The sequence below is a fragment of the Molothrus aeneus genome, chromosome 6, assembly GCF_037042795.1.
Source record: "Molothrus aeneus isolate 106 chromosome 6, BPBGC_Maene_1.0, whole genome shotgun sequence".
NCBI classification, from domain to species: Eukaryota; Metazoa; Chordata; class Aves; order Passeriformes; family Icteridae; genus Molothrus; species Molothrus aeneus.
In genome coordinates, this window is record NC_089651.1 from 52,810,785 (window position 1) to 52,882,450 (window position 71,666).

Below are 71,666 nucleotides of genomic sequence, written 5' to 3' on the forward strand. Positions count from 1 at the left end.
GCCCAGCCCCAGCTCTTAAATATGGATGAGCACATTCCTCTCACACCACAGGAACTTCTGGGTGTCAGGAAGCCACACAGGGTGGTTTTGGCAGCTCCTGGGCTCAGCTGACAGAGCAGCTCTGTCAGGACACCCAGCCCCGTGCTGTGCAGCCCAGCTGTGCTATCACATCTGGAGCACTGAGCCACACTGCGGACAGCACAAGTGTCCCCAACTTAGAGACCCCTATTTAATGCAGGGGCACTGTAAGAAAAGCAACTTGCATCTTGGAAGCACACACAGAAATTTTTCTGGCTTCACAGAGAGCTGCCCCTTGTGTCTTCATGCTTAAACTCAAAGGCATTAAGAAGCTGTAAACAGAGAAGCAGTGTTTATAGAACGAAACAAGAGTAAGCTGGTATGAAGAAGGGCTACGGGACACTGGAGTACCTTTAAAATGGGATGCTGAACATAATGCTGCTTTTCAGTCAGAGATCCTTGAACCATCTCCAAAGCAGCCATGTTTTTCAGAACATCTGTGCTACAGACAGTTGTGAATCCCCCACAATAGCCTCACCCAAGAGCTCTTCCAGATCTGCTCCGAACCCCAAGCCTGGTGCTGTGACCCCACAATTTGCCCTTTATTTCCCAACAGGAGCAGGATAGAAGGAAGGAGTTCCCACTCCACTGGGGTGAATTGTGCTTAGAACACTGAACTTCCACACCAGAAGAACACTTCTGGTTTCTTTCAGGTGAAAAGGAAAAAGCTACACCCTTCCCTCAGCACCTGTTGTTCCTCCCCACATCATCACGTGCCAGATGTTCAGGATGCCCATCAGACTGCAAGCAGCACCAAACACAGGGACAATATCACTCCCTCTGGCCCGTGGGGGAGGGTGACTTTTGCCAGGCTATGAAGATGCCTGGCTGAAGGTCCAGGGATAGCAAACTGGGAACAGCTGGCTGCCAGGGCTGCCAGGTCAAGGGGATTTCCCTTCCAGCACGTGATGTCTCCTGCCCATTGTGAGCATGTCAGGGACAGCTGCCCCCAGCCAGCAATGTCTGACATGAATCCCTCCTCCCTCTCCATGTCAGAGCAACCACAGAAATGCACACCTCCCTTGCTCAAATGCCAGGGGAAGGTGCCAGGGCAGCCCCAGGGACAGATGCCTCCTCCACCAGAATATCACAGCAAGGTGTCAGCAGCCTCAGCTATGACCACTCTTCAAGCAGAAATACCAGGATGGGGATGCAGACCATGCTTGAATACAAGCCCTTTCTTTGATGAAGGTTTAGGACATTCCTGTCAGATTTGAACTCCTGGTTCATTACTCTGGCATGTAGTATCTCTAACGCCAGAAGAAACCAAAATCAGGAAAGTTTTCTGGGGTTATCTTGGTCCAGATATGACCAGAGGAGACAAAAGTATCATCATGTGAGGCTGGTACCCCTGGTAGAAAAGTTCCCCAGAGGAGTTCACACAGCTGAAGTTATCAAATCACAGTTTTGCTGCAGGTCAGACCACCAACACCAACCTCCTTCAAACAGACCTAGGGAAAAAACAGGTTTTCATCACTTAGAGAGGAAGAAAACAGAGGCAGAACTATGACAAGAGGATGAAGATAAACTGCTGCCAAGGATGTTTCTGCTGAACATGGTTCTGCTTGGCTTTCACACCTGAATTAAAAAATATCTTGAGTGGATCAATCTTCTGAGCACAAGGTCGGGATTCTTCCTGTGGCAATAGGGTCCATGTTGGAAAGGACAAAGTATTTTGCAGGAGGAAGGAAACTTTTTGGATCTGAGAACATTAGGTTAGGTAAGTGCTTTAGTACTTAAATATTTCATATTGGTTGACTTCAAAATCTTGGGCTTACATGTTGCTTTCAAGTAGTAAGATAATACTAGAATTGGCCAACTTGGTGGTTCCCTTTAACCTCAGAGTGAGCTTCCATAGGTGCGAGTGAAAAGTCCGCTCCCCACCTACCACAAAACATAGCCTGCACATGGAATTCTTTGGAGAAGGCCAAAAAGCAGGCTTCAAAGACAGCAGACATCCATCTCTTGGTGTGCTTCTGTGATAATTTTGAAAGCCAAAGGATGTTGTACTTAAAAGCATATACCTTAGGACGTGCATAATTATCAAGGGTTGCAAAGCACAAATGAAAACAAAGTTGGGGCCAGGAAGTAGTTCACTAAATAAGAGGAAAAATGAGAGGTTGTATCCTGTGGTCTCACAGGTGTCTCAGACTGGCTAGAAACAAGAGTCCCCTCAGACTGAAACGTTTCAGACTTGGACCCCAGGAGGTGCTCTCCACTCACTTGCCTTTGTCTAGGGCATTTAGATGAAGTCCAGTTAGCTGCAGGCTAGGAGGTTCTCACTTCACTGACACATACTGAAACTGGAAGAGAGAGTGAAACTTCATCCTAGTGATTTCTTCTGTTGTCTGGGAAGTCCTGGGTATCCAGTCTTTGCCCACCACTCCTTGGTTATGTCTCTTACACAAAGCATGGCCTGTCACGGGAACTTTCCCCTCAGTGGTAAACACTGTGTGATGCAATCTGCTGGTGAACTCAGAGCCCCATTGCCCAGACTCTGCTCCTGTCCCTATGCTGTAAGGCCAGCATTTGGTATATACACATAGCTCTTCTCAGCCTGGTTGCTGATGGAGAAAAAGAAATCCTTTTTATTACTTGTAGTCATCACAAACAGGGGAGAGGAAGACACCTCAATCAGCTGGAAATAATATTGTTGCAAGCTGACCCAAGTGATCAGAGTTAAAATGCACAAAAGTCTTGAAAGCTGGACCCACCTCTTCCAGACCTCCAACCACTTGCTGGCTGCTCTGCCCCAGCTGCTGAGCAGTGACAGTGCCTTTGGAACCAGCAAGTTCCTCTGCAGCTTACTGACCGGTCATGTCCCTGTACTCATGGAGAAGACCTACGCCCCTTCATAACCTAGCTGACATGGCTCTGGTCTGCAGAGCTGAACCAGCCTTCAGAACTCAAACTTTCATTCTTTTGCTGACCTATAACTTAATAAAGTTTTGAAAAGAGACAGAGAAATGTGGCAGGTGTGATTTCTTGGTCTTTTACCTCACATTCTAATGAGGACCCCAAATCCTCTTCTGCTACCTCTTTCTGCACGTGACCCCACTTCTATAAAATTATCCCACAGTGCACAGAAATAAAAGAGCTATTTCCCAGCACAGGAGGATGAAAAGCAATGAGCTACAAGCAGCTCGTGTCATAGCACATGCAACCCTCACCCCATGCTGCCTCACATGCCTCCCCCAGCACTGCAGGAAGGTCAGCCACCCTAGGAACATCCTTCCCTATTTCCCTCCCCAAGCTGCTGCACACCCCATCCCACATAGAAAAGCTGCTGGATATTACCTGACCCTGATTTTTCAGTCCAACCCCACACAGAGTATTTACTGACTCTTCCAAGCACCAACTCAGGCCCCTCTACTTGGGCTTTGTGTGCCCCACCAGCTCCAGGAAATAGCCACATATTCCCAGCAGAAGGTGGCAAGGAGTGCCTGCTTACTCAGAAAGCTGCTGCCAGCCAGACCTGCTGCTTTTCTACTCTGAAACATGCACAGCTGGAATTGCTCAGTGCAAATGAGTTGAACTCATAGAAAATCCCACAGGAATGTTACTATCTTCCCTGTCTGACAATAAAGGTAATAAAAACAAGTTTGAACAAAAATCTCAAATACCATTTAATGAATAACCATATTGAATTATTGGACTCCAGGAAGAGCATCTTTACCCTCATGACAATCTGCTTCTTGACACACCTTTAGCTAACAATGAGGATAACAGCTTTTCAGGACCCTAAAAGAGGAAATTATAACTGCACTTCAAAAATCATCTCCTTATAAATGCTTCTTGTTGATAGTATCTTCATTTGCACAGGTAGATCTTTCATTGTCTAATGCAAAGGATTCACAACTTTTTCTAGTAGAGACACACCCCATTTGCAGGCTCTTGCTCAGCTAAATTTGGATATTAGGACTGGTAAAATTGACTTTGATGTTCAACCAAGAAGGGGGAAACAATCCTATGCAAGTCACTGTTCAAATGTAAGGAAGCAGCTGCAAAATAAAGTTAAAAATCTCTGAAGCACATCTTGCTTTTAAGTGTAAGTTTCAGGTGAGAAATATATCCTGTGTATTAGAGAAGTGAGGCATAAACCCCTGGATTCCAGGGATTCCAGACTTCAGTTAACTAACTTCTAAGAACTATAAACACAGATATCAGTGTAGCCCTGTGCAATACACTGAGTAGTTACAGAGCACAGAAAAGTTCCTGCGCAGCACTGGAAGATGCGCAGCCTGGTTTAACTTGGTTACCCACTACCCAATATTATTTAAGTAGGTACAAGATACCTGTGTCAGGAATCAGGTTACACAGACAAGCAATGTCATGCTGCTGAACAGCAGGAGGTCCAAGTGCTGTGATACATTTGGTTTGGGCAAACAAGGGCAGCCAGGGGATGACACACAAACTCTACATTTTCAATTTAAAACCTAATTACAAGATGTTTCTTGTTCCCCTGACCCCACTGAAATTAACTTAAAACAGATGGAGATGAGGCCCAGCAACAGATCCCATTACGTGAATCTAATTTGGATCCCACATAAATCATTCTATACCAACATTTATTCAAGAAAACAACCCAGGATGCTCACAAATCTGCAGCTACATTTGGTGCAGATACATACCAGCTGAGTATCAGACTCCCTTGACTTCCCCCATTCCTAACTGCAAGAGTCTCCTACAGTCAGGGCCCCCAGTGGGTAATCTGGGGATGAGACATTTGTCTGAGCCAAGTGCAAAGACCCTCTGAATATTTAAAAAGAGGTTTCATTGGGTCTGAGATGTGTCACTGAGCCACTTCCCAATGCAGATTCCCAGCGCATCTGTGATAGACATCCCTGCATCCTTCAGGGATCACATAATTGAGGATGTGAGGAACCTGCCCCAGGCTCCCTCCTGCATCCAGAACAGCACGATCTGCTTTCAGACAGTCACAAACACTGCCTTCCCAGCCATGTCCAGAGCTCTGTGTGTGTGTGTAACCCTTGGACCACACCAGACACCCTGGTTCCTCCCACAAGCCATATTCCTTCACCTCCTTCATGAAAAGGTCATTGGAGGCAGCATCAAGCTCACCTCTAGCTGTCCCCAAACCAGCTCTAATGGCAGATTTCAAACCTTGCTTCCTCTCCCTTTCTCACTGGCAGTGGAGGAGGTGATGAAATACAGAGGAAGTTTCAGCACTCCAGGGCCAAATCTTGCACTGTTTCCAATGATTTTCAGGCTCATGTGGCACCCAGCATTTCCATCCTGTGACCATGGTTATTCCTGGTCACTGGTTGTCAAGGAGTAAGGGGACCCAACCCTGGGGTAATCCCAGAGGGGAACCCTCTACCCAGCACAGCCAAAAGCTGTCATGACATGAATCAGTGTTTTCAAGATCATGGGTTTGCCCATCAGGGCGGCCCCTCTGCTTCTGCTTCCTGTCTTGGCAGACATTGCTGAGGGTGAGGTTTTTCCCTGCTACCATGGACTTCTTGGAAAGAGTGCCAGAGAGGAAAGTGGCTGTGCCAGCAGATAGGATGCCTGCCAAAAAGCACAGGCCAGGAGAGGCATCTGCTCTCCAGCACGTTGCCAGCTCAACTGGGCACCTCCTTCCAGCACAAACCATGGTCCCAGAGCATGTCTGCTGCTGGGGACGTCCCCACACAGGACCTGAGTAGCCCCTTCAAAAGTTTTGTGGCCACACAGGTGCTGAGTGTGGGCATCAGAAGCACCAGGTAAGCTTATCATTCACACTCACCTTCAAATCCCTGGACCATTTTTTACATTTTGCATCAGACCAAAGCTATCAGATGTAAAACAGAAATTCTCCCAAGCACAGTAACCAGGCACTTGGACTTTCTACCTGCCCCACTCCCTGCCCCACAGCAGCTTCCCAGGAAAGGGGGAAGAGGTAGGCTCTGCAGGACCACAATATTTTGATTTTCTGCCTGTAGAGCAACTGCTTCAACCCAGATCTCATCCAGATGTGTGCAGAAGATGCTTCCCATTGAAGCTATCTAGGGACAGCACAGACCTCAGAGCCTTCAAACCCTCTGCAAAGGCCCCCCACAGCCATTGCTGTCACGCAGGCCCTCCAGCCAGCCCCTGCTGTGGCAGCATGTTTCTCCAGGTAACAGGGGAACCACACTCCATGGCCAGGGATGCTGGTGGCTAGAAATCAGGAACAGAAATAAGGAAAACAAATCACAGAATCATGGAACAGTTTGGGTTACAAAAGATCTTTAAAGGTCGTCTAGTCCAACCTCCCTGCAATGAGCAGGGACATCTTCAGCTACATCAGGTTGCTCAGATTCCTGTCCAACTTGACCTTGAATGTATCCAGGGAGAGAGCAACTCTCACCTCTCTGGGCAACCCGTTCCAGTGTTTTATCACCCTCATCATAAAATGTGTCTTCCTTTTCTGTCATCTAAATCGACCTTTCTTCAGCTCCAAACCATTACCCCGTGTCCTATTGCAACAGGCCCTGCTAAAACCTTTGTCCCCGTCTTTCTTATAGGCCCCCTTCAAGTACTGAAAGGCTCAAGAAGGTCTCCCATCAACAAGTGGAACACAGATTTTCAGAGTCTTTGGGGCAAGGAAGGCAGCCTGTCCTTTTCAGTCTCTAGGCAGGGAGTCAATCCCCACTCTGAAGGTGCAGGAGCTTATTCATCTCTCCATTCATGTTTTCATGGGAAGTGCCATGAGCCCTGCTCTGGGCAAGGCACAATGCAGGACCCAGATACAGACAGCTGTGCTTTCAGTCATGCACCTCATCCCCAACAGCCCGCTGGTGGCAGTGCCCTGCTCAGAAAGCACAGCTTTCAAGGATCATGGAATATCCTGATTGGAGAGGACCTATATGAAGTCCAACACCCATTTCTGCACCAGACAACCTCAAAATTCACACCGTGTGTCTGAGAGCATTGCCCAAATGCTTCTTGAACTCTTGATACCATGACTACTTCCCTGGGGATCCTGTTCCAGTGTCCAACTACCCTCTGAGTGAAGAACCCGTTCCTGATATCCAACCTAAACCTCCCCTGACACAGCTTCAGGCCATTCCCTTGGGTCCTGTCTCTGGTGGCCATCGGGAAGAGATCAGTGCCTGCCTTATCTCTTTCCCTTTGTGAGGAGGCTGTAGGCTGTGATGAGGCCTCCCTAAGTCTTGTCTTCTCCAAGCTGAACAAGTCTAGTGACCTCAATTGCTCCACAGATAGCTTCCCCTACAGACCCTTCACCATCTTTGTTGCCCTCCTTCGGACACTCTCTAATAGTTTTATGACTTTCTTATATTGTGGCACCCAAAACTGCCCCCAGCACTCGAGGTGAGGCAGCCCCAGTGCAGAGCAGAGCAGGGCAATCCCCCCCCTTGCCCGGCTGGCGATGCTGTGCCTGATCCCCCCCAGGACACGGCTGGCCCTCCTGGCTTCCAGGGCACTGCTGGCTCATGTTCAACTTGCCGTCCCAGGTCCCTTTCCTCATTCCCCGGGCTGTTTGCACACCCAGAGATGACCACCTCAGGTGCAGAACACGGCATTTTTGGAGGCACCTGCTCTATCCCTGACGGCGCATTTCCAAGCCCGCAATGGGACACATCACTCAGCCAAGCCCTCGGGCAGTGAGCGCACGGCTCGGCATCCAGCGCTCTGTCGGGACAGGGCTCAGCCCCTCCGCACGGACCGACCCTCGGCACCAGGCGCTCCGCTGCCGGCCGCTTCCCCGCGGAGGGGATTTCTCGGTTCCCTTCTCCCGGGGGGAGGTGCAACTGGAGTTTCCCAGCAGCTGGTCCCGCCCCCGCTTTCCTCCCCTTATAGCCGGGCTGCCCCCGCCCCGGGCACACAGGCTGTGACAGTGCCGGTGACCGTGACAGCGCTGCTGGCCCGCCTCCAGCCCCGCCGCCCGGGAGCCGCCGCAGAGTAAGTCCGTCAGTCTCGGGTCTTTCCCTTCCCCTCGGGCCGGCGTCTCCCGCTTCTCCCGAGCCGCTGCCCCGCTCCGGGCTCACTTGCTGGGGAGCTCGGGCGCTCTCTGCTGGGTCCGAGAGTGGGGAACGAGGGGCACCCACGGAGGGTGGGTTGCCGGGCACAGGGACTGGTTTCAGCCCCACCTTGTAATTATCAGAATGGGGAATAAATCGGATCGCTGGCAGGACAGCAGCTCCAGGCATATCCCAGGGCTGGGCACCGCAAGGATATGTGCCTGGTAATTCCATTGTGACAGCTGGGTCTGATTTGTGCGGCTTTTCCCCTAAATTTCAGGGCACAGGCTAAAGCAGTGACTACTTTAAACCATTCACTTCCTTCCTACCCTTCTGCCATCCAACACCTTTCCCAAAATCCATATGAAGGTATTGAGCACCAAAGTGTCCTAAACCCAGATCTGGTGCTGGATTTCCGATCCAGTGTGGCACTTCTGCCCTCCATTCTTTGTCTCTATTTAAAGGAAGTGGTTTTCCCCCAAACCACAGGAAAGTAATTGGATTGTGATTCATTCAGTTTAGCTGTGCTGAAAAAATACCATTTCAGAGCCTGGACCCTCGATGACCCTGGGCAGCCCCTGGGACTTGGACCCTGCCAGGGTCACTGTGCCAAGCTGGCACATTTCTGCATTGCCATGCTTGCTTGCCCTTTTGTGATTGCTTTTTCTTTGTCAGGGATGTCCCACAGCTCCTAGGACCTGCCTTTTCCTAGAGCACTGAAAAGCCTATAGAAATACCCTTCTGTCTTTGTGCAGAGCCCCATATCCATTGCATCAGCTCTTCAGCACAAATTGAAAAATTCAACCCCAGGGTTAGGATCCTTGGTGTGTTCAAAGCAGAATTTCTTTTTGAAATTCTTCACTTTGCTGCTGCAAAGTGAAGAAGAGACTTTCTGTGACTGGAGCATATGGCTGATCTGGAAGCCATGGTGCCTCACTTTGACACCCAAGTTCAGGACAGAAAACCTGAAGAAACACTGTCCAAAGTGTCAGCTGCCTGTCCCCCACCAAGGGACTTTGAGGCTTTTCAGCTCTGATAAAGCAAATCACAAGGGAGCAGAGAGCTCAGGTTTGGGTTTGCTTCATTCACCCTCTCTATAAAAGATGCCTGGAAAGCCAAAGAATTTGAAAGTGCCGAAAGAAGCTCCCAGGGAATTTGTTTATCTTCTCAGTCGCTGTTAGCTCTAGCAGTAAACTTTGCAAACTCCAGGTCTTAAGAAAGGATTTGGCTTTGGAACTAAAAACTTTTTTATTATGAAAACAAAACTCTAGACAGCAGCAGCTGGTTTCTCTTTCAGTAGCAACAGTTCAAAATTATGCTGCTCATAATAGACTTGAAGCAAGAAGAAAAAACGAGGGTATTACAGTGCATTCTCTCTGGTTTTTCCCAATAACAGTGTCTATATAGAATTTTCTCTTTCTCTGTTTGAAATATTCTCACTAACAGCAGGAAATGATGGTTTACTGGATGGTTTTCAGGTGTGTGTCAGTAATTTAGGGAAATCAGAGTCTCATTTGGAAATGATCGTTGCACTGCACAACTGTATCTACACATGGTTTTATGCTGGCTTAAAGCATCTCTCTCATGCCAGGTGAGATGCCCTGGGGTCCTTTCCCTGCTCTATTACTGCCATTCCCCTGAATCCCTTGGGTTCCCCATCATCCCCAGCCCTGTAGGGCTGCCTGGTGATGCTGAGGCACATGGATTGAGTCCTCTGGGGAGTTTCTGCTCCTGCCTTGACTTCTTTACTGGAGACAAGTTTTGTTTTCCCTCAGCTCCCCATTAGGAGCAGAACTTGGCCACCATCAGGACGCTGCTGGAGCACATATTGAGTGGTGGGTATCTCACAGGGGTCTGCAGATAGGACTCTGGATGTGAGCAGCACAGTAGAGGGTCAAGGTGGGGTACTGGGTGGCCCAAGTCTTCTATAGACTGTGATTTCCCAGGCAGAGCCAAGTGGGAGCCCCCAGATTTGTGGTGTCTCCATTCAGTATTTAACCCAGATAACAAAAATAGTAGGAAAAACCCCTCACCTCCTAGGAGGGCTCCCAGCTTGGAGAGAATGAGTCTGGCATCTTTTTGGACTCTTTGCTTTGATGAATTAGCAGTTTGTTTAGGTGTCAGCACATGGTCTGAGGTATACCAAACTCAAACTGCCTGCACTGTTCTATTGCTTCAAAGATGGCTTGGACCAGTGCGATTCTTTTGTGTGGGCAGATAGATGACTTTGCTAGATAACTCTGGATTTCTGAGAGGCTGTGGGAGAATGGGAGATATTCACTGAAATGAGATATAAATCCTCATGACCTAGTATGCCAGCAGGCTGGAGAGGACCAAAAATCCAAACAAATGCTTGTTTGGATTTCTTTTTGACTTCTTTTTCCTGGCAGTTGCTCAGGAAAAAGAAGTCAAGAAAAAGTTCAGCAAAAAAAAAAGTTCAGCAAAAAAGTTCAGCAAAAAAATCCAGAATAGGGATAATTAATAAATCTCTTCCCCTGAGTGCTCTCTGGCACAGCATGAGCTACCCCTGACCAATGAGATCATTCTGCATGAAAGCTGTTTCCTTTGAGGAGGAAAAGGAGAAAATGGGAAGCCACTGTGCCCAGAGTCCAGGCTGGGTCGTTCTGTGTCTTGACTCTGCTCCAAGTGTTTCCCTTGCCCTTGCTGCCCACCCCAGAAAAGCTCCAGCTCAGAGGTAGGTGCTGTGATCAGCAGAGAGCTTGCTGTATCCCACCACAGCTACACCAGCAGTCACAGCACCACAGTCCCAGTGCTGCAGGGCATCTGAACAGGGTGGCAGAGGGTGCTCTCTGAGCTGTGCTGCTCATCTGGTTTGAAACCAGAAGCTGAATATGCTGTGTCAGAAATAATTGGAGCTAAAGGCTCCCCTGGCACAAACCATGTTGCCACATAACAATAATGAGGATGACAATGATAACAGTAAATTAGTAATAATACTGAGTTGGGAACAATGTCAACTCTTGACCTCAAATCATTACATTTCCTAAGACCTGAATTTCAGTTCTGGGAAATGATTTAGCATTTCTCCTGCTAAACAAATTAGAAGCCTGCTGGAGTTTTAGCAGGCTTTGATTTGTGAGAAGAGCACAGGCATAGAGGAGCAGCCTGCAGCCATCCAAGCCAAAGCCAAGCTACGTTGGGCAGGAGCATGTCCTGACAGAGGCAGGAGGTGCACTGCTAGCACAGCATCTCCTGCCTGTGCACCCCAAATGTAACCAGGAACACCTCCTTTTAGCTGAGTATTTCTTGTAGAAAGTGTTGGCATTTTTTTTTCTGTAAGTTTCTTAAAAGCATTTCTTACAGTAAAGTCTTGGTTTTCTAACAATAATGACATGGACAGGGAGTGTTTGGTACCCATTGACATTAAGACTGGGGCTGCATTTCAAGGCAGAAGTGGGAGCTGAGGTTTAATGGTTTTTCCTGCTGCAGATATAAACACAGGTCAACCAGCAGTGGCACATGATAATCCCTGGGCAAGAGTTCAAGCTGGCCAAATGTGAGAGACTGTCAGCTTTTGCATTGACAGCCTTGCATGGGTGCTTGAGGCTGGCTTTTTTTGAGCACTACCATGACAAAGTTCTGACAGATGTTAAAAACTCAGCTTCTAACCAGCTTAATCATTCCCTTACGGAGTCTTGCGTGTGTAGTGTCACTTGAATGCTTTTCAAAGGTCTATTGCATTTATCTTGGCATTGAAGAAGAACCAAAACTTCAAAGTCCACCTCTGTGATCATCATTCATCAAAATGAAAGACCTTAGCCTTTTAGAAGGGATGAGATACTTTCTTTGGTTAGAAAACAAACAAACAGAAAAACCCCAATAATGCTTTGTTTGAAATAATAGGAGAGAGAAAGGACTCGGATGAGTCTGTGCTTGAACAAACAGGAAGGAAGGGATTTGGCAGAATTAATCTAAGCACAGTGTTGTGTTGGGAAATGCAGGTTACGAAAAGAGCCCTGCAAAAATTAGGCAAGTCCAAGTCACTTGCAGAACATGCCTGTTGCCATGATTTTTTGGGGGTTGGTTGGTTGTTTTTCTGGATATTTTTGTAGTGGAAATGTAACAAAAAGGAACACTTTTCCACTGCTTTCAGGATTCTAGAGGGGCATCCTGACTAGCATAGCTGGAGTGAGCTGCAGGGGGTTTCCTTCCCCCTCCCCTCCTCAGTACATGTGCTAGGGAGATGTATGTGCACAGATTCAGCACAGCTGCTGCTAACCTGGGATTAGCTCAGTTACTTAAGAGTATGGTGCTAATAATGCCTTTGGTTGTGGGTTCAATCCCTGTATGGGCCATTCACTTCAGAGTTGGAATTGGTGATCCTTGTGGGTCCTTTCCAGCTCAGACTATTCTGTAACTCCTATCAGCTGAGCTCTGGTGCTCAGGCACCCTTTGCTTGCTCATGCAAACAGAACTCCTTCCCAAATGAGTTTTCATATTTGTTGTGTTTAGAGGGTAATAGCATTGCTAATCCTGAACATGGCCTGGCATCCAAAGCAGGGAGAAGGAAAGCTGTCAGCAAAGCCAGGCTCTCACTGCTCTCTGTATAACTTAGAATGAAAAGCCACAGTCTTCCAACCAGTTTTCGCAGAAATAAGTATCAAACTTTCTACCAGCATGACACATATCAACATTATAAACTTCACAAAGATATTTGAGGATCACCACATTGTGGCTGTATAACTGAAGCCAAATTCTTAATTTGTTTGAAGTCTAATTTTTCTGCCATTACTCAGTACAAGCAAACCAAAACTTGTCTGACAGTTCTTCATACAGATGTGCTTCAGTCTCCTAGAATGTCACTTTAAATAAAGCATTATTAGAATAAGGATTGGAAACTATGAGTAATTTTATTTATTTACAATAATTGCATCATTATAATCATTATACAAATAATTTTACTTATGCAAATAAATATTTTGCAATCTATTGAATTACAGAGGAACATAATTCTAAACATGAATTCTGAGAAGAAGTCATAACAATAACAAATTCCTGTTGTTAATTATTTGTAGTGTAAGAGTGTTGGTGGTAATGCAGGACTCTGGCAGGATCATGTTTGTTTAAACAAGGCTAAATTACCATGATCCTCGTGCCTTGTTCCCACTTACCTTGAGCACAGATCAGGAAAAAAAGTCCCTGAGTAAGGTGGGAATTGATTCTGATGCCATGTAAGAGTATGAGAGCTTTGTGGTTGTTTTGAAGTCACAGGACACTTATCCCACCCACATCATTCATGTGCCCACCCATGCTCATGTCCATAGTCACACAGCATCCCAGGGGAGAGCCTGACAAGCTCAAGGTCTCAAATCAGGACATCTGAATCACCCTCAAAATGGCTCTTTGATTTTTCTCTAATTTAGACTGGACATTAGCTGGGATGGTGTTGCTCAGGAATTCTCCTGTGCTCACACCAGATGTGTAACATTCTCCATGTTGCCCAAACATATGCCTTGCCACACTTTCTCCTTGGTATTTTTCTTCCTAACTGTTATAATCTGATTTTTTTTCCCCTGAAATTTACAGGCTAGAAGGAAAATGATGAAAATGTTACCTTTTTTCCAAAGTCCTTTTGGAATACGCAGTGGATCAGAGGGTTGCATTGATGCAAACAGGCCATTTGAAAACACTTCACCATCAGTAGCTGAGCAAGTCCCTGCCTGTCCTGAACCTTCTGCAGATGAGATCTGGTCCAGGGACCAGGAGAAGATGAGAGAAAGGCCAGAGGCAGCCTGCAGAGCTTCACGTGCCTCTTCCATCACGAGCAACGAGAGCTGCATCTCTGCCGGGGACAGCCCTGAGAAGGGGAACAAAGGAATAAAGGGAATACTTAAAAGTGCATTTAAAATAGTTAAAAAGACCAAGCCACCCAGTGGTAAGTGCTTCTCCATCCTCCTTGCACCACTTCATGGGCCATAGTTTCCTCTAGAGGGGCTGTATGAGGCAGGGAATCATCCCCTAGGGAAACAAAGGTACTGATAGATTGAAGTGACTTTTCCAAGAAGTCTGGGGAAAATTGGGCTGAGGGAGACATGACCTCAAGTCCTGGTCTTTTAGTACCAAGGGTACAGTCCTTGAGGAGCTGTCCATTTGCAGGTTTTCTGTCCAAAACAAAACTTATTTCTACTGGGGGCACAGAGAACTGTGGGTGGGTGGGTGAGAAACCAAGGTGTAACTTTCAGCTCTGTTCCTCCACCTCCTCCTACAAAGTCTTGTTGTTTTAGTACAAATTATTTCATTTCCAGACAAGCCTTGACCTGTCTAATTGGCATCTCTCTCTCCATATGTCAAATGCTTTCCCTAACTGGTGGTTTTCCTTCTTGGCCTTGAACTTGCTGCTGAAAACAGGCCTTTTGTACTTTTGTTCTTTCTGCTGCATTGCCCCATCCCCAATACTTTTTTTGGGGTTTTTTTTTGGGTTTTTTTGGTTTTTTTAAGCAACCAGAATTGCAGAAAATATTCCAGATGAGACACCACCAATGTAATATATTCCTATTTTCCCATCTCAGCTGGATATTTCTCACTGAGTACATCCTGGGGTCATAACTGATATGTTCACTACCACCTCCCAGTAAGGATTTACTAATTCTCCAGGCGTCTCTCTTCCTCCTCCATCTCAAGCTGATTCACATCCAGCTTGCAGCAGAAAATCCTGTTTGTTGCTAAGTAACTTTTGTTCTATTGCATTTGTATCTTAGGTTTTGTGCCATTAAATTTCAGCCCATTTACTATTTAAGTTATCCCATTGTTCCTGTAAAATACACCAAGCCCTCAGTTTCGATACTGTCTCTGAACTTTGTGCAATCAGCAGATGCCAAAAGGGCACTCCCAGCTTTTGTGCCACAATCTTTAAGGATAAATTAAGTAAGATGAGTTTCATGAATAATGTAATCTTTCTCCACCCAGGGTCCTCCATGCAAACATTACACACCTAAAAAATCTTATTTTGGGATATAACCTTGCCATTTCAACGAATAATTTCCCAGGTTTCTCTGTCTCAAGTAACTGGCTGTAGTTCAGATAAGATAGTTCAATTGTATTTGTCTTGCTTGCTAAATGTGTCCTCCCAAACAATTTCACAGGTCAGGTTGTGCCAAATCTATTTCTGGAAAACCCATGTGGTATTTCCTTCAGCACATCTTTAGTTACATCTTTCCATCTACATTATTTCTAGTGCCATGCTTCTGACTTTAGGTCATATTAATGGAAGGGGGATGAGCCATAACTAACTAACTCCACAAGACTAAATTTTGGAAACAATTATAGGTGGCTGGTGAATAGCTGTCCATACGCAACACGTTGGTGATGGGTATTCAAGTTTCCATTGTCCCAGTTAAAGGCAATCTAGAAACAATCTGATCTTTAATTAAATAGACTTTCTATATGGTGTAGGAGCCCAAGAGCTAGCATTTTGGAAGTATAAGCATTTTTTAAAAAGATTCCAGAGCCATCATTTTTTATAAAACATAAGTCTAAATCTTCACTCTTGGTTAAAGAAAGGCTGTTCTGTTTTCACCAGTCAAACAAGTCATGGATCTCCTTGGAGAGCAAAAGCTTTGTGATGCCATTCAACATCTGTTTGCCCTGGAGAAGAGCCTGTCTAGCAAAAGTGAGGAGGGACTGAACACCAGTCAAAAAGACATTGAGTCTGTCTATGAAGTTCTGAAGCACAAAGTCTTCAGCACCTTGAAGGATTCTGTGCTGCTTGCAAAAACAAACCCAGATCTGCTACAGCAGGCAGTGGAGGCTCTGAAAGAACAGGAGAAAGAAGATCAGAACTACATGTCAGAGAATCCACCGGACCAAAATATGCAATTTAGACCTAGAAAATGGAAAGAGCTCTGGATGGCTACAGTAAAGGAGTCAGTAGAGGCTCGAATGAAAGACACAAGCCGTACTCCTAGAACTGAGAACCTCTCTGCAGTTGGCCAGAACCTCCTGCACATGGGAAAGACAATGAAAGAAGATTTGACAGTGGTTGCCAAGTATATTAATAAGCTTTATCCTCCTGAGTTTAATGTGTTCAGCATATATGCAGAACTCTACCACAATTATTTTGCCTCCCAGGCAAAGAAAAATGCTGAGTCTCATCTGGAAGACAAGGATATTTACCTTCTTCTCTCGTGGGTGCACAATTTTTATCCAAAGTAAGTGGGCTTTTATACATGTTTACCCCTGGAAATCAAAATAGGCTCACTGGCTGCAAATCCAGGCATTTGCTTGATTTATGAGTTAGTATTACTGCAGTGCAGTCCAGCACCTGGCTAAGTTACTGGTGTTACTGATGATGTGCTGATTTACAGTCCTGGCCAGAACAGCCAGAAGGGACACTCTCAAGGCTACTAGTCTGTAAATGAAGGGCTGTTTCACCATTCTGGCTTCTGGGCAACAGACACACAAATGCTTAGGGCTCCATCTGTGGGGTAAATTGGTCAAGTTCATTGCCTTGATATCAATTCCAGTTGCAGACCTGGGCTCACTCTTGAAAAATTTTGAAATTTCAGCCCTTTGTACCAGAGGGCAGACAATAAAAAGAACAACCTGAGATGCAATTATCCTGGGCATGGAGGATGTTGCTTAGGTGTTACTCACAGTCTATGTTTTCTTCACCTTTAGGAGAGCCAGGGGTGCGCCCCTGTGAGAGGACACAATCCAAGGGTCCCCATAAACTCTGTAGGTTACTGAACTGAAAACATTGCTTGTGGCTAATAGTACTGAGTGGAGAATTGAGGGCTTTCACTTCTTAGGTGGAAACCAGTAAAGACACCAGCAATGTTTCTTCTGTTCCAAAGTCATTCAGCTCCACTTTTTCCTTTTTGTGCTCCACTGATGAGTGTAATGATTCATTGTTGATCCCGGAAGTTTTCCACAGCCAGTGTTGTGCTCTAGATCAGGATATTCAGGCCTGAATTAGCCTGTGTTTAGGAGTGAGCAGCTGTGAGGAGCAGGGCTCAGCCCAGCACTGGGGACAGTCTTGGCCAGGGTAGCAGCTGCTTTGGGATTGTTCCCAGAGGCCACATCCAGGTGTCTGCTGAGGAACCACCTCCCAGCCATCAAACACCAGCTTTTCATCTGCTCACCTCTCTGTATGGATGGAGAGAGGTCATGTCCAGGGGCTAGACTCCCCTGCTTGCTTCAGATCTCCCATCCCCACCAGAGCACAGTGGCTGCTACTCAGGAGTTTGACAGACCATGACACCATTCACAGGGTTGCTTGTGGTCCCACCCTCACAGATCTCACCCCTGGCACATATCCATTCAGCTTCTCCAAGTCCTGCCTGGACTGAAGACAATGTACATTTCCATCTGTTTTTTCACTGATACCCTCAAAAAGTGTTAGTGATTTGCATCAACAACTGTCTTGAATTACACTGCCCTTGGAAAATACAATTGTTTGACTTTTTTCATTCCAGGGACATGAGGAAAGATCATGCTTTAGCCATGGAGTTGGATAAAGTTAAGCTTGGAAGCCTTTTGCCTTCAAGTCTGAGCAAAGAGCTTGAAAATAAATACCTTGACAGTGAAGAGGTAAGAAAAGTTCAGTCACTCCTCTTCTTCCCTTCACTGCTCCCATATGACTCCTCAGAGAAGCTGTGACTTGTCCTGCACACACACTTCTTCACCAGTGAACCACACACCCTTCCAGGGAGAAGCAAAAGCTTTTGTTTGTTTTTGGGGAGCAGGTCACCTTTCTGCTAGATGAGACCTGCAGAGCAAACTTCTGCTTGGCCCTGGCAGCCAGGAGAAAAGAACTGCTCTGTTCTTGTAAATCATGTGGTAGCAACGGGGAAAATCCAACAACAGATCTTTATAGGCAACTTTCTCATTGTCTGATAAATCTCTAGAGGGATTTATGGTCCCTCTCACAGGAGTCTCTGAAGGATCTTGGATTACTCCTGCTATCTGCAGAGGTGCCAGACCTTGGGTGAGCGCAAAGCATGGAGTTCTGGTTTTGACAAATCTCTTTCTTTGATGGAGAATTGCCTGCTCTGCAGAAAATAAAAGTTGCTCTGGTTTTTGTATCACCCTTCCCTTAATGGAAACAAGAAGCCACTTCTAGAGTATTCCCATAGCTTAGTGCTTTTGGCATTTGGGGCTGGAATTCCCGGAAAATGAGAAGATGAGTTCCAAGTTTAACTGTAGTCTGTGATGGTTTGCATATGGGAGAGGTGGTGTGAGGTCTGCAAAGTGCGTGAATGGGACACGGGGGGATCAGCAGACACTGCACAGACCATTCCCAAAGCCTCACTGCAGCACAGAGAGGTCAGAGCAGAGAAAACCTGAGAGCACTTTGTTTCCCTCTCCAACACTTGTGTGGCGTCAGAAGAGCTCATGAAAAAGGATTGCAAAAGCAGGTGGCTCTGAGAGTGACACACACACAGTGTGTGGTTGGGGGAATTTGGGCTCTGGCACATGTAGCTCCTGCAACCTTCCTACCCACTGCTCCCCTCCCTGCCCTCCTGATCCCCCGGATGTGGAGGTGTGATGGGATCTTCACTCCCACCTTAAAATACTCAACTCACTATTGTGTAGGTATCGTGAGGGGGCTGTCCTTGTTGCTGTGAAGTCATGGGTCAAGCATCTCCAAGGAACCTTTATATCCCAGCCAGGGCTAAGGAAAAAGTCTGCTGAGCCAGGCAAAACGTGGGTGGGTGGGTGGGTGGGTGGGTAAAACCTGCGTAAGGCAGGAGCTGTTGCATCCATGTTGTAGTAAATGCCATTGTTCTTCCTTCCCTAAAGGTTACTGTCAAAAATTCACTGAGCAGATGTTTAGATAAAGAAATCCAAAGATGGAAAGAAGACAAGGAACCAGAGAAGCTAAATGGACATTTTCAGAGTGAACTGCTAGGAATATTTGTTATCCAGGTAATACAAAGCTATATTAAAAATAAGCAATTGCATCTTTTACCTACTTAGGATTTGAGACCAACTATGGTCAATGCAGAAAAGGAAAAGGCCAAGTCAATTGTGTAGAGTGGTAGCAGAGGTGGGTGGTAGAGGGAAGCTCAAAACCATGGTCTGTTTTGGGCCTGGTGTACCATGGGACAGAGGCAAATGCCTCTATAAGCAAAGCAAGAAGAAAAACTGCTTTCATTCTCCTGTGCAATTTCTTCTGCATCCCCAGCAGCAGAGAGACAGGAGAGTGGCTCGGTTAATTGAGAAATGGGGAGTCTCTTTGTTCCTCCCAGGAGAAGTGCCACAGGCAGAGCTGCCCCTTTCCATCCTCTGGCTGCAGAGGATTAGTTGAGTTTATTTTTAAAAAACAAACCTCTCATGTGTTGAGGTTGTCGTGATTAAATTGTTCATTTAAATGCAATCTAACAACATTAAAAAAAAAAGCTAAAAGAAAAAAAAAGAAACAAAACCAAGTGTGAAAGTGTGAAATTGCCTACTTTCTCAGCTGTTTTCTAGATTTTCTTCATGCTCCTTTTGAACCTTTCATCTAAGTATGGCTGCTCTTTGTGGTCCCTGGATCAGTTGCAGGGGGGGATGCAGGAGAGCTGGGTGCAGCTCTCAGCAAAGGATCTGCAGCTTCTTTTACCCAGCAAACCTGGCCTTTTTGGAGCAGGCAACATTTAAAACTGATCTCACTTTTCTGTTAGAGTATCTACAGCAGCCAGAAGCGAGCTGAGGACATCAGCAAAGCTGTGGGTGAGGAGCTGTCCCGCCGGCTGCTGAAGGAGCTGCCAGCCTTCCTGAGGAGGTGAGCTGGGGAGGGGCTGTGGGCACTGGGGCTGGCACAGCACCTGGGCAGCCACTCACCCACCTCTCCTCTTCCCATCTCCCCTCCAGCTACAGGGATGCCTTTGAAGACTTCAAGGAGAAAAGCAAGAAGCACACATACTACAAGCCTATACTGATTGCAAATATTAACAACTGCTGCAATTTTAGGTAAGGGTCCAAAAGAAAAGGTTTTGCTCCTTCCTCTGCAGGCAGTGTATAGAGGGGAGGTACTCCAGAGTGAGCAGAGGTAGGTCCATCTGCCTGCAAAAGGTTTGGAGACCTCTGAATTTCTCTCTCTTTCCTCTGAGGACAGACTGTTCTGATCTGACTGGTATTTTCTTTCAGAGACTACACAGAGAAATACGTGGCAGAAAAGGAGGACAGTAAAGCCGATATCCTCAGCACTCTCGCTGATATTGAAAACAGCGGCTTTGATGTGCTGCTTCAACAGCTCTTTGCCCAGCTGAAGGTACAATATCTGTGCTCCACATCCTTCTGCCCCATGGCTCAGCTGATACCAGGGCAGGGCATGTTCTCCTGCTGTGCTATCTGTTGTTCAAATCTCTGATTCAAATCAGCCAAGTTCAGAAGGGACAGGATTGGTCCTAACCCACACTGCTGCAGGAAAACTCCCACTAAGCTCTCCTTGAGCTGGTCCTCAAGCCTGCAGGCAAAATGGGTGCAATGACATAGGCATGACTGTGCAGGTGAACATAAAACCTGCTGATGGCATCTGAGACAACAGCTACAGCAGGGAGAGTCTCAACCTGCAGCTATTTGCTCTCCACACTGTAGAAACACATCACTAATGGCATAAACTGCAATTATGCAGCTTTTGGCTTCCCCATAAAGGTGACCTGAAGGGCATTTCTGTACTTCTGGCTTCCTTTTTTTTTTTTTTTTGTTTATATATATAACACAATCTTTTCGAGTTAAGCAATTTTGGTGGAGGAAAAGGAAGCGTAGGAGTCAGGAAAGTTCAGCCACAATCTCTCCTGCTTTCTCTGTAGAGCCTTTTGGAAGGCACGAGAGAACAGGGGTACAAGTTTTTCATTTTCATATTTATTTACTGTGGCTGAGAAAAATTATGAACATCTCATAAGGATTCATTTTTTTTCCCCTGATGGTTCCATAAGTCTTCAATCAGACAAGATGGTGAGGGAAAAAAAAAAGGCAGAAATAATAAAAACACCTCCAATATTAACCTTTCAAGCCCTTGGTCTTGCTAACCATGAGGAGACAAGAAGGGGACAGCCCCTTGTTCCCCTGTCCCTGTAAGGCATCACCACACACCCCTGCACAGGACTGCACACCACGCTCTCCCTACATGGGATACTCCACATGTAGGAATGACAAATACACATTTGCATAGAATTTGTTTCAGGTAACTTAGCAGATTTTCCTTTTTTTCAGCCAATGTACAAGAAGTTTACAGAGAATAAGTGGGATTCCAGCAGTGAAATTATGAATGAGATCATTAAAACCACCAGCAAACATATTTCAGACTTCAAGACCTTAAAGGACCCGTTTTACCATGTAAGTCCAAGAGAAATATTGGAGGGATTCTGGGGTGCTGGGGCTGCATTTTCAGCTCTGATCCTCTGTGGCTTGAGCTGCCTTGACCTCTGGTGAGCTGGCCTGGTATCAGGAAGCCTCTCAGGAAGGGTTTCCATCAGCATGCAGTTTACCCAGATAAGGCACATAAATCTCACTCTCTTCTGACAGAAGCAGACTTCTACAGCTCTGCTGCAGTGTTTGCAGAGCAAACCATTGCTGATGCAGAGAAAGTGCTTTAGAGACCACCCAACACGTGGCCTTAATTACAGATTTGGTTTAGCAATCTTGAAACACAGATATGCAGTTGCATGGTTCAGTCTCATTGCTCCTTTGATTGGCCGAAGGGCTGGAGGAGGTGGATGCAAATGGGACAAATCCCAGAGAACTGAGCCAGAACCACATCCTCACTGGTCCTGGACTATATATGAAATATCATAATATAAGACAATATTTGATTTCCTGTCTTTGTCTTTTTAGTAGCTGGGACAAATAATGATGTTTTATGTGTTAGAGAGAAGAACAGGAAGAACAGCATGAATTCCTGTTTCTCTGGAATACTGTTACTCCTCTACCACATGGAGATCTTTTCTGCACTTTAAACTCTTCCCAGAAGGAAATAAACATTTGGAAATTCCCATTCTTATTAGAGCACAAAGAAATTCTCAGCATCTAGGATGTGCTGTAACCGGTCTTTGGAGGCTGGCAACCAGGGCTGTTCCTGCTGTGTAATCTGCAGCAGGCATTGGTGGGGCATGGCTCACAGCACCCAGGGTGGTTTTGTCCTCCATCCACACACATGGTTTGTTATGTCCCCAAGCAAAAGAGGGATGGATGATGATTCCCTCCTCTCCTTCCCAACAGGCTATTGTTGAGAAGATCCATGCCCGTTTGGTTAAAGAGTACATTGTGAGGCTGCTGAAGAGGAAGGTCAGCCTGAAAACTCCAGCACAGCAGCAAACTCTGGCCCAACACATCTCCAAGAATGCTGCTGACCTGGAAGCCTTCTGCACCAGCAATGTACGTGAGTGCTTGCCATGAACCCATCAGCACAGGGCACAAACACACTGAAAAACAGGAAAGTAATTCTGGGAACTTTTGTTAACCTTTTCAACTCAGTCTAATTTCCTGGAAGGCAGGACCTTAGGCAGAAAGTGGTCTCTACATGCCTGTAGGCAGAAAGGGTCCCCCACACTGTAAGCAGCCGGCCCCTCCCTGCTTGGAGAGACATGATTTCATCTTCCTTTGTCCCACAGGCAGTTTCCTTTCGAAGATTTATACTAATAGGGTCAAAAGACTTAGATAATCTTTTCCGGTTTTGGTACAGCTTCCATGAGTCTGGGTTTCCTCTCACCCTTGATTTCCCTGATGCTGCAGCTTTTAGGTAAGCCAACGGCTAAAGCAGGCAGTGTGGGGGTCTGTGGTATGCAAGGAATTTTTCCACAAGAGCCACAGCTGGAACACCCCTCTCTGTCCTTTGGGATCATCTCCCTCCTTCCATGCCTCTAATTTTGCCTGCAAAAAAAGCTAACAGCTAAGCCAAAACCTGTCCTCCATCACTCCATGCATGTTTGACTGGACAAGGAACAAGTCTGAGTTTCACACAGAGTGGGTAAGAGAGCTGCACCTTGGAAATTCCAATGGTCAGGAAAAAGCTCTCGCTGGGGCTTCTACCTGATTTTGGTGATACCTGGAGATACCAAAGGCAAGGGTTGTGTTTGGAGCTGGAGCAGAGCAGCACGTGGCAGTGAGTCACCTGGCCCATCTGATTTCAGACCTTGGTACACACACCAGGCAGTGCAGAAACCCAAGGAAAAGGAAATGAGCAGATAGAATCTGCTGAGGTGGATGTGGAAGTCTCAGTCTTATGGCAAACCACACACCATTTGTGTGAGAGGATTAAAAACCATCAAAAAGTTAATCCAGTTTTTCCAAGGCTACCTGAGGCAGAAACAGCACTGAAAACAGAGAAGCACCTAAAATCATTCATGTGTCCTATCCACTTGCCAAGAAACAGCCTCAGGGGGCAGCTCCTGGGGTGGGGGGCACTTTGCATCCCCATGATGTCCTGCTAACCACTTTTTCTTCTTGCAGGGATCTCAAGCCACGTGGCTGAATTCAGCACTCCCCAAACTGGCTGAAATAATCCGACTTCAGGATTTAGGTGCTATTAAAATTGAAGTCGCAACACTCGCCACAACGTACCCAGACATCCGGTAAGAGATGCTGAAACAGATTTGCTAGTACTCATAAGGAATTTTTTAATTGTGCCAGAAAGCAGTCAAATATGAATATAGGTGAGGTTCATACAGCCTGAGCCTATAAACCTGGGTGGGGGCTGCCTTCCAGGCTGTGGCAATCCCAGTCCTATCAAAAAGCAAAGGAAGATATGAATAAAAGCCTGTTGATATATTCCAAATTCTGGCCTAATTTTCTCCTTTACCTTGGAGATTCCCTTCCCTACCCCAAACATCCCAGGACAGTGCAGGGTCTTGTGTAGGACTGCCAGGTACTGAGCTGGCACCCACAGGGACATAAGCACACGCCACAGGGTGGGAGCCACATCCTGGTGCAGTGGCCCTGACAGGTGGAAGTGTGTGGGAGGAAATAACACCTGCCCATCTCTCTTCCACAGCAAAAGGCACCTGGAAGCATTCCTGCACATCAAAGCCAATTTGTCACGCAGTGAACTCAAGAGCATCCTGGGCTACTTGGCAGACAGCACAGCATCCACACAGCCCAGGGCCCCGCTCTTCTCCAGCATCAACGTGTCCTAGACCAAGGCATGCCTTGGCACTGCCCTGTGCTGGACTGTGGGGTGAGCTGGGGATGGAGACCATCTCCTGGAGCAATGCATGGCACACACTGCCACCTTTTCCTATGGAAAGTGCTTTGTCCCAGTCTGGTGCTCAGCATCTCTGTGGGAATCATCATCCTCCCTGTGGGGCTGGGCACAGGGTGCACCCATGGGAGGTGCAGTGCCCACACAGACCAGGGCTGCTCCTCCCACCAGTCATGGATTCCCTCTGAGGTCTCCTTGTGCCACCACGTTCTCTGCCTGGACACTGCCCTGGAGCTCTGAACTCCATCTACCTCTCAGGGTGCCACAAAGGCCACATCACAGACCAAGCAGGCACCACCTATGTAGCTTTTTATCTTCTAAGGAAATTAAGGGAAACAAAAACCGAAACCAACATTTAGAGATGTGTAGCATCCCATGGACTCTTGAGATGTTGGGAGAGTCCCATGTGAGCATGCTTGCAATCCATCTGCCTTCCTCAGAGCTGGGCAGGGCACTGTGTTAGGCTGGTGGGAGAGGCATGAGGTTCCTGGGGAGGAGGAGCTGCAGCTCAGCTGTGGCAGGGCTCTTGCCAGCCCCCTTGGAGCAGCTGCAGGCTCTGACCCAGGGCAGCAGCACTGCCCAGGGCCTTGGGGTTTCCAGTGGAGAACTGACCCTGGGGAATCATGTGCTTCCTCCACTTCTGGGAGGTAGGAGATCCTGGGCCCCTCTCCAGTGACCCCATCCAGTGTATCTGCATGGAGGGACCCCTCAAACAGAGGCTGGGAGCAAGCTGCCTATTGAAATGGATTGTCTGGGTGAAGCAGCAGCTGATAAAACACTTTGGATATTACTGAAGTCCTCCTTACCAAGGAGAGGACTTCCAGACCCCATTAACAATGCAGGCTTTGATGGGGTGTGGAACTGGTCTCAAATATCATCAATACATACTGAGCACCCTGTATGTGTCACCATTCTCTTGCTCACTCTTTCCCCTTGTGCTGTGAGGTAGATATGATGTGAAAATACAAATGGGTCTCTTGTGAAACTCTGTTTTGTTTCTTACAGCACAGTTTTTTTGGGAACTTAATCACTTGCCAGAACAGCACTGTGTATATTTGGAGACCTTTCCCTTCTGTTCTCCTCTGTTTCAACTTTTGCATCAGTCTGTGGAAAGTCAGTCCGGAAGGAAGATGCCTAATGACTGTGCAAACTATATAATATATATTTATATGTATATGCAATATACCACCAGTGTATTTTTGCATCCAATTTTATTTTTTCTCAGTTAGAGATACTAATTTGCAATGTTTATAATAAACAGTATTCAAATATGCTAGAAAAGTGACAGTTTACTGTGTTGCCACTGCTGTGTTGTCTTTCAAAGGGCCATTTCTCCCAGCCTGCTCTGGTGCCTATCACCCACTGGTTCCAAGTAAGGGGTGTTGCTGGACTATAGACAGGCTGGAAAAGCATTGCTGCTGCCTCTGTAAGACATTCACTGAGCAGGGTGGGCTGCTCACTAGCAGTGGCCAGTGGCACATTCTCAGAGGAGTCTTCTGCCAACAGGTCCTGTAGCAAAATTGTGCCATGAGTGGAAAACAGTGTTTTGATTTTAGTTTGCAGCCTGGCCACAGGCAGCACAAATCACCCTCTCCTTCCTTAAGCACACTCACACAAAACTCATATAGACACGTGGGTTAAAAAAATTATTATTTAAACACTCATCTCAGCTACAGTTTAAAGGCAAATGCCAAAATGACTTCTGACTGTGCTGAGCACTCATGACAACTGTCACCTATTGGGTAACATTTTCTTTCCCAATTAGTGAAAGGTCACTTTATTGCTATAAAATACGTATTTTGATTTAGAGATCTGTTAAAGGCCTACAGAAATGCATCATGCAAGTGATTACACTGATCTTTAAAAAAAAAATCCAGCTAAGTAAGTGCCCAAAGGGAAACAGTATCTATTTATATATCATAATTAGCATGGGTAGGAGAAAATGGTTTTCATACACATTTCATAAGCCATATGGAAGTGCATTGTGCAATCTCTTCATCCTGCTATAAAACCCCAGCTTTCATCTCTAATGAGCCCGGGAAACTAATTTATTTATCTTCCCGCATGACTCGACATTTAAAATGGCATTTATTTATAGGTGGCATATTACACACAGCCAGGTAGTTTCAGGAAGTTGCACAAATGTCTTCTGATAACAGTGTTAGTTCAATATGATAAATAGCACTTCTAAAACTAAGTAAATAAAATTTTCTGAGGTCAGCGTGGCTCGACTTTCTTTATCACGCAACCTCTGCTGATGCTGATGCCTGCCCCTCCTTGGAGGCAGAGCAGATTGGGAAGATTAAAAAAATAGGATCAATTTTACAGAACAGTTAGGAAAGCTGGTTCCTGAGCACAGCTGCTGTGGCATTACCAGCTTTCCCTGTTTGCTGTCATCAGTGTCCCCAGCACATCAGCACACAACAGCCACCACACTGGGCACAGGCTGAGCTCAGACATACACTCACAACACTCCTGGCTGCCTACCCATCCCTCCCACCTGGCACTTCCATCATTTGACGTAAGACTTGCAATCTGCAGTGCAAAGGACACAAACCACAGCATATCAGGGGGTGGTCTGAGGCATTACTCCCTCCTCTGCTCCTGCAGGAGCCACCTGTGGTGTGCCGAGTCCTCAGGGACACCTGGGGAACCTCTGGGGAAGCCAAAATCTCCAGAGAGATCACAGACTCAAGTGTGAGTGTGATGGGGAGAAAAAAAATGTAGGAATGCTTTGTTAGGGCCTGATGAGAAACTGTGGGAACTGCTGACCTGGAAATAAAGGGTTAAGAAGCCACAATGCCTGAAATTCCTTCCCTTTGAGCCTGGATCCTCTTTCTAAAACCCACTAAAAAATGACAGCACTGGACTAAAGGCCACAGGATTTACTGGTGTGTTGATTTTGAGAGGCACTAGAGCAAAGTGGTTTGTTAGGTGGGCTTTTCCAGGTGGACAGTGCTGGCTTCAGTGACACATTCCTCACCTGCTAATTTCTGTAAAGCAGGAAATGTATGTGCAATTACATCTTCACCAAGGATGTGGCAACAATTTGCCAACATCCATTTTCAAATCCTGCCTTTAGCATAGCTAATATGAACTTTAATAGAAGAAAACCTGGAAACCCCAATCCAGTGGGAAGAGACCTGAAGCCTGGCAATGCATGGAGCATCCCAGAGGAAAGGCATAGCTGCAGTGAGGAGTGGGATGGCAGAACCTCCTTCCCAAAAGGAATTAGGGCACATGGGCTGCAAGTCTGGCATCTCCCAGGAAGGTTTCACTTGCTGCTCCATCACCTGCCTCCTGCTTGGGTCAAAAGCCAAGGGGGGGACCAAACAGGCAGGAGCACCAGGAAGGAAGGATGTTTTGGGAATAGGTAAGAACAGAGGTAAGTGGGTTTGAGCGTGGCTCTAGCAAAATTACGCTTTCCCATGCTGTAGATTGAAATCCACAAGAGTAATTGCTGTCTTCCGGCATGACTTAGAAGAGGATGTGGCCACCCCACCACGCTGATATGCTTGAAACACAAAATAGCTTTCCTGTGGCCACAATAATAGATGGCAGCTAATGTCAGGGGATTTAAAGAATTACTCATCAATGCAGGAAACATGGATTTCCACCCTAGCAAAGAAACAAATCCCTAGTAATGGGAAGAGAGGTGAATCCCACTTCCTAGGGGGAGAGAGGAAATGCAATGGAGCAGACACACCCATTAGGCTGTTCAGGGGCATGTTACAGAGGAAAAGTTAACTGTGTTTTTTTAAAGCAGTATGAAGTTTTTAAGGTTACTGTGAAGTGAATGTTCACATCTGCTGGGCACCATTTCTCCTTGCTACCAGGGGCTTTATCCTCCTGAAATGAGGTTTTTAAAACCCTTCTTGAACTGACAAGCTTGGGGGCTTCCCTACAGAGACATTTTTCATCTCTTCTCTGGGTCTTCTCCTCAGGTATTCAGCTCCTTCTTTCAGCTCTCCACAAGTCTCCTGATGTCTCCCAGCACTACCCAATGAGGTCCTGGGACCACATTTTCCCAGTTCTCTCAACCTTCCAGCAGATGGGACACACCAGGTCAAATTATGTACCAGCGCCCAGAAAAACCATCATTTGAGGTCAAGGAATTCAGTGCTATTTATCCAAGTAGTTTTTATCCAAATAGGACAGAGCACTTGAGCTGTAATAACTCTCATAATGGACTAATAAAAGAGGAAATCTCATTATTTAGCAGAAAAGCTGAGCTCTCAAAAGTACTCCTCTCAAATGGGAGGAGATTATAACAAGTCCTTAGGTAGAACAATATTGGTCCTGGAGTCTTCAAGAGATTTTGAGCCCTATCCCAAAGGCATGAGGCCAACCCCCAAGTCCCAATAGCAAGAGCAGTGTAACTGAGAGCTCAATCAAGTGCACAGTTTAGGATAAAGTTAACAGTGCTATGTCCTAGTTAACAGCAGTTTCTGCTCCTTGGTTTCATTGCAGCCCCCTTTACTCTACACCAAGGCTGTAAGAAGTGGTGAAAACCATCTGACCTGTGGAACAGGGACTGTCATCTTCATGCTGCCACACAGCAGATCCCTTGTCTCAGCCCAGGTCCCATCCCCAACTTCAATCATTTTGACACAGCCCCTTCACAATCTGCAAGGGACTACACAGAACCAAAAACCTCGGCTGAAGCTACCCACTCCCCCTGCCAGAGGTATTTCCAATGCCCCAAGAGAGGCATTCAGCCCAGCAGGATCCTGGCAGCCACCTGCTTGTGACAACGTTGTGCTAGACCACAATCATGGACCACACCAGCTTTGAGGCAAGTGGGTGTGAAGGGAATGTCACCTGAAGAGGTCACACTGCATTCAGGGGTGTCATTGCTGTCCTGCCTGGACATGGGTGGTTTGCAAAAAGCAGCTCTGAGCAGCATTGTGTCCCTCCACCAGGATGCAAAAAGACCCCTCCTAAGATTTACTGGAAAAGAGTTACTGAAAAAGGGGAGGAAACTCTTGCACATGCTGTGTGAGCTCGACCTGCTGCTGGAGCAGCCTCGGCAGCTTGAGACGATATCACAGGTGAGATCCTCAGGTTAGTCCAGGAGCTGGCAAAAAAACCCCAGCATGAGGAGTATTCCAGATCACCTTAGCTGTATGTCAGTAAGGGAAACAGAGGAGGCTGCAGAAGCAGAGACTGAGGTGGGAGTGCAGCCTTCAAGTGTCTGCCATGCCTCTGGCCATGTTCAAAAATCTTCTGTAAGTCTTTGTTTAACTGTCCAGCTCAGCATCCCATTCAGGTCCATTAAAAATATCACTAAGACTAAAGTATTACTGTGGAATGCATGAACTGCCCAAGCTCCCATTTTTGTTTGATTTGATTTCTCTATGAAGCTTCTCTCAAAGGGCTCAGATTGCGTTTACTTGGGGAACATTTTGTCAGATCAGCACGTACAGCATGAAATCAATAGCAGCTTTTGAAGAAAGACCAGATTCATGCATTGTCCAGAACAACCTCTTCAGCCAACTTTTCTTGGGTGGAAACCACACTTAAGAAAAGGACAAGTTCTACCTTCCACCTCCCTCAAAACCCTCCCTTCAATGTTCCCTGTAGACCACAGGCAGAACCCCATCTCTTCATGTAACATTATCTTTGTATAAAAGCCTATTTCTGTACAAAATAACACTGTGTCTATCCAGATATGATGTTATTCTTTCCACTGTAATTTTCTACTATCTTGTATGAACAACTATGTACTGCAAACTTCAGCTTATTATTAAAAATTATGAATTGCCCATTTTCATACATTTCAATATCACTTGAATTGAAAAGCAAATTCTTGCTTTCAATAGTACATGAGCAATGCTTCCATGTTAATGTGCAAATTATCATGAAGAGAATCAACACACAGCAGATTTTGGCAATCTGTTTACCTCTCTATACACAGAAATATCCTCTGTAGGGATGCTCTCCTGTTACAAATGGAGGCAATACAATCTATAGATTTTTGAGAGCAGAAAACTGGAGTTGTGAAAAACATAGATAAGTTCTTAGTCAAAGGCTCGTGCATCACTCATGCACACAGCGCCCCCACACACGCTACTGCCATACAACTGTCTTTCTTACAGACACTCTGTATCCAGTCTTTTGCCCAGTTTCAGCCCTTCAAATAACAGCTTTCTGGAAATTCAGCACTTTTCCTGCACAGAAAGTGGGCTAATCAGGATATTTTGTTTGGCAACTCAAACTGTGAAGTCTGAGACCCAAGAGCTGTTTGTGCTGATGTGTGAAATCCCCTTTCTGTTCCCATGCTCTGCCACAGCGTGGCCTTAGATATCTGAGTCCCAGCATGGGTTTTGGTAGGATTCCTTCTGCTAACTTTCTCTGCAAGGAAAATATCAGAAAATTCAGGCCATAAGAGCTCACAGCTCAGAGTGTTGCAGGAGCTTTAACATATTATGACAGAAATGCAAACAACATACAGAAGACTTTTCTGTCCTGGCTAGGTCCATGAGCCATCAAGAACCTCAGTGGTCCTGATGTGCAGCTCATGCCTAATGTAAAAAATTACTCAAAACCCAGAAAACATGCTATCATCTTCCAATCTCTACTATCACTACTTCCAGTATTCAGGACTGGAATGGGCAGTCCTGAAATTCTGAATTCTCTGAATTCTGAAGCTTTTGCTGTACAAATGCATGCACGGTATGCCCAAAAGGACAAGGTAGATGTCAGTCACTCAGAAGCTGAGGTGGCTGCTCTCTTGAGCCAGCGATGAGCTACGTGGTTGGTTTTTTTAGGTGTTTCACCTGTGTGTCATTGGGGCAGCCTGTGAGGTCTGGTGTAAGAGGTGTTCTTCTTTAGGACAGGCAGAGAAGTCACCAGGGCCAGGGGCAATGTCACCTTTCCTACCAGTAGAGCTGTTTGTCAGACAGCTGCTGCAGGAGGGAAGTCTCTGCCTATGTGTGTAAGATGGGAAACAATCAGCACTGCAATCAAGTAGTTGTCCATCTCCTTACTAAGGAGGGAACTGGAAGAGTTCCCAGGAGAAAGGTGATACATGTCTGGACATTCTGGGAGGATGTCCCAGGAGGATGGCTGTGCTGAGGAAGGGAAGGGTGACCCAGCATCAGCACCAGGAAGGGAACCCAGAGCTGGTCTCTGAGCAAAGCTCTTTAAATACTGCCTCTGTCAGAGGTTCCTGATGGGCACAAACTACAGCATAGGAGTAGGAAGAGGCAGGAAGCCTCTCTAGTAGAACATTCATGCAGGTTGTGACTCAGGCGAGCCTTTCGTACCTTCATTTCCATCTCTCATGAGTACAAGCCATGGAGCTCTCAGGTGCAAGAACAGATTAAGAACACCTGGCTGTGCTTGTGCTGACTTTCACCTGGTTTGGGTGACTGCAGCATGAGGTGACTGGGTAGCAATGGGCCATCCCAAACAGACCATGGCATGCCATCTCCAAAGACACAAAAAACCACACTCAGGGGCTGAAGCACTGTAACACAGAGACCCAGCTCCCCCAGATACTCCTAGCCAAGGGCATGACACATGAGGTCAGCAAAGGTATCTCCTGGGGGCCTGGGTGTGGGTCTCCAGTACATGAGCTGGGGAAAGTGTCCAGGAGAGCACAGGCAGAGGCACAGGAGGGACATCAGAACAGTGAGGGAAAGCCAGGGAGACACAGTGTGCAAGGTCAGATGCTGAGCAGCCAGGATGTGTGGGTCTATATTTGGCAGTGATGCAATCAGCTGGAAGCGTTCACTCTTTCCCTTGAACCATAGGCAAGGCAATGGCTGCCAGAGCTCACATGAGCACCAGCAGTGACAGATGATATGTTGTCAATGCTCAGACCATCTGACCTTCCTGTGTTTCTGTTCTCTTTAATGCATTTTCATTTCTCTTGGAAAAACACAAGTGGATAATAGGTTATTTTCCTCCCCCTGTATAGTACCAAGCATGGCAAGAAATGGTGTTGTGTATCCACAATGTGAGGCAGAGGTTTCTTTTTCCAAAAAAGATTTCTTCATCAACCTGCAAAGCTCCAGAGCTGTGAGCCACAGCTGTGCTGCACACAGAAGCCAGTCTGAGGCCAGAATTCTATTGAGGGTGAAGATTCAGGTAACAGTGTGTGACAAGCCAAAACTGAGCTACATAGGAGGAGAGCATGGAGCAAGGAGTGCCCTACCCAGCCCTCCCCTTCCCCTCTGCCCCAGGAACCACAGCCCTGCAGATGCAGCTTCACCAATCTGTAAGTGATCAGTCTCACAAACAGCATCTTGTCCTAAACTTAGCCCTGCCTTCAGTCACAGCATCCAGAAAACAGAGCCCCTTCTTGAGCTGCTTGGCCAGAGCTCTTTCCTAGCCCTAATTTTAGCTGCCATCTACCCAGATCAGAGCATTTTCCTTAAAGCAGAGGCATGTTTCTCAGCATAGGACTGCTCTCCCATCTGTCCTTCATGCAGTTGAATTAAAATAATGCCATTAATGAAGGTCATCAAGTGCAGGGTGACACAATATAAGAAAATAAAGATAGTGTAGAAAGTAATCTTACCCCTAAGGAGTTGCAGCTGGGCCAATTATCAAAGATTAGGAACAGGCCTGACTTTAACAGGCCACAGCTGTAACCAATGAGAAGAAGAATGTTACATAAGAGTGGGGTGGCTGGTTGAGAAGGGCACTGGAGTCACTTGGCTGCTTTCTGAAGAAGAATGAGTCAGTGGTCTGAGGAGATGCCCGTGAGAAACACGAAGAAGGTGTGAAATTTTGGCGCTAAGGAGACAACAGTATGGAACCCCTGCAATAAGATGACAACAATCAAGCATCACTTATCAGCTCTTATAGCCAGACCAAACTCTAAATGCTGCACATGATGAAGATCAGTTGAGGGGGGAGCGGGAAGGAGATGACCACAGAACCAGAGAGTGCTCACATGCACTGCACAATGCTGGGGCAGAAATGTCCCTGACTTACACCAAACCAGAAATATGCTGAGCTGTGTCTGCTGGGGTTCCAAGGAACCCCTCCCAGTGGGCATTGATCCTGCTGGCACAGGATCAGCTGATGGACTGGAGATCATGGGGTCAGCAGCCTCCATCTCCCCATGGGGTCCTGATGGATCTTTCTACCTTGCTTACTTCTGACAACAGCCCACCTAAGCCAAGAAGAAAAGGAAACAGAGGAATGAACTGTGTTTGTGCAGCATGGGGAGCTTGGAGAGTGCCCTGTTTTGGTCTGGAGCTCACTGCAAGAAGAAGTGAGCACCAAATTGCCTCTTGAAGCCAGTGTCAGGGACATGCAGTGTTGGTCCCAGAGGGGACCTGATAGCTCTGGAAAGCAACTGAACTTTCTAATTTATCACATGGAGGACACAGCTAATTCATCAGTGGTGTGACCTTTTGAAATTCCCAATATGGCTGCTCAGCTGTGAAGAGGAGGAAACCTCTGCAGTCAGAGCCCATGTAGCAATTGCACATTTGGCCCAAAATCTCCTCCTAAGAGCTACCTTAGAGAGATCATGATGGACAAAGAAAGCTCAGAGGTGCATAGGGAAGCCCATGGCAGCTGAACATCCCTTAGACCAGCAGCTGTACAATTGCTGTCCTCAGCCTCCTTGGCATTGTGGGTGCTGTGTTTACCCTGCAGAGAACCAAGACAGATGGCAATTTCATCAGCCCAGGAATGCACATGCCCTCTCAGCCCCTGTCTCATGTTTCCTCTGCTCTCTCACTTTCCTTTCCTGCCCAACACACTCCCTAGCCTGTATCTCTGTGGGGATGAGGCCATTTTGGTCCCCAGCCAAGCAGAGCTGTCCAGTGTCTCTGAGCAGTACACACATATATCATCATGTCCTGGTCCAGCTGACATCACAATGTGTGTCCACTAGGTCAGCCCACATCAAGCCAAAAGTAAAGACATAAGCATTATTTTTATTGGCTTTTCTCCACACAGTTGAATTGTGTTTGCTTCACTTTTAGTTTGTTTGTTTTAACTTATCCCTCATTTCAAGAAAACACTGGCAAGAGAACTTCAAGCAATCTCAAGTCTCCTTACCAGTGGCTGGGGAAACCAGATGCAAACAGCCTGTATAGTTCAGTCTAAAACTTGCAAGTTGGCTCAATATAATACAATCCATATTTCTATATCTATACTTGGTTTTAGCTGCAAAAGTGATTTTGAGTCATTTTTTTCTGCATAGATTTAGCACATAGATAATCTGGACAGGACTAGCCTTAAAAATCTTTGCTACAAAATGCTGCCTGCTTTATATCTCCAGGGCAAAGCATTTGCCTGGTACCACTGAAACATGCTTCAACTGCCAATATAAATGGAATCAAGCCAAGCCAAAAAATTCTTGAAGAAGTGAACCACACTTTTTTGCAGACCAGATGCACAGCAATAGGCCTGCAGAAATCACACTCTGCTCCCACCAACTCAAACCCCACTGCTGTTTCAGTGGGAGAAGAGGTTTCTTGTCCTCATCCCTCCTTGGACCAACTATCTATTTCGATGGTCCCTTGTGCCCAGGATCAGAGCTCAGTGACAAGTGCTTATTCTGTCTGTGCACTGGGAAAAGGGGCTGTTCTGCATTTCACAGAGCAGGAATGAAACACATGTGGCCTGCCTTAGGACCAGTCATGATCTCACAGCTGGTTTTGAGCCCTGCCCAAAGGTCCCTGGGCACTCTTTGGCCACCAGACCAGCTTAGATTTTCAATCAGGCTAAGGCAACAAGTTTGGAAATGGAGCACACTCTCCCACCACCCTCCCTTCTGATATCTACTGTGCAACACCTGGGGCATTGTGATGCAAAAGGCACCAGCAAGGAGACGTAAGATGTGACTTGGAAAGTCCCAGCATTGCATGTTGCTGCGGCCTGGACAGGGCAGGGAGCATCCCTGTGGGAATTCTGAGTCTCACATTCCTTCCCTGACCACCATGAATGCCTGGGTTTTGTTTGCTTTTTTCTTCAACTGTTGCAAAACTGATGTGGCAGGGACAGCAGTGTAAATGAGGAACAGACAGCTCATGAATAGTGCCAAGCACTGTAATCACACTTCATGGATGGTTTCAGTTGTTCTGGACCATAGCCCTTCCAGGACTCTCAGCAGACTATGCTGTTACCATACACTGCCACCTTCCTGTTCATCCCCTCTCCTCCCAGCACCTCTATCATCATCCCTGACCAGATGCATGATGGGATCTGTGTGAAAAATGAAGAGTCAACCTGGAAGAGCCATTCCTGCTCCAGCATGATGAAACACACCTCACCACCCTTGCAGAAGGACCTAGAGATAATATTTGCCTTCTGCTCTTGCTGGCCCACATGCCTCTGGTGCCAGTCTTCACCTTTAAAAACAGTCATATTCAGGGAATTACAGAAATGATGGACACAGGAATCAGAGAAGATGTAAAGATCCTGCAATATCTTGTTGGTGCAGCAAGACCACAGCTCTGCCACAACAGATCACTTCCCCCCTACTTTCCCTGTTGCTCAGTGAATAACTCCAATTTTTCTCTTGTTTCACACGTTTCAGTTTCACTTTTCCATCTGAAAGTTTCCAGCCTCGAATAAAGTCAGTGAATTCTTACCACAGGATTTAACATAAAATTTTCCATTCTCCCTCACCATGTCTGTTCATGCTGCCAAGCTGCATCTCAATCAACACAGGTTAATTGGCCAGAAAATACAGGGCAACTATTTGTGCTGGGAAAAGACCAGGATATGGAAGGCTATTAGTCTGGACACTGTATTTTCCTACAGAAAGTTAGCTCTGGCAAGTCAATGCTTTGAGGCAGAATTTTCTTCCTGGAACTCCTCGGTGTATTCCAGAAAGGTGTTGGTATTGCTGAAGGCTGGATATCACAGCCCTAGAGGTTTTTACTTCATTTGTAAATTAGCTGTTGCAGGCTGGAACAAGCAAGTTTTTAACTACCTTACAGAAAGAAGGGATGTAGAAAGGTCATTGTGTCCTTGGCCAAGGAGAACATCACAGCCAAGCCAGCCTGGAGGAAACAATGAAATTTCATCCTATGCCCCAGGGCAGCTGTCCACCTCCACTCCTGCTCAGGGCCTCAGGACCCATATAAAGAAACTCTACAGCTTTGGAACTATTTTGTTTCTGGCAGCTCCTGGAAATCTGGCAATTTAAATCACTTTCTTATATTCAAAGTTGTCTGCATCTCACTCTGGAAGGCCTCCCTGGGACCCCTGGGCTTTGCACTGCTGTAAGCCAACAGCAGGGGCCAGCCCCACATGGGACACACCAAGAGAGGGTGACTGTCACATGAACAGCAGCCCCAAACATGTGCACTCTCTCCCACTCACAAATGGGTCATTTCCCCACCACAACAAAAAATACTGGTCTTACCATTAAGTAACCCCAGAAAATAATCTGTGTGTCATTTCCACAGACATGCTTACTCTCTGCCACAATGTTCCCCTCACATATTGATTTCTGAATTTGAAAAAAAGCATTTACAGGATCTAAAGCTGGGGACCCTCTCTGTACTCACAGCTTTAGCTTCAAAGTCTGTCTGCTTGAAACTGAGTGAACAACCTCCAGGATCATCTAAGAAGGAAGGAGGAATGTTATTGTCATGGGTGCTGTGGGTTCTCCCCATGAGCTGTCCTCCAGACCACATCTGGGACATCCCTGGTGGAAGGCAGCAGCCTCACCAGCAAGTCCCCACCTGCTGCTCTGTGATTCTCATGAAACAAAACTGAAAACACTGGGCATGGCAAGGAGGTAACCATCTGTCCTGAGATGCAAAACTCAAATGTAATGTGTGGAAGGACAAAGAGAGGGACTGTGATATGCTTGGACAGACAGGTGTCAAAGACTTAGGAAACCTGGCAGATCTGTCTCCTTTTGGAGCAGATTCAAGTGGGAAGGGCCTAAATCTGTTGGTGAGCCTCAGAGGAGCACAAAGCATCAGTATCCCCATTGCAGTGTGGCTCCATGCCCAGGAAGTGTCCTCCACTGGAGCAGGGACCAACCAGCTCCCTCCAGAGCAGGGTCTGCAGGCTGACAGGCACAGACCCTGCAGCAAGGGCAGCTCTTGGATGCCTTCAAATGATCTGGAAGACACTCACAGAGTCTGGGCCCCTGTGTCAGGTGTCACCAGCACCTGGCAGGCCCCTTTCTGGCCTGTCTCATGGTGATTCACCAGGGAAGAACCAGCCCAGCTTGGCACCTCAGCCACCCCCAGGGGTTCTGTGGGGAGAGCAAGGGAGCACAGGGGAGAGGCTGTAGCCTACTGAGGTTTCCAAAAGGCATTTGGAAAGTTCTTGCCATAGGCTCAGAGAGAAACTGGGGAGCAATAGGTGAGTGAGAGGTTCTCATAAGGACAAGTAACAGAGCAAAGATGGGAAATACGGTGCAATTTTCATATTGGAGAGCTGCTCTCCTATGCAGGGTTGTGCTGGGATGTCTGCAGAAACCTGGGCAAGGTGGACAGGCAAGTGACAGCTGTTGCAGATGATACCAAATGGCTCATAGCAGTAAAGGTGACCTTATGATGCTTAGCAAACAGGTGTTCAAGTGGCAGAGATTATGTAAAGGGAAACAAATTCTTGTTTTACATACAAAACAGGGGAGCCAAATGAGACCCTGAACATTAGGTAACATTTCCAGCTCTGTAGAAATGTTACCTAATGCAAGGAAGAGAGAAGAAACCTCAAATTAAATGTGAGGAGTTACAAAGAGAGGGGGGGGAAAGTGAACAAATCTGGAGCAGAAAATCATAACAAAGTCTCATGGCAGCCCCAGCTTGGAAATTGTGCCATTTGGGTCCCTTTGCTTTGAAGATGTGATAGCAGAGGAGAAAGTCCAGAGACATGGCAGAGCTTGTGCATGAGCAGGACAGGACTCCTCAGGCTGGAAAGGGGCCAGCTGAGGATGGGAGGCTGTGAAATACTGGAAGACTAAATAAGATGAAAAGAGGAAAACTGTCTCTTCCCACACAAGAGGTTTCACATGAAGACAGTAGGTGCATAACCCAAAACCAGAAAACTGAATCTTTTTTTGCACAAGGTGTAATTAGGCTGCAGCATCTCCTGCTGCAGGATGCTGTGGTTACTAAAAGCTCAGCTGAAGGCAGGAAACAAACAGGGATGGAGAAGGGACAGAAGATTGAGGGTTCTCAAATGCAGACACTGCTCTGGCTCAGGAAATGTGTAAGCTGAAAAGTGTTGGGGTATGGGAGAGTATAAGAGGGTGGATTGTGCCTCTCCCACCACTCCAGCTATCTCTGGGCATCTATTCTTGACACTGGCATGGAGAGGATGCTGGGCTCCCTGGCTTGAGCCACGCTGCCATCCTGCACCCGCTCCCAGATGCCCAAAATGTTTCAGATTTGCAGATTAGGTCATTTGGCTCCATACTATCTGAAATTTGTGTTTATTTTAATAATTTTGGTGTAGTGCCCAGAGATTCAAGAGAAGCAGGGAGTGACACTGTGAAAGGTCACCCTCAGACATTGCCAAACCTCATTTTCAATTCCAAAAGCAGTGTAAGTCACATTGGTAAATCAGTCTTGCCATATTTCTTCACAAAAATTGTCTTCTGTTCTCTTTCTTTTTGTCACCCAGTAGAAAAACAAAACAAAGATGATGCTATGTTAAATATAGAAAATGTCTTTACAAGAGACCCTTTATAAATCCCATAAATTGCATTTATGAATTCCAGTCAACTTTACCTCATAAAAAACTCCCAGATCTTTTGCTCTGGACTTAATGGGAGCCTGGAGCTCTGCCTCATGTCCTTGTGTGCAGCTGGGACATGTGTTTATTCCTCAGTCATGTCAACAAGAACAAACATTCCAAGCAAGCACCACTTCTTGGTTCAATGACTTAGAAAGCAGGGCCTTGTGGGAAATTCCAGCCTTGCCACAGCCTCTTGGGAGGCCTTGCTTCCCAGGAAGCAATACAAAAATGTAGGTCCTTGATGCCAGCATGTCTCAGACTGGGAAGGACCATTCAGTGACACAAGGAAATTCCTGTCCTTCTGTTCTGCTCTTATCTGGTCCCTGGTAGGAACTTCATCTGTCCCACATGGTGTGGGGTGAAGAAAAAGACTCCTGCCTTTGAGGAGATGCAAACCCCTCTAGTCTATTATGTTTTCCCTCTCTTTGTTTGCCCTTTCTCTTAGTACAACAGGTCAATGTTGCAAAATTACAGATGTGTCCTTCACCCCAGCCCTCTGCTCCATCCACCTCCCTGTTGCAGGGTGCTTGGGAAGAAACTTGCCAAAAAGCCCACAGAGCCCTCACCTCGTGTTTATTTCCAGTCAGTGAAGTGATGCTCCATTCCACATAAATACTCACACAAGCTGTAAGTCAGTCTGGCCTGGCTGGGCTGCTCACAGGATGACACCACTGCTGGAAGGGGGCTCTGCAGGCTCCACTCCACCTTCCCATTCAAAACAGGACCACTGCCAACCCTAGCTCAGGTCATCCTGTGTCTTTGCCTAGACAAGGCTTGAACAACCTTTAGACAGCAAGTCTGCCACCTCTCTGGGCTGAATCTTCTCCTAGGGAAGAAGTTTTTCCTTGATGTTTGACCTGAACTTTCTGAACTGCCTGTGCCCATTTTGCCCTGGTGTGTCACCTGCTGATACTGAGAAAACTTTGACTGTCACCATCATAACCACCTTTCATGTGGGTTGCTGTCAAATTATCCTTTATCTTTCCTTTTGCCAAGTTAAGTAAGCCCAGCTTCTGCAACCTCTGTTCAGGGTCTAGACCCATCCTGCACCCTTTACTGACCACACATTCATTACTGGGACATTACTGGGACATGTCTCTCCTGCACAGGGGCATGGAGTGGAGGCTTCAGTGGAGATCCTTCTGCCCAACAACAGTGCCTTCCCCAAGCCAGTGGCTGTGACAGGACAGGCTACTGGCCTTGTGTCCAAGCCCCCTGGCATCATCTCCAAGCACAGCCCTGGGGGAGATGCTGGAGGTGCCAGCCCAGGCTGAGAACAGCCTTTGCTCTTGGTATTGAAGCCTCAGCACATCAGAAGCACAGCAATGCTGCCCTGCCTGTGCTGGCAGAGCCTGGCAGTCCCAGGAGAACCTGGCCAGCACAGGAATTGTCCCCAGCCCTTACTTATGGCCAGGAGAGAGGCACCCATCTGCATCCTCTCTGAGGTGAAAGGGAAGTTTCATCAGTGCTGAAATCATAGCAGCCCAGCATTGTGCAAAACATTTGAGGCTAACATAAACATCTCTGCTTTTATGAAAATATAAATCAGATGGCATCTAAATAAACCCAGAGTGCTGTTCCTCCAGAACAGTGTCATAAACACTGGTGCTGTTTCTCCAGGGCAGTGTTCTGTCATTTGTCCACAAATGGAAGAACTGGGATCTGGATTTTCCAAGCAAATGACTCAGGCCATGCTCTGCCTTGTTGGTAGCTGCAGCCTTGCTTTTGGCACGGTGCTTAAAGCATGCTGAAATCTGAGCTTGTGTCATGTCTGGCAGCCTGGACAGTTTCAAAATCCTTGAGACACATGATTTACCAGAATCGCTTCTTTTCCTGCATCCTCACAGCCCTTCAATAAAGCCCCAGAATTCTGCTGGCATTGGAGAGGGACAGCCCTAAACAAACAGCTTAACCCCAGGGGTTTGGCAGCTCAGAGCCTGCTGAAGACCAGGACACAAATGAGCCAGAAACCAGCTTAGGTTTGCCTGCAGGGCCTTGCAGTGAGACAGGACAGACAAACCCCTGCACCTTCCCACAGCTGGGACACACCTGACACGGCAGGACGTGCAGCACCAGCACTGCAGCTTTAGAATGGAGACTGAGGCACAGCATTGGTGTGTCACAGCTATGCCCAGGGCCATGTGCCTTACTGTCCCCAGGGATCCTGCAGACTTTTCAGCCTGAAGCTCAGCTGCAGGAGTGGTTTATCTGGAGTTCACTCATTCAGGATAGTTCCCATTCCCAAAAGAGCCCTGTGCTGGGCAGAACCTGTCAGCATTGGAGGTACCCATATGGGTGAGGCATGGCTGCCCTCAGCCTCTGCGCTATCCTCCTCCTCAGATCTCTTATATCCCCCAGGGTGACATTTTGGAGAGACCACACTTTCCTTCCAGTGTCCTCTGCTCTGCTGTTGTCCCCCTCACTCCTTCCAGAGAAGCTCAATTTAGGTGTACATTGGGGCTGCCCTGCTTCAGCTCTAAGGATGCCCCTTGTGAGCCTGAGCCTCCACAGTTACCCTGGGAAGTGCTCCTCACCCCTGCACTGAGTACACAGGGCTCAGTGCTGCTTTTCTGATCCCCCTCCCCAAGGATGGGAGAAAGGATCCAGCTCTGGGCAGAGGAGAACAGGACCAGGTACAGGAAGACCAGAGAAATGTCAATTCTCAGGACAGAAGGAACAGGAAAAATGAAGGGAGGGCAGATTACAGACACAGATAAAACAGGGAAGACCCTGGGGCACGTTGGTCTAAGAGGAAAGAGGAATTTAGATGAGCAGGCAGCTCCTCAGAACATAATATTAAAGGCATGAAGAAACCTCCCAGTGCGGGAGGAGGATGTGCAGCATGTTGGGAATTCAGCTGAATCATAAATTCCTTAATCCCTTGAAGTTCAAGAAGGAATTACATGAAGAAAAACAAGCTATCCAGATTCCAGGAGATGAATGTAAAACCGTGGCACAGGCATCTGGGGAGCAACTGGAAAGCTGAAGCACAGATGTTGGTACTGAGGCATGAGCAACACCATGGGAACACAATTTTAAGTGCTCAGAGGTGCATCTGCTCCAGCAGCAGCCTTGGCTTAAGCAACCTCTGCCATCCCCCTCAGCACTTGCCCAGCCCCCAGAAGCTGCACTAGCCCAGGGGAGGTCACACATGCAAAGGGGGCTGCTTATGCCAATGATGCTGCCAAAAAGTAAATTAAATAGGATAATACTAACAAATTGTGTCCCCATTTCAGCCTAAATAAACCAGAGGCTTCCAGAGGTGGATTTCATCTACCCAACTTGTCCCAGCACAGTGTATTTGGAAAAGCCCTCCTGCAGCCATCCACCTCAATGGCCAAGAGGGAGGCAGCTCCCCTAGGCAAGAGCAAGCAGTGCTGATGTTCAAGACGTTTCCTAGAAAAATACCAGTAGAATTAAAGAGTTTTCAGCATGAGAATGATACCAAGACAATACACCAAGACTGTTTTAAATTAAATTTGTTCTGCCTAAATCTATTTGCTTTCCCTCCAGGGCAGAAGTTTCACTTCCCTGAAAGCAGAGCAGCTGTGGATTGCAGAATCATGGAATGGGTAATGTTGGAAGGCACCATGAAGGCCATCCAGTCCAATCTGCCTGCTCAAGCAGGACCTGGACCATGTCACTCGTGGTACCTGGATTGGGTCCAGGCTCCTTTTGAAAACCAGTGCTTAGTCACCCTCACAGTAAGGAAGTTCTTGTTCATGGTCAGGTGGGATGGTTGGGACTGTTGACTTTAACAAGGTTTTTTACACTGTCACAAGTACGATTCATGTCAAAATGTGAGGGCTGACTGTGGCTTGGCACAGGTCTGGGAAGCACCACACCTCTGGGCATAGAGACCTTGGGCTGGGGGTCTGCTCTTGCAAAGCTCCTGGGGAGCAGACACAAAACTGGATAGAGATCCATGATCAGAGCAAAATTGCAGGGGGTATTGAGTGCAGGTCCACAGAAGCCTTGTCTGAGCCAGACTCATTAATGATTTGAATGCTGAAATGCAGAGAATGCTTACAAGAGATCCAGGAACTGCAAGCATGGTGACCAGGAATAGGAGACAAAATCTGATCTCAGAATTATCCAGGAAAATTAAAAAACCAATAGGATGCAGCTCAAACACAACAAGAACAGCATATGGCAATGCAACAGAAGTAAACAACTGTACAAACACAGGGAGGAAATTGCCCATTCAGTAATAACTCTGCAAAAATTCAAACACATTCTGCAGTAATGACAGGTCATGAACGGGCTGTGTCAGCACACTGCTGTGAAAAAGGAAGCCTCCAACTGGGAAATGCAAAAAGGAGGGACACCAGGACAACACAGAAAGAAACTCCCCTGCTCCAGCTGTTATTGCCAGAGCTTGGCTACCGTGCAATGTCTACTCTTGGCATTTGAGTCCAAAAGGCAAAAGACAGAATGATTGACAGACCAGAAATGTGATGTCTAAGAAAACACTGAAGGAACCAACACAGAAAATTTAGAACCACACCAATTTAGAAAAGAAAGTAGGCCTAGACTACTTTAGCCTAGACTACTACAATGTTGGCCTTCAAAGAACTAAAAATTGCTTCCAGAAAGAAATGGGAAGTGGGAAAGGAAGGGAAGGGAAGGCAAGGCAAAGCAGGGCAGGCAAAGCAGGGCAGGCAAAGCAGGGAAGGCAAAGCAGTCTTCAGGGAAATTCAGCTCCACAATGGCTTTGATACCAGGCCCTGTCCTGTGATTGCAGTTTTTCCTGATCAGTCTCAGAAACCACTCACTCAACTCTTCCTCATATGTTAGGAATGCCCAAGGTTTGCTGGCAACTCCACATTCCTCCAGGGTCCTGTTTTTTAAGTAAGCTGTAGGGAAGATGGTGCCAGAGCTCTGCTCCTTGAGCCTCAGTCTGCCTCAGAGGGCATGGGCACTTGGCAGTGACTGCCACTTCTCCTCCCTCCCTGAACCAAGTGTTGGGTATGCAGAGACATTTCCCACTGTGCCCACAGTAATCCCAGTCCATGTGGCTATCAGGCACTCTTGGGGAAAACATTTCAAGCATGACTATTTTTGATTATGATCCTGTGGCCTGAGCTCCCCCAGCCTGGGCTTGTTTGGTTTAAGAAGGAGCCAAGAAAGTGCTGCTGACAGGGCAGTTACCAACCACCATGCAGGACATGAAACAGCAGAAGGCTCATCCCCACTAGCCCAGGACAACCTCTATAAAGAAACCACCACAGGTTTGAGCTATGACACAGTACACCCTGTTCCTCATGGCATTCTCCCCTTGCAGCACAAACTCCTGCCCCAGGACTCTCCGGGACACCTGCTGTGCTCTGGGCACAGGCTGAGCCAGGGACAGCCAGGACAGCCAGGACAGCTGCAGCAGCCCTGGCATGACCAGAGCCCATCGAGGCAGGGGACCTTGGCTGCAGGGCTTTCCCCATGGCAGGGATGGAGGCAAAGCAAGGATGGGCACAGCACTTTTGGCAGAGCTGACATCTCAGGGAAGAAAGACAAGTGAATGGGTGGGAATTTGTGGAAGACCGAAGTGTAAACACGACAGGAGAAGGAAGCTCCTCCCTGGCTGAGGGACCAGGGAGCCACCCCAGGGCCCAGCTGGTTGTTAGGACAGGACTCACGATGGTCCGAAGAGGAGGCAAATTTCTCTCCACAAGGAGTCCAGCTCCGCTGTGCTGAGTTTTTAAGCTGCAAGTTGGTGGGACAGGGCTCAGGAACATCAGCTACCAGCTGCCAAAGGGCGCCGGTCGGCCCTGGCGCAGGGCCGTGTTCGGAAGGAGAAACGCTGCCGTGCCAGCCCTGAGGGCCGTGCCCCGCTCCGCGGCCCCACGCGTGGGCTCGGCCGTTCCCGCAGGTTTTGCTCCCATCTAGCGGCGGATCCCGGCTCCACACGGCGCTCGGAGCCCGTGTGGAGGAGGCAGCCCGGGGTCCGCAGCTCGGCTCGGGCCGCGGCAGTCAGAGCCCCTCGGTGCCGAGTGGGCACAGGCAGGGCCGGGGCTGGGGCTGCCCTGAGCGTGGGCCCTGTGCCAGGGGACCCGCACGGCCAAGGGGTCATCCCTCAGCCTGCGCCCTGAAGGGTTCTCCCCCCTCTCCCACAGTGAAAACTCATCTTTAACATCTACCCCAGGTTCTGCCCGAGCTGCAACACCTGGGCTTAGCCTCCTCCCCTTCCCGGACCCTCCTCTCCCTCCAAAGTTTGGACCATGCTGGATGAGACCCCAGCAGACATGGGCACAATGGGCCGTGGACCATGTGGCACCATCAGCAGGAGCCGCAGCAAGTGTCTGGGAATGAAAATTTGGATCTTTCTCAGCACTGAGCAGCCTGGAAGGAAATAAAATTACATCATTCCTCATAGCACAAGCCCATTTTGTTGGGCACAAAAGACCAGTGTGGAGAAGTTCAGAGGGTAGAATACAGTGAAGAAAAAAAACCCCAAAAACTAATACTCATGTGTGAACAAAGATAGGCTTTATAATTTTTCCAAAACCCTGCAAGGGTATACAATATAACAAACAGCTCCAGACAGTCTGCTCTTGCAAGTACTTTGTCTCAGCCCTGAAACACAGGGGTTTTACCAGCAGCTGCTTTAAACTCAGTCAATTTTTTTAAACTGCTGGCAGACTGGCACCACTTTTAGAACAGCCCATTGGGGCAATAGGCAATGGTCCCACACAGGCTGTGTGAGCCAAGCTGGACAGCACAGGCAACCACAGCCCCTGGAGCAAGGGGCAGCTCGGGGATGGCAGCTGGGACCAGGCTGAAAACCAGGATAGCAGTAGGAGACAGGAGAGTTAGAAGGTGTGAAGCTGGCAGCTGGAGCTCAGAGAGATGGAACCAGGGCTCCTGAAAAGCAAACAGGAAAGGCAAACCCATGCAAGATTATTTCTTTTGGCTGCTAATTTGCTGTCAGTGGAGCCATATGATGAGGTGGTGGGGAGTCACCCAGGGGTGAGGGCAGAAACCCATCTTCAGGTGCCCATATGGCCTTCGGTCAGATTAAGCCAATTAAACCTTATCCTAAAGCCCTTTACTGCAACAGGAAGCCCAGCTGCTGTGGAGTGAGAAGAAATCAGGTTCTTGGGTCCTGGCTCTGCAGCACTGCCTCTCAACCTCTCCTCTCCACACTCACAAGCTCCAGCTCTTTCTGTAAAGCACAGGACACATCCCACCTATCCTGCTCATCACTGTCTTTCACAATCTTCCCATAAACCTGCTGGTTATCTGGCTGGCAGACACATCTAAGTGCTCTGTGCATCCTACTTTACAGCAGAGTTGAGCTGCCAGTGTTTTGTTGTCCTGCAAGTCTCACACTCTGCTAAGGGGCCCCTCACAGCCCACACAAATCATGTAGGAATATTTCCCTGTAATGCCCCATAATAATAAGGCAGATAATAAACATGAGAGCCACGGCCCTTTCCATGTCCCAGTGCCACTAGATGGCACCAGGAGTGTACCCTTCCCAGCCCGGGTGTTCCCAGAGCCACCGGGGGAAGCTGGGGAATCCAGCCCAGCCCTTCCATTCTACAGAGTCAGAGACCTCAGCACTCGCCTCCTCCTCGTCTTTTCTCCAGGGACCGTGGGGTGCTACAGTAAAGGCAGGCATTTCAGCCTTAAAAATCAACCTTTAGTGAGGTGCTGGGGGGAATAGCCTGCGGTGGCTTTTGCCATGTTGCCTGTCACACACACACACCCCCTTCCCCACCTGTGGACCAGGCATCACTCGCAGCTGGGCACTGGAGAGGAAAGCCTCAAAGGTGGGTGCAAGTTATTTTGATTAATATTGGGATTAGTGTATGAGTTTCCCATCATTGACAGGCTCCTTTTGGGAGGAACAGGAATAAAACACAATTTACCATATAATTTTGCAATCAGAAGGTTTGCCTTCTCTGAGGCCTCACAGTTTTAGAGATTGATTCTCCTCATGCACATTTGATATCCAACAGAGCTCGGCATGTCCCAGAGTGTTACCTGTGGTTTTCACTATCAAGCCCTCCATTCCCTGTCACATCCTTGGCAAAGCCACTAAATAAACCAGGGAAGAACAGGCAGCACCTCAGCAAATGTCAGGTCTTTCCTCAGACCTTGCAGCATAATTAAGGAGCATCTGCTTTCCACTGTCCTCAGCATCAAGCCTGAAGGTGACCCTCAGAAATGGCAGCTCAAATGAGGGGAATACTGGTGAGGCTCTGTAGCAACACTTCAAAGCAGCCAGGCAAGCCCTGGCCCCCAGCAGCTTGGGGCACTCAGGTGACAAATCATTGCTCATCACAGAGCCCTTCTGCCCAGAGCAGGGCTGGAGAGGTGATGGAGCACAGCTTCCAAAAGAGCCAGAGCAGCTTGTCACTCCTTCCTGCCCACATCCCAAGCTTGCTGTGTCTGGGTGATGGGTGAGCATGGCAGTGGTACAGCCCTTGTGCCAAGGGGATCCCAGTGAAACCTTAAATGAAAAGGGAGTGGGAGAGAGACTTTGTGCAGGGAGCCTCTGAGTGATGCTATCCTGCTCACAGAGGTGGAGTCACTGGAAGAAAGGCCAAGTGGGAGATGCATAGCACAGCTCCGTGGTGGTGCTGGCAGGCAGGTGGCAAAGGCAGAGCTGTCCCTGCCCACATCCCAAGGCCACAAGATAATCCTACAGGAGAATCCTGAGTGTGACCCTGCTTCCCAGCCCTCTTCAGAGAGTGGCACAAATCCCACACAAGCGCTTTAACCCCAGGTTAGGGTGAAAGCTAGAAAGGAGGAGGCTGGATCACTTGGGAAGTTCAGGTCACACAATCAAGTGGGTTAAAATCCCTCATCCATTCCATCAAACAAGGCAAATGTCTCATCCTCCTTCCCTGCAGCCTCTCCTCCCCTCCCTGATCACCTCAGACAGTCCTAGGGAGTGACCCAGCATTCCCTTGCCACTGCCTCCCCTCCAGGGAGCCTCCCCACACACCATCTGCTCTCCACAGGTGACTTGTGGGTACCCAAGGACATCCCTCCCACACCATCTTCCTCCACACCAGCCTGCCTTTCCCTATCATCCCCAGCCAACACTCCTGGGCCCTCTGGCTCTGAAAAACTTCATTAAACTTCATGGACAAACTCAAGTCTTTATTTGGTCTCTCAATGAGTGGATTTTTTCACACATGGTGCAAAAACTTGCTGCCACAAAACCTCATTGATCTGCACACAGCAATGGCAAGCCTGGTGCCCCTCAGGGCTCCCAGCTGCTGATTCCAAGCAGAACACACCCTTGTGTGGCTGCAGATGTCAAACAGCACAGACACACATCGACATCGACATGTGCATGGCCAGAGCTGTCCACATGCTGAAGGATTATTTTTAGCCCAACAGTGATGGAAATGTCAGAGAGAGTTTTATTTATTTTCTCTGGAAGGCTTGTTGCTTGAAATGCCCATTGGCAGAGGCTGACCCTGACCCTGCCATCACAATAGGGTCTGTCATCCAGGTCTGACATCCCTTCCCTGAAAAAATGTGCAATTCAGCAGGAGGGGAGGGTGACTGGCCCACAGTGCCTGGCAGGGCTGACAACCTTCAGAAGGCAGGTGCTTATCCAGCCCTGCAGCCCAACCCATGCCCACCCAGCCAGGCTGCAGCTCCCCCAGATTCCCCAGCCTTCCCACATCCCAAGGGGAGGTCTCACTGCAGCCACAATGGACAGCTATGAAATGTTAGAGACACCAGCACTGGCCTTTTGAGCAGCCAGGCAGTCAGGAAGGGCAGGCAGGCCATGGGATGCTCTCACTGCCCTTCAGTGACATGAGGGATGAAGTGTAACAGAGCCAAGGTCTCCTGGTGCCCTGAAAGCACACAGAGGACTCCCTGGAGATGGAGTAACCTGTTTCTTCCTTCTCCTCTGACACTCACCCCACACTCAGCACTGCACCAGGAACAAAGCTAATGACAATTACAAACCTGCCCTGGTTCTTTTCCAGGACCCCATCTCCACTGAGGGCTCTGGGATGGGGCACCTGTGTCCCTGGGGTGATGGCACAGCACTGCAGAATATGGCAGCACCCAGCTGGGTCTGCACTTCTCAGGGTACCAGGGCATGACATGTCCCCTGCTACACACACTGACAGGTTATGCTGAAATTTCCCTTCTCCTTGTGAGGGTGGCAGACTCGAGGGGGGGTGGCTGCTCAGAAAAGCACTGGCACATCTGAGGTAGAGTTTTTTGCTTGGTTATGGTGTCAAAGAGGAGCAGTAATGGCCTTTATTCACACAATGGCAAAGGAGGGCCTTGAAGCACATCCCACTTAGGGTCTGTGACCAGTCCATAGATAACCAGGAAGAAAAATCAGTGTTTTTCCTTCAGAACTGCCTATTTACATCTGAAAACTAGAAGAGACCTTGCCCAGAGGCTGGGACAAACAGCCTGCTCCCCATGAGCTTTTCTCCTCTGTCTCCAAGAGGAAATTTCCAGTAACTGAAGTATAAAAATTAATGCAAGACTATGCTCCTGAGCCAGCTGTAAAACTCACACAGGAAGAGCTCCCCATCCCACACCTCACCATGGCAGGCTGCCCCCAAAGCAGGTCACAGCCTTCATGAGAGAGGGAAGAGGCAGCTCTCTCTGCACCCTCCTGGTGCAGGTCAGGCTTTGGGGGGTAAACTGAGGTGCCCAGACCTGCAGGCACTGCCAGCACAATCAGCCAGGAAATATTCCCTAACAGAGGTCTTGGATCCGTCAGGAGGTTGCAATGCTGGGACAGCATGTGGTGCAGCAGTCCCTGGTTCCATTGGAGATTTCATGGAACAAGGGGTGGAAACAGAGAGGAATTCAGTGAGGGGAAACCCTCCTCCACACTTGCCACATCCTGGGAATAACCACCAGGACTCAGCTGAATGGCAGTCTCTAGGAAATCTTGAAGAAATGTCTTTCAACCATATCCCATTCATCTTCCTCCTGGACTTTACATATAAGATTGGGATTTGAACCTCATGGTTTTCCTGCAAAAGTGCAGAAATTTTGTCTTCCATGGCTGACAGGCTTCTCCATGCATCCAGCTGCATGTGAAGCTTTCAAGGAGCTGTGTTTGCAGACGCCGGCACAGCAGAGCAAGGCCTCGTGTTTCTCCCAGCAGGCCTGAGGGAAGGCAAGAAAAAAGCTGGGTAATTAAATAGCGCTCGTCAGAACATGTGCACGAGTCAAACAGCAGAGCCATCCCTCCTGTGCACACTCTTGCATGAGGCTGTATCCACACTTACCTGCTGAAATCCTCACTTCCTGGGCTAAGCAATCCATGGGCAGCACTCCCACTGCTGCCTGCCTTCCCCAGCCAAACTTTCTCACTCCTCTTCTGGAAGGACATTTCATGCTAACATGAAACAACCAAAACCAGTGCTTTTCCAAAGTCCTGCCACCTCCATATACAGGAGGGAGAAATGTCTTTCTGGCTAGGAGGAAGCAGCTGGTTCTCAGAGAGCCTACAGGTCACACCCCAGAGCATAGCAGCAAAATCACAGGGCTGGCATGGAAGGAGGAAGGTGGCACATCCCATAACTGATTTCACCTTTACTGATATCCCTGGACTGGGGTGAGGTCACCAAACTGTGCTAGGCATGTGTGTCCACCACACTGCAGAGTCAGCTGGGTCTGCTGGGATTTGGGAGCCTATTTACCCAAGGACTTTCAGCAAACAGGAGATTCAGGGACTTACAAGGCTTTAAAAACTTGTTCCTCTATACCTTTACTAAAGCAAAAGTGACACTATGGGTAATTTCTTTAAAGCAGAGTATAAACATGGGTGCCTGACAGCCAGTTTATTATATCAGAATCAGTTTTCATTAGGAGGGGAAGCTTTTTTGCTTATTAATTGTTTCTCTAATTGCTTTCTCTCCCTGTTACCAGGGCAGCCGGCTGTCTGCCTGTGCCTGGAGGGCAGAGTCCTGCATACCTCATCCCTGATCTGCTAACATGGGTAACTATAAATAAATAGTGACACCTGAGAGGGGAGGAGGAAAGGGACTGTGCTTCTCAACCTCAGTCTAGTCAGCTTATGCAACAGGAGGTAACTGCTGACAATCTGTAGTTATTGACTGAGCAGGACAATTTCTGATAGCTGAGGGCTCTGACCTGGCCAACATAAAACAAAATTCTCTACCTCTGAGCTGGAGCTGGATAACTTTGGACTAGCAAGAAGTTATCAATTATTTAAAGTAAAGAAAATAGCTGCATGTTCTCCACTAAGCAGTATTTTAAATCCATGAGGAACTGCTTAACTTTGAAATCTGCTGCAACTTGGCCCCCTCCCCCTCACAAAAAACCCAAAAACAAACAAAAAAACCCCAAAAACAAAAAAACCAAAACAAAACAAAAAAAACCCCATTTGTGATTATGAAGGATTCTCTTGGGAGACTGAAAGGTAACTGCAAGTACCCCAAATGAGTCTTGGCAATTCTCACCATTGGATTTAACTCCTTGCAGTGCCAGTCATCCCTCTGTTTTTAACCCTCCTCCCTTCTGCCATCAGCTGCTGCTTCTGCCAGTACATGGTGGGTACACTTGCCTCTGGCTCTCACAGCACAGCACACTCAGCTAAATGGGGCCAAGCCTGGTTTAATTAATGTAGCTGTCATGGAGGGGGCAGTGGTGGGGCTCACATATCCCTCCCCTTGGCACCAGAGAAGCAGGAGGATCACAGAGAGGATCCTCCTTGGCTTGTCCTGCTAGGAGGCAACAGCACCTGCCTGGGAGACTGTGCCCAGGCAGAGGATAAGAGCTGGGAGGGAGGGGTTGCTGCAGAGAGACCTTGCTGCAGGGACACACAGACAGGAGTGAAAGATAGGGAGGAAGAGCCAGCCCTGTCTTCTCCTTTGTCCCTGCTGTAACCTGAATCACTCATCTAAGAATTCAGCACCCTGCACTGCCTCCAACACGATCCTGCAGGGTGTGGAAGCCTGCAGGAGAAAAAGGGAAGTAGAGCCAGTGCACAGAGCAATGAGGGCCCTGGGGAGGTGAGGCTACAGCTCCACCTCCCTGTAAGAAGTGTGCCTGGGCAGGTACACCTTACACACAAACACACTCACACACACCCACCTTTGCTAACAGCAGAGGCAGCCACAGAGTCCACATTTTCTAGGTTTTACTTCTATATCTGCAAAAAGCAAATTTGCTTCTGTTTCCGATTCCCTGCAATTATCATGAAATGCCTTCAAGAGAGCAGCTCTGTCTTCTCGGCTCAGCGAATCTTTGATGTCCAGCACTGCACTCAGATGTTCCTTCCTTTCCAAAAGGACAAGAGGACAGTAAGTGAATGAGCCAAGAAAAAAAACCCAAACATTTGTTTCCTATCCCTGAGTTTTGCTGGACCAGACCAAAGATTGGAAGCTGCTTTTTGACACCCTCTGGCTATCGAAGGGGGAGGCCATATCCCAAGAGCTGTGTGGGACAAGGCTTAGCTCATGGGTCCCAAGCCCAGAGCCCACAGCATCCCTCTGAAGTATTGAAAATGTTCAGTTTAGGTTATTCCTAGAAAAAGACCTGTATCTATCATAATAGGATTCATATAACTGTACATTTGACCTACATTTGGAGGCATTTTTTATATCTTTTCTTCCCTCAAATGGAGCCAATTCTTGTTCATCTGGAAGGTTACAGGATTTGTGTTCTACAGAGCACTGTTCCCCTCAGCAGGGAAATACTGTATTGGATATAAGGCAAATTTATGCGAGCCAAACAGTTTGAAACAGAGAAATCTGTTTTAGTCAGCAACAGTGCATCCACTCACACCTGGATGACCTCCTCTGAGATCTGGGTCCTCTCAGAACTTTCTATGCCCACTTCCTATACTATGTATATACATATATATATATATACATATCATTGCTATGCTGTATCAGATAAGCAGCTTTTTAGCTCAACAGCATCTTCAAAAGTAGTAAAGTAAAAAAGAAGTAAGAAACCAGATGAAGCATAACATAATCTCTTTGTCTTTCTTTTTATTTTTTTTCTTTGCCTATAGCAGTCCTTCCTAGAGAAGTCTAGAGACTTCCCTTGCTGCAGGTTTATATGATGATTGTCATGTTGAATAAGCACTGAAGTAATTATCTGCCACAAATTGTCTGCCCCACATTTGAAGGTATTCACACTTTTGGCCTTCAGAGCATCCTGTGACAGAGAGTTTTACACTGCAATCATGTTTAGTTGGAAAAACACAGGCACAGCACATCAGAACAAAAGATAGATGCAGTAAACCACAGCCTTTGGAAAAAATGCAGTTATCCAAGATCTCTCCTTCCTAGTAAAACCTGTGTTTCAATTCTGTTAAATTTTCTGTAAGAAATACAAGTGTATATTCCTGCTGAATACACCTAGAAACTTCTGAAAATAGTTATATAAGGTGTGGTGAAGTGTTGAAGCCAAAAGCCAAGTGTTTGGAAGTTATGAAATGTCCAAATTAAGGATGTTCTTGAAACCTACATTTGACACATATGTTCCTCTAAATTCTGCATTAAGGTAGTACTTTTCCACAGCATTTCTGCTTTGTTGACAGCAATTTCATCCATCCTTCACCTTTACAGGAGGACATCTCAACTTCAGCAGTTCATGTCTGACAAGGATATAAACCAGACACCACTGAGTACATTCAAAGGGTCACTGTGCCTGGCCCAACACACTGCAAAAGTATCACAGGACTAATATTGCTGTAGGTCTTCTGGTTTCAAGTAACCATGTAAGAAAATACAGAAGTCAAAGCAATCAAAGACATTACCTGAGGTCAGGAAATTCTTTTAGAATGGGCAGAAGTGCTATCTTCATCCCCTCAGGATCAGACGTTTGAACAAGCTCTAAAATTGCTTTTATGGGATCCTTGAGAGAACCAGCTGCAGGACCCTGGGGAGAAAAGCAATGTTGTGTTCAGGGCAGGAGAAACAGCACAGCACATTAAGAGCTGGACTCATGTCAGACTGGGGATCTCTCTGTGTGGGTTAGGAGCTTTGCAGGAGTGTCTGTGAATGTATAGAAATCTGATTTTACCCCAGGATAACAGAAAAGAACCTGGGGAGTAGCCACAGACTGCTTCCAGGGTGGCTTCTTCAGCAGTGCAGAAACCCCTCCTGCACTTCCTTTGGCAAAGCTGGCAAATGTATCTTATTTGTCCCTAAACTGCCTTTCCTTTCAGGGCCATTTCACCTCGTGGGATGTGGTTTGCCTCTGGAGGTAAGCACAGCCCTGTGCTTGATCTGTGTGAAAACAAGCCTTGTTGGCCAAACCTGCTGGCATTTCTGCCCCCACAAAGCAAGCCCAGGGACAGAAAAGCAACCTTAGGGAGAGGATGAGAGAACACAGATCCTCTAATAGAAAAAAGTGGGAAACAGGGCTGGACAGTGTAGAAAACATGACATGGTTGGTAGATGTTGCACACAATGATCTCCCTCTAATCTGGAGCATACAGGAGAAAAAAGTCTCATCAAAAAACACACAGCATTTTTAGCAGAGCTGGAGAAACAGAATGCAGATGAACCACCAGGAAGAGAGCTTCAGGTCTTGCTCACATTTTTCATCAGTGCAGTAATGCAATTTAATTGCTTCCCTGAATTATTGATGCCACCACGTCAACAGAGACTGTGACAAAGCAAACCTGGAGAACAGGCTGCCAAACTGGGGCAGGAGAAGCCCAGGTTCCCCTGATCTGCAGGGGGCATTACAAACAGCTGGTCACATTCTCCATGCAGCTCCTCTGCAATGAACATAAATTAAAAATAATAATAATATTTGAAGACAGCCTTCCCCCTCTCTCCCTGCAGTGCAGGCACACAGCATGTCTAGCTCTGCTCAGTGCACAAGCTGTACTCAGCTCCTGAGGCACTGGTACTGTACAGCTTCACACTTGGCAAGCTCACTATTACAAAATGCTAATTAATTTGAAGGCGTCAGATTTAGTTAAGCACTGCATAGGCAGGCAAGGTCAGAGGTAAACAGCCTGCAGTCTAAAGGGAAAAAAAAGAGGTGCTTTGTCAGCAGTGTTTAAGAGCCTTTGACACGTACTGCTCTTAGGAGAGAAGCAAGGTATTTCCTAATGTGTTTTGAGAGCAGAGGGAAAGGAAGAGCCCAGAGAGAGGGCAGAGCAGGGCAGGGAGCAGGTGCAGCCTGTGCAACAACTGCATGATAAATTCAGTCTGCAGCAGAGTTGATATTTGGCATGCAGAACCATGAGCCTCATGACTGAGGAGCAGGCTGTCCCCTGCAAATCTCCTGTGCATTTCACCTCCAAGGCTTTCAGTGCTCTCACATCAAGTCAGAAAGTGCACACACTGAGGACACTGGGAAAAACGTTCTAACCAGATGCAGCTCTTTTTCACCCAAGCTCAATGTAGGGTTTTAACAGATAATTAGATTTCCTCTATTTCCTTTGCACTGTTCCATGCACGTTACATCCAAAGCTGATGCTGAGCACAGCAATTCTGGTAAACTTCAAAGTTAAGATTAGAGATCCTTCCTGCTATTCCCCATGTCTCAACTGCTGAAAGCATTTATTCATCTGTGATCGATCACTCCAAGAGAGGTGGGTCTTCAGCTAAAAGCACTGGCAGCTCCCAGCTTTCTGCCATGAATCTAATGCATTAATTATAATGGGTCTGAGAGGATTTTAGAGAAGCCTACAGACGATCATTTTTATTTAATTTTATTCATTGGACAAGGTAAGGATTGCTGACATATGGCTTGCAGGGACTCATCTGTGAGAAAATAGATTTTCAGTCCCTAGCACTTAAATAGGCAAGTTGTGAGAATGACTCAGCATTTGTGAAATCATTAAAACCAGTGCAGCCAAGGGGGTTTATATGCTGTCACATCTGAGTCCTGTTACCAGACTGACTTTGCAACCACTGCTGTGCTGCTCAGCCCAGCCCCTTGTGGAGCACCATGCCTGGGCACTCTCAGCCTGCATCTGCTAATGAGCCATGCCAGGAACATGGCATGGCAGTGATTCTCCAACTGCACCAGCTGAAGGAGGGGACACTGCTGCCAGGGCAGTCCTGGCCCTTGGGTAACCCAGGGACTCATGTGACAGCCTAGTGGCACCCACAGATGCTGTGTGCAGCACTGCCAATTACACCAGATTATGAGGTGAGACTTTTTAAAGCTTCTGAAGCTGTTTCTGCAAATCAGAACCAGAACTTCTGCACAAGTTTTCTTCAAAGGTGTGGCTCTGCTTTTACACCCAATATTCTGCAATGTGCCTTCACCTCCTAATGGTGTGAGGTGTTTACCCCTGCAGGAAGACTCGTTCCTTCCCACAGCCATCAGCAACCACAACAGCATCAGCATGTTTTTGCCATGAGGAAATGCCAGAGCACAGGGAAAAGGCTGAGGCAGCCATCATCCCAGCTCTGAGAGGCTGGGAAGGGCCTGTGGGGAGGGAGGAGGCTGGATGGAGGGGTGGCAATGCACACCCCATGCCCAGGGAGGAGCAGCCTTACAGGGCAATGCACAGAGCAGGTGGAGGTGTGGAGCAGCCTGTTTGCTTCATCACTCCAGAGGCTCCAGGGTAAGCACTGCCACCCCATGCCACGTACCAGAGGCCTGATGGGGGGAGCTGGCAGCTTTGGAGCTGTCTCAGCAGCTCAGAGGAGCACACCTCATTCTTGTGTCAGTGGCAGCAGTGCAAAACTTGCATCTTCCAGTCATACATTTCAAAACCATGAGCTAACAGCTTCTGACAGATCAGAAGAGCTGTCAGCATATCTGAATGTCATTTCAGTAAAGCTTGATACCCCTGTGGTAAAAATTCTTAAGCTTTTTTGCAGTCTTCAGAGTCTCTTCCTCTGCTGGTATTGTTCTTGATGACAAAGAGCAAAACTGTAACCATATCAAAGACTTACTAAGCACTCTTTAAAGATGGTTTGCATCATCCTATGATCTTCTTCTATCTTGTTGACAATCCTCCTCCTCTGCATAGCAGATGTTTTCCTGGGAGTGGTCAGGAGGGCCTGCATGTATTCTGTAATAATGATGGCAATGACAGCCTTGACCAGGGCCTGTTCCAGAGCAAAGATACCCAGATTAACTTCCCTGCACTGAGCAAGGCTCAGCCACACCTGTACCAGGGTAGCGGGCAGATATTCTGCCCATGCAGATGGCTGGCCATTTCTTTGCTTAAATATTCATTTAAAATGCTTGATCCAACACTTGAACTATCTCCAAGCTGCATGTGGATCACAAAGCTTGATGGCAAGTGTGGAGACATCAAATCAAAAGCAATGGGACCAGTTAGCTGAGCCAGAGGTGACTCACACTCCAGAGCTGCAGCAACATTTGGCTTGGCTAACAAATTATCACCTGGGGAGAGCTTGGGCTGCAGACAAAGCCAGATGCAGCCTCCCTCGAGCATCTACACTTGACACAGGGCCCTTGGGCACACAGTTGTGGCTGGGCACAGAGAAGTCACCTGGGCAACTCCTTCTTAGCTCCCAGTACCAGCTGAGGAACCCCAGAGTAGAGGCCATGCAGTGCCTGACAGGGACAGGGAGTGTTTCTGCTGGGGGTGGGCTGCTGCACAGAAACCACATTTTGTTAGCAATTGAAATCAGAGCAGGGTTAGGCTGCAGTCCAAAGGTACAGGAAATCCCCAGCTCTGTCCAAAACAGACAAAGCAAGAGACAGAGAGCTCTGGCACAGCGTTTCACCACTGAGCTGCTGCTTGCCCCAGCACTAATGTGACATAATGTCCAGTGACAGGCTTTGAACAACAGCACAATAGATCCTACTTTTTTCTCTTCCATTACTTTTTCCATATTGCAAAATGCTAATTAAAATCATCACTGACAAAGAGACTGCAGACCTGGGAGTCCCATGCTTAGGAGGACACATGGCACATGTAGCAGCAGCAAATCCACCCTGCACAAAAGAGAGGATTCCCCAGGTACCAACCTCATTGCTGAAGAGATAGACTCAAGGGTGCTGTAAGATCCTATAAAAGTTGTTTAGGCCACTGTAAAGGTGAAAAAACTTGGGTACTTTGTGAGGTTTTTTGCCAATTACTCTGCATGAGACACTGTGCCCTTTAAGAATTTGGACTTTTCACCCCTCTGTATCCACTCTACATCAAAGGGATCAATAGTCCTTACAAATAAGGTTGAAACACATTAGAAGCTGAGAAATTTCCAATATTATGATACTGGGGCAATGGTAGGAGAGGAGGGAGCCCAAGATTCCCCTCTGTATTTGGGAGGTACATTCAGTTTCCACATTTCTTCACTTGTTGGTTTCTCTGCGGAAATTACAGGAAGGTCCCAGCTGTCACTACCCAACCCTGGTGGATAGAGGTACTGGACTGAGACCACCAGATACTTAAAAGCCCATTTGACAACAGTGAAAACTGCAGTTTAGAATAATTTTCTAGTACTGTGCCATCCAAAGGTTCAATTACTAGTTTTAGTGATTTCACAAAGCAGAATGGTTTGGGTTGGAAGATACCTTAAAGATAATCTAGTTCAAAATCCCCTGCCATGGGCAGGGACACCTTCCACCAGAACAGGTTGTTCAGGACTCCATCCAACATGGCCTTCAACACTTCCAGAAATGGGGCATCCTCAGCTTCTCTGGGCAACTTCTGCCAGCACCTCCACACTCCCACAGCAAAGAACTTCCTCCTAAAATCTAATCTAAACCTATTCTCTTTTAGTTCCATTCCCCCTTGTCCTTTTACTACATGCCCTTGGAAAAAATTCCTCTCCATCTTTCTTGTAGGATGATTTCCTGAGTAACATATTGTTCTCACTTTCTTACTTATTTCTTACCTCATATATATCTGTTTTTTTCTTCCCAAAGGTCAAAAAGTTTTGCTTTAAGGATTCAAGGATGTGGTCAAAACCACTGTCACACTTTTTGAAGTGGTCCTTCAGTGTTCCCTGAGGAAAAGAAAGAGACAGAGTCAAAGGGTGAACATGTAGAGACACCAAACAAACAACAGATACAGATTATTGTGTCTTTGCTCTTGGAAACAGACTTCCCCACCAACTGCAGCATCCTGTGTTTTTATTTCAAAGAAAATCAAAACATGAAAGAAAGAAACAATTCCAACTCAGGAAGGATGTACTAAGTTCTTAAGCCCAAACCTGGAAGACTGAAAACCTGGGCCCTTGGCCTCCTGTCCCCCACCCAGGGTTGCTGGTGCTCTGTCAGGATCACCCCCAGTTCCCACACAGATGTGTGGGCCCATGGGACAGGCTGGCAATGAGCTCTGAGACCAAAACTGCGCGGTGTAGCCAGAGTCTCTCCTGTCATTTTCCTTTTGCTGCCTCCAGCGCGCCCGAGGGAGCCTGTGCAATGAGGCTGGAGATGCTCAGGGGAGCTTCCCAGGGAAATGCACAGGATCACACACTGTCAGGAGCCTGGAATTCTGTGTTTTCCAGACACAAGGCTGAACAGTGCCTGGGCTAACAGACTGATAATAGAAAGTGTGAAGGGAGGGGACTTTATCTCAAGGGAGGGACACATTTCTGGTCAGCCTTCTCTACATCCTGATTGCCCAACAAAGCCCTGGGCTCTGTGAGTTATCACTGTCCTGGGAAGATGCCCAGCTGCTGGGAATTAATGGGTACCAGATGAAATTCAGCTTTTTGGGCTCTGGGCAGCACAACAGCAAACACTACAAGCAGTGAAACTGAGATCCCAAAACTGAAAAATGTGAAGCTGTCCACATACAGATTCTGACAAGGCAGAGGAGAATACCAGGCTTGAAGGCCAAACTATGGCTTCACCTTTTCCAAATCAGGACATGAGAGGGAAGTGCATGCCAGCCATATGGTCTGTAAATAGTCAGAATTAAAATGGGTCTTCCATACCTTGACTTTAGAAGTGATGGTCTGCAGAAAATGCTCCATAATGTCATCTTCCATCCTGTGTAGGAATCCATTCACCTTACCATTCTGCTCAGTGCTGACACTGCAAATGTATGTTAGCTTATGCCAGACAGTTCTGTTTAAAAAAATAAATATGGAAAGTATTGATCAGATCAAATCATGCTATTCTCTCAGATCAAAACTCTTTCTACTGTAACCAACACAGCTGCCTGGGTCATTGAATGGACACATGCTCAGGTCCAAAGCTAGCTCAGTGATCTGAATTTGTGTGCTCATTATGACACTGACACAAGGGCACAACGTGCAAATGCCACTTGTACCCATCACTAGTGAGATCAGATCAATAAAAATTCTAGTATTTTCAAAAATGAGCAAGCATGAAGCATCCTTGACAAACAGAGTCTGGGTGAGCATCCCATGTGCCTTTGACAATCTAAAAAATACAAGACAAACAATTATCTTCCATCAGAACAGTCTTCCAGTCAGCAAATCCTGGTTAAAATTATCACCAGCTTGAAACCAGACATCCTACATTCTGGAAAGGCTCAGTGCACAACTTCATTCTCAGTAAAGCTGTGAAGGATTACATAAAAGAGACTCATAAGTATTCAGTCTAGGATCCAGCATCAGCAACATGCAAATACAACAAACAAAGCAGCTACCTAGGCTCAACACAAGGCTCTGATGTCAAGTAATCACTGTGCATATGTTGGATTTTGGCATTTTGCTGACTCCAGAGATCCCTGGATAACTTTACACAGGAAGAAGAGAAGCAACCTTGTTTTCTCCGCTGCTGCAAGTGCTTCTGAAATTAGCTTGTAGGTGCAAACATCCTCCTCCACTCTTCTGTGCTTTACTGCTTCCCTCCTTCCTAGCAACCCCAGGGAGAGCCTGGCATATTCCTTGGGGTTTCATTCAGCAAGGCACTTAGGATTGCACCTACCAAGTGCAGTAGCACACACATCTCAGCATAACCTTTATGCAGCTTTCCTCCTGGAGGACGATCAGGCCAGGGAAAGGAAGGATATCACAACCCACCATGGGGTTAGCCAGGATGGTGTCCCCACACATGACACAGCACTGCTGCCTCCTGCTCAGTGCAGGAAGGGGGAGATGGCTGCAACCCCTGCACCTGCAGGGCCTGGGAGCAGGCAGAAAGTGGCAGTACAGCCCTGTAACCCTGGCCACAGCCACAGCCCCCATCTCAGCCTCCCTCTTGCTGGGGCAGCCAGGGCAGCTCTGCAGGAGTGTTGCTGACAGCAGCTGGCTTCCTCCATGTTTAAAGGCTGGTGTGCACAGGGTTGGATGACCATACCCAGCTGGAGGCAAGGTTAGCCTCATACCAGAGTCAGAAGGAGATCAGACCAGCAGAAAACTCGTTTTGCTCCCCATGTCATGAGGCCCCGTTTTCTAACCTGAGAAGGCAGCAACTCTCCAGGATTCGTAAGCTGCTGTAGATCTGTGAGCAGCCATCAAGCTGGATAAAACTTCTTACTTCATCTTCATAGCTAAATTAAAACAGGAAGAAGTACCTTTAATCTGTTGTGCTCCATAACACATCTGACATCAACAGCACACTGAGGAAATACTGTGTGATTATTTGTCTTTTCATCTCACATTTTCAGTCCCCCAAGTGGGATCTACAACAGAGACAAAGTCTCTGTCCTACCCAGCTGATGGGGAAGACAAACACAAAAACAGAAGGGAGAGGCCTGGAGCTGCTTGGGTACCTTTGCCAGGGACCAGGAGGTTGAGAGGTTGATTTGCAACACTTCCTTCTGGGAAGCAGCTCAGGCTTTGCTGATAAAGCTGCAGAACAAAGTCTCAGTGTGTATGAATAACCCACAAGGTCTCTGAACTGCTTTGTCAGTCTCACAAAGGGCTTCTGCACAACCCCATTTTATAGGAATTTCTTTCCTCTCATCATGGGGAGGGCCAAGGATCTTAAATCAAATCTCCATCTGAAATACTACCTAAACCAGGAGTCCTAGCATTTTCTGCTGCAGGGGATACAGGGGGAGAGAAATACCCAAGAACAGAAAGCAGATGAAGGGAGCCAGAGGAAGTGGTGAGAGGCCAGATGAGAAGACATTCATTCTGCTATGAGAACTAGGACAGAGCAGAGCTCCCCACCCTGCCACAGAGCCAGCAGAAAGCACTGGGCCTGGGATGCACAGCCAGGTCAGGAAGGGCCAGGCCTGAGCACTGGACACTTGGCTGCCCCTCTTCCCAGGTGTGTTTAAGGTCTGAGCCTCTCCAGATCTCCCCCAAAGGCTTTATCCTGTCCCAGCTACTCCAGATGCACTTTGTTCCCTCAGCTTTAGTCCAACAACAAATACTGAGCACACAAACAGCAGTGAAGTGCTGTCTCTCCAGTAACAGCTTCATGGGAAACAGCCATCAAGATCCAGCTGAACACAGCATCACCAGCTGCTTCATCAGGATCTCTTTCTTTTGAGCATAAGAATGTTACCAAGGAGGAAAACAGCATCCTTCCTACCTCTCCAGGAACCTCAGGCACTCCTCCAGGCACTCAGCTTCCACCTTCTCACCCAGGCTCTCGCTGACTCGCCTGGCAGCCTCTGTCTTCTCTGTTATTATCTGTGGATTTCAATGTGTGAGAGGAGAACTGGCCAAAGTCATTTGTTCCCTATGCAGTGAACAGGAAAACATCCCACTGCTCACCCTGCAGCAAATCCCTCTGCCCTAGGAACCAACTTCTGCCTCAGTTTTGAGAGTCCTCATGGAAATAAATGTATTTTTTATCAGCCTTATTGTAATGCCTAACCCTACACCTTTGCTACCACTGTTTTTGTTGTGGTCAGCTTGGGTAAAAGCCTGTCCCTGCAGATGTTCTTTGCTGGCCACATCCGGCCTGGCAGCTCAGCTCATACACACACCTGCCATCTGCAGGAGCATCTGTGCTTCTACCTGACTCACCCTCACAGATAAATTTGGATGCAGCCACTAAAAAGAAGGTTATGCAGACGTATCTGTGTGCCCTGCACCTCTGCCATGGTCTCTACATGGCATGCCTGAAGAGGGCAGGTGTCACCTTCCCAGCCACCACCCCTCCCACCTGACACAGCTCTGTGTGTTAAACCCCACAGCACACCCCACTGAGCACAGCTGGGTGGCCCAGGTGTCTGCAGGAGGTGGGCTGTGCCAGGCAGCTCAAAATTCACCCCACATCGGGCAGGCTTGAGCAGGTGGCAACTTAATGCTGCCCATTAGTTGTTCTGTGGGAACAAAAGCTTGCAAGGGGAGGAGAGCCAGATGGATAAAAGGAGACAGATGGACCCATATGCTGTGCCCTCACAGTGCTCGTCAGCCAGAGACAAAGGGTGACTCACATCATGAATGGGTTTTTCCACTGCTTATAACAGATGCAAAAGCTCACCCAAAGGAGCTGGATAAAATAAGCCACCCCAAAGTGTCAGAAAACCACAGATGATGAGTTTCCATGACACCTTGGTCATTTTCTATCTGAAGTTTAAGTGTCAGCCTGAGAAAATTGAGGAGGTGGTAATTTCATAAGGCTTTCCTATTAATCCAGGCTTTTCCATCACCCACCCCAGAGCATTCAAACCTGTCAGTTGCATACACAACAGAGTGAATCCAGTCATGCTGAAGCATGGCCAGATGTTACAAATATGAGGACTATGGGATTCAAACCATGCTTTGTCCTAGTTCCTGTTAGAAAACTTTCCACTGTGAGCCAGGAGCAGGAAAAAAACCATCTTGATAGCTAAACATCCCCCTAGCACAGGTACATCACTGGGCACATCACTGCTCCATGGCTCCAGCAGGTACAGGGCAAGGCAAGGAGGAAACAGCCCCTTATATGAGCTCTGCATTTGGTGCCTGGGTTTGAGATGGGCCAGAAAAGCCAGTGCTTGCCAGCTAATGCAAAAACCAGCTGCTGCTGATCTGCAGTGCTTCCAGTGCTTGAGGTTGTCTGCCACCCCAAAGGACCATGGAGCTACTTCCCTCTCTCATGGCCTGAAACAGGGCTGCCACTGGGGTGGTGGAAGCAGAGAATAAAGATACAGTCATGAGAGCCCACAGCCATGCCCCTGATCTCCAGCATCACTTAAACCCACATATAAACTCCAGGATTTACTTAATCCTTCTGCAGGTCATGATCCACACCCCCTCTGCCCACAGTACTGCTGCTCACAAGTCAGCAGGGTGTGCTCCTGCAGTGTGTCAGTAGGTTTTCTGACACTTTGGGGTGGCTTATTTTATGTGTGCTCCTCAGGTGTGCTCCTGCAGTGCCCTTGGAGCCCTGTGCTGTGCTCTGCAGCCCCCCTGCACTGCCTGACCTGCCAGGGCAGCAGTCCCAGCAGGGATGAGCAGGAGCAGCCTGCCTGCAGTTTGCACTGCCAGCCAAGGGGCCCTGCCATGGCTCAGCAGCTCTCCCTGCTTTTATAAAAGTGCTCTGCAGAGCTCACACTGAGCAGGCTGGGTAACACACACCACCACTTTCCAGAGGTTACATAAAGATCCAGGAGCATGTATGAAAATGCAGCTTCAGCTTGAATCAGCTCAGGCTGATCCTTAGTTTAGTAAGGGGGTATTTTTTCTTTATGTGTGTCCAGGGCAAAAACAGGTTTGGGAGCAAACAGACACAGCTTAAGTATGGCAGCCAGCTTGCAGGCTTTTAACACACTGAGCTTAGACTGAGACATGCAAAACTGGGTCTTGCCAAATACCCACATGCTTGTGTGCAAAAACAAGGCTGCCCCAAAGACTGGGAGCTTTTCAGTTCCCCCCATTTTACCTCAATGACTGCAGCATCTGCCCAAGGGGGTTTCCCAATATCAAAGGCTTCTTTCAGTGCTTTCCTCACTTCCTTCTAAATGATAAAAGGAAATTAAAAAGTACAGTTAAGATACAATGGCATTCATACTGTGTTAGGTTTCCCAGCCCCTCATTATCCATTTGGAGTAGATGAATTTCTGCCTCCATTTTTTTTGGCTGTCTCTTTTAACCCAAAGCCTGGCTATTTTCCAGCTGACCTAATAACATTTTTCTGTTTTGTTCTACATTGTTTGTTTGAGTTTAAACGATTTGCAGCTTTCTTTCATCCCAGTGTCAGCTTGGGTTATCTACAGTCTTCCCTAGTTAGCTTAGCTCAAATGAAGGCGCCCACACAGCAAAACAATGCTTAGAGACATCTCCATGCTGCCAGCTACTGTAGCTGAGATTTTCCACCCTTCCTCTCTCCAACCAGCACCCAGAGAAACCAGCCAGCATTAATTAAAACCATTCCCTTCCTTGAGCCAGGGACTTGTGAGTGCAAAGAGGAGCAGGCTTAGTGTTTAGAGCTACTGTCATGGTGAGATGGGCCCCATGAGGCTGCACGATGGGAAATTTCCCAAGACTTGGCTGGCTTGTGCTAGTTTGAATGGCTGTAAAAACAAAACTAGCACTGCAGAGAAAGGGCTTGTTGCTTAAAACATGATCTGACCTTTATAGAAGCTTTAAACTCAAAAGTTTGGCTTGCTTATTTATTCTTTCATTTCTGAATCTTCCTCCAAGGAATATAAAGTCTGATCTCCCATTTTGGTCTTTGTTCTTTTCTGCCTGATGAATTAGGAAATTTGTGGCTGTCAGCTGAAGAATTTCATCGAAAGTATATTCCAAACAACTGCTCTCCCATATTCACTGAAAAGTGTTAATCAAAGACAAACAAGCAGTTGTAAACAACCCAGAAAAATTTCTTTCCTCACAAGTGCCATCACCTGACTGTGAGCAAATGTGTGAACACTATGTGCTGAGATAGCACATCCCTGCTGAGCTGCACAAACACTTCAAGCCTGCCCCCCACAATGGGACAAAGCATGGCTTAGTGAGGAACTGCAAGGCAGTTAATAACTTGTTGAGGACAGCACTTAGTTGTTTTGGATCAGATTATGTGTCTGCATTAGAAACAGCCTGCTTGTCTGTAGCTCTTGTAGTGATACCAGCACATCAGGCACCAAAGCTCCAATGTGGAGGGGACCAAAACTCCTGCTGTAATAAACAGGCCCTGTTTACCTCTTGTTTCCTCCTGTCTGACCAAAATCTTACAAGGCTTCATATCCATGGATGGTCAGTACACCTGTGCTGACTGCAGAACACGAACTTCTCAGTCCTCCTTCTGTCCATTTGAGAAAATAGAGGGATGGTGTGGAGAAGACACAGAGCCAAGTGATCCTTTGCAGGTCAGTGTGAATGAGCATGAGAATGAGCCCTGGCACCATGCTTGAAGGTCTGCCTTGCACCCTTGTCAAATTCCCCAGTACAGCAAGGGCAGAGGTGACAGACTGGCAACCCAATTGATGGCAACAGCATTTTCAGTTCACCAGCTTTGTAACCTCAAAGGCACAAAGCTCCCCTGCCCCAGGTGTGTCCAGATTGACGGGGGTGCTGCCTGCATGCAGAGCTGACTGAGTTCCCCACACTGGAGTTTCAAAGTGGTTCTGAACCCCACGTGGCCTCTGGGGTTCAGCACCTTCAGATGTGCTCCCAGTTCTCAGCACTCATTTCTGTTTAAAGTGCTTTTAGTTTGCACACCCAATGATAAGCCAGGTATTCCTAAGCAAAGCAGACCACAGCTTATTCTGGTCAGGATCTTCTCATTCTGAAATTTTAGTCATCCATTGAAGTGGCAAAGTACACACCATGTGATTTAGGCACAATAACATATGACAATTGTTAAGAGATAACAGCAGGATATTTGCTCAATGACAACTGCCTGTATATTAGCAGAATGAAGGGCTGAATTACCATAGAAGCAGAATAGAGGGATAAAGCAGGTTTTATAAGCTGTGCCACTGAGCTGAAGAGACATCCATAATTTTTCCATATGGAGTCAGCTTATGACCACTTAAGCTCATTAGCTTGAATCTGGAGCTGTTCCCAAGCTGGCCAGGTTTGAAGTGAGCTGGGGCAAGCTGTGCTGCACTGTCCAGCACCTCCAGCTCTGTTCTTTCTGTACAACTCAGCACCGCATAGAGCTGGGATGCTTCAGTATCCAAGGTGGCATGAAAACTCAGGGCAGCATGGCACAAAAGCTCATTAGCAGATTGAGGTGAGCCTGCTTAGCACATGGTGTATCAGGAAAACAGAAAGCCCACATTTAAGCAAAAGCATTCTTCAGCTATTTCATTAGAGGGAACTAAAAAAAAAAAAAAGTTAAATTTCCCATCACTGTTACTCGGCATCTTTGAGGGCTTGTCAATGACTCAGGGACTTGCTCTAGGATAACCTCAGTGGCACTACCCTGAGTTAAGTCACTTCCTTCATTGAAACAAATGCTAAAAAAGAGCTTGAGAACACATGGTCTTCCCCAGGGTAATGTAATGATTAAAAACAGCCCATAAAGATACTTAAACACTGAAAGCAGTAGGCTTTAAGCATATTGTCACCAGCTGGCACTTCTACTTGCATGTTTGTGACTACCTTCTTGTTCTTCAGGGAATAATTCTTGAGGAAAATCTGTGCAATTTAGAGTACTTTCCCAGGGATGATTCAGCAGTTTGCTGTGGAATTTCCCCTCCTCTGCTCCCCAGGGGCTGGTGGAAATGGAAAGCAGGAGAGCTGAGTGTGGTAACTCCTGCTGTTGCGTTTCAGCTTTAGCTGAATAAAAGAGGCCCTGCTGAGTTTTCCAAATAACGTGGTTTCCTCTGGAACTCCCCATTGCCACAACACATCTTCCCTGCTTCATTTGTATTCCACATGTCTCAACAGAATTCTTCAAAGAGGGAACTTTGCTGAGAAAAGAAAGGGATGCTGCAGCCTCAGGGCTGGGGTCACCTGTGGGATCACAAGACAGGATTCTCTGTGGAGGGCTGCTGGGTGGGCACCAGCTGCACATTTTCTTGTGCTGAGCTCTGGAAATAATCTTTGCTCTAACACCAGCAGTGTCAGTCCAACAGGCTGGAGAGGACTGTGAGGGGTCCACACAGAGGCAAACTTAGCAGCCTCAATATCCTGCACAGCTGAGGCAAAGAGGCTGTAAAAAGACCCCAGCTTTGCACACGATGGGATCATTAACAGCTGGAGAGAAGATGAATAACATTTTGAAATGGCCTTCAATAAGGAAGTGGGTTTCACCCCTGGTCTCCCTTTCTTCCAGATAAAAGGGCTTCTGAGCAGAGCAGATTGCAGCTCTCAGAATATACAGAAATGGGATGAAGAGAGATTTGCAAATGTCCCAAGCATTTCCTTGCTAAGGAACAAGGACAAGGCAGCCTCCCTTTGGTAGCAGGCAATCATGGATCTTCACACCTGGGCTCTGCAATGAAACTCGGTCAAGATGGAGACCTTGGGACCCACACATGCCTGAGCAGGGCTGGCTGTTTAACACGGGCGCCCCTTAATTCATCACCATGGGAATAAAACTGGCAGATGGGGGTAAAACTGAGTTCTTACCCTTGCAATTGCAAGTAACTTTTCCTCAGTCTTCAAAAGGATCCACACGAGGCACTGTGCACCAAGGGAAAGGCTGTGCCCGGGTCTCTCACAGGCCTGGCTGCCTCTGTGTACAGAAACAAGAGCTCAGCCAGAGGGGCAGCTCCCCGAGCTTCCCGCGGGCGCACGGCATCGCCTGCCTGGCACCACAGCCTCACACCAAGCTAACAGGCTGCCCTGCAAGAACCCAGCAGTGTTTGCCAAGCTTGGGCAGCCACAGCACAGTAGATCATCTTGACAATGGTCTTTTGCCAGCTTTTCTATTGTGCTGTTTCTTTTCTTTCTTCCTACATTTGCTGCCCAAGTTATGGGTTTTGCTTGTTGTTCCCCTCTCCCCTTCCCTCACTGCTGCTGCTCAATTCCTTCTTAAGCTTGGGAGAGTCTCCCAAGCACACTTGCATGGAGGCACATTTTGCAAGTGTCACATACTCTTTCTGAATGGAATAAGAAGCAGCTATATACCAAGACAACAGCATCTATGCATGAGCTTTCACAGAGGTTGTAATTGTATTTAGAGAGAGGAAAAATCAAATGCTGAAATCTGGCATCTCTGTTCTTCTCATTTCTATTTTTCTATTTTTTTTACTACCACCTGACTAATAGAGTCACTGTCTTATTTGTTTGGGGTTTTTTTCTTGAAGGGATTCTGCATTTATATAACACTTTTTTTCCTATATTCAACTTTTTTTTATATAATTAAATTACATTATTTTTCACCTCCACTTTAATAAATAAACTTTAAATAAAAGTTTTCAATATTTAATAAATCCATTACTCCAAAGTTTTACCGTTTTAAAAGCAGCAGTAAAAGGGATGCCTCCTGACCACATCCAACATGTACCCACCACACAGCTTCCCTCCTTCAGGAGCTGGCCAGGGGAAGAGACCACCTGATGAACTGCTAATGAGCTAATCAAGAGTTTATAAGTGTAATTAATACAAGGACCAGAGAAGCTGTGGGCTTGGATGAAAGCAATCAAATAATCCAAAAAGCTGAGAACTATTAGGCATAAGAAGATTGGAGCTGCCGAGTAGCAATTAAACACAGACAGAGGGAATCAAACACCTCATCCACCATGAAAAAAGAAATCACAAGAAAATTTCAGGCTTTGATGACACCCATAGGCTTTGAATTCACATTGGGTCAAAGGGCCCCAGATGTGCCACTCTTCAGAGGGAAAGCCATATCTGTTTCCCCAGACTTGGGCAGGAATTTAATGATTTGTTACGCGTTTTTCCTGTGATCTGAGCACTAATGAAGGAAATACAGAAACAACTGGGAAAACTACAAGCCAGATAAAGCAGTGGGAGAACCAAGGGCAGAACAAGAGAAATCCATAGAGCACCATGCTGACATAAAGGCCAGGGAAAATTACTCTGGGGTAATTAGAGTATTAGGGACCTTGTTAGAAAAAGCTTGATGCGAGGAAAGAAATTGTTTAATAAAGCAGAAAACTGTGCATGTCCAACAGCAGTCCAGCAGAAAAATACCTGCCCACCTCTGGTAAACCCCTGAATCTGGTATTAAGGATTTAGAAAGAGGCAGTACTGCAATGAAAAAAGGCTGTGGTTCTGAGAGCACAGAAGACAAAAGAGACAGTGGACAAACCTAAACTCAGCAAGAGTCCTGATCATCACTGCATTATCAGGAAGCAGTGACTGTTCTCAGAAACAAAAATCGAGCTATAAAAAAATGTAGGAAAAAAAGCCCTTCAGACATACCTTTTGTACATTTTAATGATCCATCCATAAATTAGAAGGCTCTGGCTGAAGCTGAAACTGTTGCTGTCAGTAAGTGTGGCAAGGTGAGAACACAAGGAGGCATGACAGCAGCGGGCATAGGTGATGAGCAGTCCTGCTTCCCTGAAGACATCACTTCTGTGCTCCAGGCTGGGGAGAAACGTCCCTTCCAGGTGACTCAGGTGCTGCTTTAGTGCAGCCTCATCTGTGTTAGTAGAGGAAGCAAATGGGGGAATCTGGGCTGTCATGTACTGCATTAGCTTTTCCTCCAGATCTTTTCTCCAGAAGTTTGGGCTCCAGGTGGAAACAGAATCTGTCTCTAGGCCATTGCCAAGCCACTCTGCTTCCTTCTGCTTCTCCCACTTCAGTGATTCCCCCACTGACTGCAACGGCTCCAGGAGCATCCTGTCGCTTCCACTGAGTGCTTCTCCCACTACAGTCCACATTCGTTCAGCCAGCAGTGCATAAAGTGATTCAGACTTTCCCATACCATCATTTCCAGAATGCTCCAGATTATAAATTTGATCACAAGCTTCCAAAAATTTTCCTTGCTCAATGAATCTGCAGATGGTTTCCTCTGCAACAGAATAAGAACACAACTTGCTATAGGTCTATAGGACCATCACTTTAATATTCAAGTTATGAAGTATCTAGTTTATATTTATTCCAGAATTCCTCAGGATCTACTCAAGATCAGCCCACTTAAGGTCTAGCACTATCACCTCTCAGTTTCCTCAGGGCAAGCACTTTTTGTTTCTAAATTTCTTTCATCCTTTCTCCTCCAGGTTAACCAAGCCTGAAGAAGTCTGCAGCTTTCTGCCATCATTCCAGAGACCTCCTCATGTGAGCAATGAAGGTTCATTAAATACAATCTTTCCATAAGAAATGTACCTTCTGTCCAGAAGAAAAACGTTAAAGAAAGGACATCTGAACAAGCCAACAGCTGAAAGCCAAGCCTGGAAGGAATTCTCTGCCTCCTCCACAGAAACCCTGGCAGGACCAAAGTGCTGAAAGCTCCCCTGGAAGGAAGATTTCAGTGCTGCTTGTTTCCAATGTATCTTACCTAGCACATCCAGTCAACCAACAAGAGTTAAATGTACTCTCACAACAGATGCACAGAGCTGCAGGGCTTTTTCCATGTGTTTTACAGATTACAAGGTTGAGCAATGAAGGGTTAAGGTTTGCCAAAGGTATCTGGAGCAGAGCCCAGAGGACAAATCGAACTTGATAAGAATGTAGGGAAAGTTAAGTAAAGCCAGAAGCAGCGGGACTTAAATAATTCCGGATACAACTTTGGATGTAGAGTGAAGAATGAAAGGAGTATGATCTTCCACTATGTTTTGCCTATATCCTTCCTTGCTTTCCTCTATGGAAACATCTCAAATGTGAAGTAAGAATTAAATCAAACAGGACTGGAGGGAGGAACATGACATGAAATGGAGAAGGGTTGATGCAAGGATGTTCAGCAAAGCAATTGGGAAGTTATTCAGGAGGGGCCTACAAGCTGCACCCATCCTGCCTCGATACATACAACACAAGGGAAATGTTTAATTGGCACAACAAACCTGTGTGCAGCCCGCCTCCCCCTCCCATCTGTGGAGGAACAGCACAGTCACATGGCTGGGGTGTCAGTCACACATACATCATCTTTCTCACAAGACACATCAGGAGTATTTGCAGAGATAAAAATAAGAACAGTAAAGAGAAACATTTGTGAAGCAAATAAAACGTGAAGTACAGAACTGCCCAGAGTAGCAAGTGTCAGAAGGGACA

General features: G+C 47.2%; 1 protein-coding gene across 1 annotated transcript; it reads left to right on the forward strand.

Annotated features, from left to right (window-relative positions):
* Positions 1–7,923: 7,923 nt before the first annotated feature.
* On the forward strand, positions 7,924–25,471 carry TNFAIP2 (TNF alpha induced protein 2). The gene is made up of 12 exons (XM_066552118.1): positions 7,924–7,986; positions 13,593–13,941; positions 15,586–16,213; positions 17,480–17,594; positions 18,807–18,932; positions 19,670–19,770; positions 19,860–19,958; positions 20,136–20,259; positions 21,204–21,326; positions 22,209–22,364; positions 23,439–23,560; positions 23,980–25,471. The coding sequence occupies exons 2-12, from the start codon at positions 13,605–13,607 to the stop codon at positions 24,119–24,121; spliced, it is 2,073 nt and encodes a 690-aa protein (XP_066408215.1). The 5' UTR covers positions 7,924–7,986; positions 13,593–13,604; the 3' UTR covers positions 24,122–25,471.
* Positions 25,472–71,666: the final 46,195 nt, after the last annotated feature.

Excerpts from the sequence above, each read along its gene's own strand:
- TNFAIP2 (XM_066552118.1), top strand. The coding sequence starts at position 13,605 with ATGATGAAAATGTTACCTTTTTTCCAAAGTCCTTTTGGAATACGCAGT. Across the intron at positions 19,771-19,859 it reads CTGCCAGCCTTCCTGAGGAG|CTACAGGGATGCCTTTGAAG; the intron begins GTGAGCTGGGGA and ends TCTCCCCTCCAG. Across the intron at positions 19,959-20,135 it reads AACAACTGCTGCAATTTTAG|AGACTACACAGAGAAATACG; the intron begins GTAAGGGTCCAA and ends ATTTTCTTTCAG.